The 72,089-nt window shown below is 38.1% G+C and overlaps 3 protein-coding genes across 4 annotated transcripts; 1 reads left to right on the plus strand and 2 right to left on the minus strand.

Moving 5' to 3' along the window:
• Window positions 1-7,900: 7,900 nt before the first annotated feature.
• Window positions 7,901-16,616, minus strand: LOC122144851. Its single transcript, XM_042756059.1, has 6 exons — window positions 16,404-16,616; window positions 12,755-13,102; window positions 11,289-11,411; window positions 10,462-10,764; window positions 9,484-9,792; window positions 7,901-8,293 (listed from the first exon to the last, which is right to left on the minus strand). The coding sequence occupies exons 1-6, from the start codon at window positions 16,489-16,491 to the stop codon at window positions 8,274-8,276; spliced, it is 1,191 nt and encodes a 396-aa protein (XP_042611993.1). The 5' UTR covers window positions 16,492-16,616; the 3' UTR covers window positions 7,901-8,273.
• Window positions 16,617-23,434: 6,818 nt separating this feature from the next.
• Window positions 23,435-49,940, minus strand: LOC109079957. 2 transcript variants are annotated; one of them, XM_042756061.1, is made up of 6 exons: window positions 49,835-49,940; window positions 47,568-47,915; window positions 47,019-47,141; window positions 46,190-46,492; window positions 45,237-45,545; window positions 23,435-23,546 (listed from the first exon to the last, which is right to left on the minus strand). In XM_042756061.1, the coding sequence occupies exons 1-5, from the start codon at window positions 49,920-49,922 to the stop codon at window positions 45,436-45,438; spliced, it is 972 nt and encodes a 323-aa protein (XP_042611995.1). In that variant the 5' UTR covers window positions 49,923-49,940; the 3' UTR covers window positions 23,435-23,546; window positions 45,237-45,435. The 2 variants fall into 2 exon arrangements, with proteins under 2 accessions (XP_042611995.1, XP_042611994.1); XM_042756060.1 differs by lacking the exon at window positions 23,435-23,546 and adding an exon at window positions 44,368-44,683.
• Window positions 49,941-63,142: 13,202 nt separating this feature from the next.
• LOC122144852 (natural killer cell receptor 2B4-like) lies at window positions 63,143-64,666 on the plus strand (the record flags this gene model as incomplete). The annotated part of the gene is made up of 4 exons (XM_042756062.1): window positions 63,143-63,271; window positions 63,547-63,846; window positions 64,187-64,480; window positions 64,557-64,666. Coding segments are annotated over exons 1-4 (744 nt in total), but the record flags the coding sequence as incomplete, so codon positions are not given.
• Between the last annotated feature and the right edge of the window lie 7,423 nt (window positions 64,667-72,089).

Here is a 72,089-nt window from a genome sequence, read left to right on the forward strand (position 1 = left end):
GGAAGCTGTACTCTGAAGTAACAGAGTGTGGTGTGAGAGAAACAGCCAACAGAGATTAATAGATCAGAGAAGTCAGTGGGCACAGTGCTGGCTGACACATGGTTGTTTAGGGAGAGAAAGTGAAAAACTGACAGTGTTTTCATTTACGCCCATGGCTGGATTTATCCAGTTATTTATTTTTGAATTTATTATTATGAACTATTACTATAATCGAAGGATTTTGACATGCTATGTTTCAGTTCTTAAAATTCTCTAATAAAACACAAACTTTTTAAAATAGTATAGGCTCCCTTAGTGCCATGGCTTATGGTAGTAGAACATGACCATGACATGTAAGTTTTGAGTTTAGATTGTCACTTTTGTAGTTAAAAAAGAATATACATTACTAAATAGAGAAAAGTATCATTGTTTTATGAATGAGTGTCAGCAATGACAAACCTCTTATAGCAAATGACAAACAACACTAAAAAAGTAAAGGAAAAATCCCATAGTAGTCATTTGTTAGTCCATTAAGACACTTGCTGGAAAAATCACTTCAAGCTTTGAAAAAAATAAATAATATAATAAATAAACAATCACAATGGGGTAAGTTAATCTTGGACTTTTGTGTCACAAACCCCCCACCAAAATGTGAAAGATATCCACAGCTCATGTGTTAAATGTAAAACTTATGAATTGTAACCAACAAAACCATTAAAAAGGAAGGAGTTAAGTTATAGAAGTGCACTAATGCTGAGCAAGAACAGAAGAAAAAAATCTATATAGTACTCAGCACGTCTATGTCCATATTAGTTCCTCACTATGAATTTTTTTTTATTCCGTTTTTAGCACTTCCCTGTTTATTTAAGTAACCAGTTTTATTGAGGTGTGAGAAAAAAAAACTGCACTTTTGACCAAACTGTTATCTAACAAATACAATGAGGCATGTGTGAAATGGAAACACATGTTGAGAGTCCTTGCCCCAAATGGAGCCATGTATGATCGGTCACATAATTTAAGGTCTTATCAGGCTGCCTCAAACAATTATACCATGACACAATTTGATTAGAATATATTTAACAATTTTACCAATCTAATCTTAAGCTAAAGATAATAGAATATAATATAAATCTTAATCTTTCACTATATTATTGACAAGTGTTATTTGTTCTGTTAATATTTTATTAACAAAACACATACTATTAAAACAGTTATCCCACATTTTCTATTTAACTTTTAGCATGGGCTTTGTGGTATTAAAAGAAGAATTAGTTAAATGAAGGTAAAACAACAAATAAATAATAATAATAACTATATAAAATAAACCAAATACATAGACCCTATAATTCAATATCCTAAAGGCCTGGACAGAATTTATTTAACTTTTTTGGTGGGCAAAATTCTGAATTTTAAAGCAGGAGGTCCACACAATCAGTGAGTATTTCAGGGAGATTTCCCAAAACAATATTTTCACAATGGGTAACATTTAACAGAGTAATATTTAACAGTGGCCCACACTGAAAAGAAAAATACATGCCCACATATGAACTAATATTGATTTTGACCTGCTAAGTCTGGCATTTTTTAAAGGTTAAGCATGACACTGACAATTTGTTAAAAAACACACACACACAAAAAAAAAAAAAAACAAACTTCTGGCAACCAAATTTCACCAGCTGCAGCGACCTGGAACACTTTCAAACAAATGTGTGCTTGTTCTGAGAGTTTAAATCACACATCCTTATGGGATATATAGTTCACCCCAAAAATGAACAATTATGTCATTAATACTCACCGCTTATGTTCATTTCCTTTCTTCATCTTCAGACCACAAATTAAGATTACAACAATGCAACTTGGACACACTTCAAGCTCAGCGAAGGTAGTAAGGACATCTGTAAAATTGTCCATGTGACATAATTGGTTCAACCCTAATTTGTACGGGGTCATCGGATGCAAAAACTCACTTTTACATGTTGTTTGAAAATACAACAACCACACCATCATGCTTAAAAAATAGGAGACTAAAAGACTTTTTAGTATTTCTATAAATAACATCCCCTTTTTCAAATCAAGCCATTATCAGCTTCTTGGCTGTGTGACGTTATACAGACCCAGGCCCCTCCCACAATGGTTGATTGACATGGCCGTTTTACCTTAGACCCGCCCTCAGTGAGATGTAACAGTCCGACCCCAGATCACTGCCAGATCAGATTAAGACCAGAATGACTAAGGTTTTTTTTTGTTTATGAATCTTTGCAAATTCGCTTTTCATAATAATGTGCAAGTTATCAGTTTGCAACCTAGAAGTAAATAGGGAGGCTCGTCCCCCTCCAGAAGAGAGGGGTTGGGTTGAGCAGAGCTAATTAGCATTTAAAAGGGAAATGCAACAAACGGGTTGCTTGAAAAGAGCTCATTTTAAGGTAAAAAGCATATTTTTTACACTACTATTGAGGAATTTTCAATTTCCAAAGTATGTTATATACTTTTCATTAAATCAACTCCAATCAATAGGGCATCTGATGACCCCTTTAAGAAGTTTAGGATAATGTTTTTTTTTTGCACAAAGAAACAAAAATAAACAACATTATTCACTTAATCTTCTCTTCCGTGTCAGTTGAAGTGCGGTCACACCATGAGTACCATGACAAATGATTGTTAACAAGCCACAGTGGGGTTCTACAATCACCTGCACCAAGACGCATGCTGTCACGAACAAGCGTCGAAGACTGACCTGGAAGAAAAGAAAGTGTTGAATAAAAATTATTTTTGTTTTCTTTGTGTACAAAAAAGTATTCCTTGTAGCTTCTAAAAATTACAGTAGAACCACTGATTTACATGGACTATTTCAATGATGTCCTTACTACCTTTCCGCGGACCTTGAACTTGTCAGCTGGCATTGTTGTCTATAGAGGGTCAGAAAACTCTTACAGGTTTAGAACAACATAGGGTAATTAATGACATAATTTTCATTTTTGTTGAACTATCGCTTTAACACTTATCAAAGTGATAAGTGAGAGCAAGCAGTGAATGCTGTGATGCTCTAGGCGTTTTTCTTTTTTTCTTTTTAGCATGTATATGCGTCATACTTCAGCTAGGCTTAAGTTAGCCACCTGTCAGGCCTGTAAATCTAAATGAAGAGTCTGTATATGGACATAATGTGTCTACCTATGAGTTTGTATCTGGGTGTTCGGGCATGGGTCAGATGACTTCTTGGCGGGGAGATCATCAGGTTGGGAAGGTGTAAAGTGCTAACAGATAGAGAGAGAGCTAGATGATAACATCTCCATAACTCTCACTGCATGCTGCTTAATCATGATACTAAACAGCTAGCTTGATGTGAAAACAAGATGTGCAGAGAACATGAAGTACAGAGACCCATCTAATCTCTCATGCAAACGACTCTAGGCAAAACCACAACTGCTTCTTGTTGATATTTAACACTCTGTAATGAGAATCTGCGTGTTTCCGATCTATTTATTGGATGAAACCCACAGGGAAATATTTTCAGCCTCGTTCACAATTTAATAATAGCCAACATTCAATCATGTCACTATTCTATCATTCTGTCCTCTCCTTTTAAATGCATACAGTATATCTGCTAAAAGCAAATACTAAGAGGAATGCTGTTATAGTTATGTTTTATTCTTTTAAATGCATCAGTCTCTGACCTTGTGATGGGAAATACATACACCTTCAGTTTTTTCAGAAAACAATGTGTAGGAATGAGTGAGACTGCTGCTGTAACAAAAGATATTCAGAAAACATGTAATCTCATTGTTTTAACTCCACAGCACTTCAGACTTCTTCCATTCAGTAAAATTAATCCAAACACATTTTAGTGGTGGTAAAATGACTAAAGTATGGGCTTGAGTGTCTTATTGCTGGCAGCATAAGTAGTATAATAGAATACACCCATGTTCATTCACTATCCTTCAACTGAAGCTGTGTTTGCTTTTGCCAAACAATGTAGCAAATTGCCCGTTAAAAAACAAAAAAAAAGCATTTGCTGCTGTTATGCTTTTAAAGCGTGGCAGCTAGCTGGTTTGAGCTGATCCTGAGCCCGGAGCTAGTTGCTTAGGACCAACTAGGACCAGCACATGACCAGTTTTAACCCATCTTAAACCTGCTTAAACCAGCTGCCATACTTCAATGTACTTTTCAGTACAATTAAGTTCTTAAAGTTATTCAGATTAATCAAATGTATACAGGAATGTGCAGAGAGTTTCTCAGGTACAGGGGCTCATATGTAAAGAAACATATCTAACCTATAATAAAAAAATACACATACAGTACATCCATTAGGGGTGGGCTAAAATGCAAACCACAGCAATGCTGACGGCAGCTAGAAGTAAACCATACCTAGAACAGATCTCACTGTTTTTCGCAGTGTAGTAATGTAGTTCTGACTCCAGAAGGCACATAAATCCACACATGTCCTCAACAGTCAATAATACATTTTCGAAGTTGTTACATGCATGTCATCTGCAAGCAGCCTATAAATAAACTTAACAATAATTTATCAAATTGATATTAATAAATGATACTAAGTGAACTGCTAACACATGAGGCCATTTTGTTGGCAGCAAAATGTTGACAGCACATAAGTGTACTCACCTGTGTGAAGATAAGACTCTGGCTCTGCCCTGAGTGCTAATGACAGTTCTCACTTCACATCAGAGCTATATGGTAGGGTGACCAAATGAGCCATTTTCCCAGGAACATGTCCTGGCCAGGATTTTTATATTGCCTAAAATATCCAGGGTTTGGCCTTGGTTTCCTATTTTATACTTAATGAAGGTAATGATCATTTGACCAAAAACAATGCAGACATTGTATGTAATCAACCAATCGTGGGCGCGTGAGAAGGTGGGATCTACAGAGAAACGGTCAAAAGCTATGCAAATATGTGGTAAATATTAGTGTTGGACTTGAAGCAGCACTGATCATACCGATCGAAAGCATGACATCAAATTACCGTGAGAGCAATTCAAAAAGTCTGCTCTCTAGAGCTCTCATGGTACTTTGTCATACCACAATTGGTCTGCACAGCGCAAAAAAAAGCCAAAACGTGGAGATTTTAGGCAAATATAGAAATCCTGGCCAGGACTTGTCCAGAGATAAACTCTGCAGGATGGTTTTCGCCTCCAGGAGTGAAAGCGAAAGTGAAAGTGAAAGTGACGTGACGTGACATACAGTCAAGTGTGGTGACCCATACTCAGAATTCATGCTCTGCATTTAACCCATCCAAACTGCACACACACACAGCAGTGAACACACACACCCAGATCAGTGAGCACGATTGGACACCCATGCCTTAAATTCATAGCTGCTACAAATATAAACATTCCGATAGACATCTTTTGCTGTCCACTTATGTCCGACTGGGGCTCTATTTAGCAACTAGAACCCACCAACCGCTTTTTAAAACCTTTAGTTTGCACATCCCTAATGCAATGTAACAGCTATACACTCTGCACAACTGTCCCCGTCCCGGCTGAGGTTGTCCCGGTCCCTCTGTACTGCAGGTATTGTCTGAAACAAACCACTGGGTGTAGCAAGGAGCACTATTTCAGCGAGTCTCCCAAAGTTCACAGCACCTCTCAGCAATAGAGCTGCCACTGTGGCTACACCATGCTGAACTACTATGTGCAGTCCCGAGGCAGTCCAAATGTATGGATCATCTCTTTTCTGCTGATTTGGTATAGTCATCCTTGTCCTTCTTCCACAGTGTCTATCATGGCTAGATGTTTGTAGCCAAGAATTAGCTGATGTGTTGCTACAAATATACTTCTGAAAGAGTGTCATTGTAATTCAACAAAAGCTGTTAATAACCCAGGCAATGGTATCAACATGTCCAAATGTCCTTGAGTTCAAGCAAGATATTTGAACTGTCTTGGGCATGTTGGTGCAACTGGATGCAAATATAAATGTAATACCTTCAAAGCCACAGTAGAACATGATATGTTTCACAGAAGAAGAACCTCAATAATGGCTTCCGTAAGGGTAAGGGTACAGTATATACAGTACAACATACTCAAGCAATACAGTAACACACAGGCAGAGTTTGAGTTTGCAGTCAGGAACTCATGGACTGTGACACTCAAAGTCCTTGCTCTGGTTTGTAGTGCGGTGGGGCCCAATTTACATTTGGCACCAACAGAGTTCCAGGGTGTCTTGAGCTTTTGGATGAAGTTGGAAACCTAAAACCTTCAAAGTCATAAGAGAACCCCATGCAGCACTTCATAGAACGATGCTATAGATTATTTTTCACCCCTCATGTTCCTGTTTATCCATGTCAGTTAACAACTTTACACTTCTCTTTTTCTAATATGGTGCTGAAAAAATCAGGAAATGTCCGGTGCGATGCAAGAGTTCTTGGACAATGTGATAATGTACAGTAAGTAAACATTGAAGTAAGAATTCTCCTGTACCTGTACTACTACACTCACAAAATCATATTGCATCATTATAAGGCCAATGGTGGAGCCTGGGTATTTTCATAGGGAGGCTTCTAGGTAGGATCCCACCACTTTCAGGGATGCGTTTATCCACTCCTAACTCCCCCTGCTACAAGCATTCATCTTCCAGGATGGTTGAGAATTGTGCGCTGAGAAATGGTTTGTAATCATGTTGTGCCAAACAAAGCTCAAGTGGGAAATTCACTTGGAACTGTTCCTCTGTTAATGGAATGAGTTTATCATGAGTTAATGGAATGTTGCTTGGAATGGGAATGTTGCAAAAAGGCACAACAATGGCTGGCATTTCCTCAGAGTGCTCCGGAACAACAACCTCGAGTGTAAACTGCCTGGTCCTTTTATCGCTCCCCTACCATAGAGAGTGTGTTAGTGTACTTGCATTTCAGTGTGAACTGGGGTTCAGTACCTGGCTCAAGGCCCTTTAACATGGATAATGAGGGAGGACAGAGCGCTCATTGAATCAGCTTAAACCATTAGCATCTCACATCACACATGACCAAAGAGATTTGTATTTTTCCTATTGAAAACTGTAACACTCTTCTGTAGTTACATTGTGTACTAAGACCGACAGAAAATGAAGAAAAGTTTTGATTTTCTAGGCTGATATTGGCTGGGAACTATACTATCATTCCATCATAAAAATCAAGGAAACTTTACTTTGCTGTATCTTGGGTGCAGCAGGCGCAATGATATTATGCACCATCATTTTCTGCCACCAGATAGGCTCCGCCCACAAAAAACACTCCATCCCTGTTTAGGATCTGTAAAACTATCCCAATAAAGTCAATTTTGTTGAATGGCAGTGCTTATCTCTAGATGACAGCCTCTTGTTATATGCAAAGAACATTTTGAAAATGACATCTAATCAATATAATCTGTTTAAAAACCTAACTATTTTTGTACCGTATCCATGTAATTCTCTATCAGTAAAGGATTTCCTGCAACCATGATGTGCGCACATCCTGGATATTTACAAACCTATAATTGGTCTATAAAATAATAAAAATAAAATGTAAACTATAGTCTAAAATAATAAAAAAAATGTAATATTGTAATTGAAACACAACTATTATTATTATTATTATTATTATTATTATTATTATTACTACTTTTATTGTAAACTATAGTCTAAAAAACACAACCAGTAAAAAAAACAATTGTGCTTTTTTTTTTTTTTTTTTTTTTTTTTTTTTTCAACTATATCTGGTCATATTCAGTCTACTCTGTAGATTTGATAGAACATACAGTATGCAGCAACACATTTAACACAATTTTCTTTTTATCAATTATTTATATCGTAACGTTCACATACAAATGTATATTTAGGTAAATTTCCATGTGTGTTCTTGTGAAAACAGCTGTTAGGAAGCAAAAGCTGTATCAGTGTTTTTCCGCTAGAGGACAGAAATGATCAGACATTAAGACTAGCAGCATATCAGTACCCTACGTGAATATTTATTTCATCAAGCAGATGCTTTAGTGAAAATTGATAAAACAACACATTCATACATCAGCATGAATACAAAGGCACTATAAAATGCGGGTTGCATATACAATCTGACATCCAGACCTGATTAATTTAATTATTTAAATTAAACTGGATAACACATTTAATTTATTATGTAAAAAAGTAAATAATATAATAATATATAATATTTATAATATATAATTGCTGTTGTAGCTGCTGATGATGTCAGAGTGATTGACTCTGGTGGGCGGTCTTATGTTATTAAAGTGAACTCCTCCCCTCCTCCTTATTCACTGCATCCACATTCTCTCCATTCATCAGTGGCTTCACTACAGTCGCTGATTTATTCACTCACTCTCTGTGGATTCTGAAAGAAAATGCAGAGACAATAAAGAATTATTAGGAGATAATAAAAACAAGATGTTGTGGTGGATCTAATGCCAACAACTTACTATCAAACTACCATTAGAAATAAAATGTGTGAAATAATTACAAATTCCATATTTTCAGTATAGCACATTTGCTGAAAAGGTCACAATAAGCATAGAAATGTATAATAAACATCTCCCTCTCTTCTCTGCCTCTAGTCTTTTCATATTCCTTTGCTCTCCAGTTGTTTATTGAATGAATGAATTATGCACTTATATAGCGCTTTTTATTTTGTATTTCTGTACACCCAAAGCGCTTTACATTCATGAGAGGGTCTCTCCTCAACCATCACCAGTTCATTGCCTCACTGCTGTTATTGTGTTATTCTATTATAATATGTTATTTACTCAATATAGTATTATCTTAAAATATTATGCATGACTATGAAAGAAAATAATATACTGATCAATATGCTGAGTTATTCCCAAATACTGGATGTCTTAAAGAGGGTTGGATGTATAAAGGCCCTCCCATTGGGCGGTGCTGTTAGTCTTCCATTGAATTGTACCTATGTACTAAAATAACTGTGTGTATTGCACCTGTGAACTAAAGTAACCCTGTGAACTTTGGGTGATCTGCAGAGGCTGACAGCATTGGTGAACATGATGAATGTCTCATGTGACCACAGCCAACCAGGAATAGGCAAAATAGATGTTTCATTAAAAAATGGTTGATTTGGCCAAATTTCACCATTAAAAAATGGACCAGGTGGACTTATAATAAACTGTGGCAAACCAGGCAGGCAGTGCCAATTAAAAACCGGAACTACCAACTTTGGTAAGAGAGTATAAAACGGACTTTGGTAAGAGAGTATAAAACGAGTGTGTCGTTATCTCGGCTTTGGTACTTTGATTAATAAAGTCTATATTTTGACATCTGGAACTCTGACTCCCGATCTTTATCAACCACATCGAAGAAATTCATCATTGGCTTTGACACACAACACTGCCGCTACTCTCTTCTTGATTTCTACGCTTTATATTCTTTCCCTTCTTTGTCACTGTGATTTTGCATTACTCACGTCCACACATACAAAGTTTTGAGCTGAATTAACTGCAGAAACAGAACAACAGAATGCAGGAGGAAGAACTGTGAGCGTTATTACATTCAAAGACTTGAGATACTCACCTTCAACATAAATGAAGAATTTACTGCACAAGGTACTTCCTGAGCTGAGGATCAGTAGTTTATAGAGTCCAGTGTGATCAGCTGTGATGTTTTTGATGGTCAGCGATCCATTCGCTTTAACCAGCTCCAGTCTGTCTCTGAATCTCCCATCAGGACCTTCATGTGTAGTCATCTTTCTGGTCTCTCCTTTGATTTCAGCTATGAGAGTATCTTTATCTCCAAACATCCACCGTATCTCATCACCGGTCTGTATTTCAGTTTTAGTCTCTAGAGTGACAGAACCATTCTCCTTCACTGTCAGTGTCTTCCCTACATGTCACAGCAGCACACAGAAAGAGGAGAAAGAAGAAAGAATAGAAATGAGGAGCACTGATAATTGAATAAAGTTTCAATAAAGGTGTGTGCGTGTGTTTCATATATGAGAGCAAGCATTGGTAAAAATGAACTACACATTAAATATGTGATATTAATTAATTTAATATGGTTATTGATAATGTATATCAGTATTTTTTTCAGTTAAGTTTAAAAATGGTTAGCTTACAAAGATAGATATCATAATTATTATTACTTTAAGAAGTACATTCCACTGTATAATAATGAACATATTTCTGTTATAATTTCTTTATTTTGGGGTTGTTGTGATGTGAAGACGTTTGAGTTTCGGGGTGTAGTGTATATGATACTACGAGAGTTTATGCTCATGATGTGAATTATTATAGCACTTCTGGAGATGAAGTTCTTGTTCATATAGCAGTGCTGGATACAATTAACATCAGACATCCTACAAAAATGTGTCAAGTTACAACAATTCTGTCACGTTCTATATTTAAGGAAAACATAGAAGAGAGAAGGAACACGATATACAAGAACTGAACCTGTATCTCTTGTGTTTTGACGTGCTGCAAACATGTGATACGTGACAATCTATTTCTATTTTTTTTATTTCATTATTACACAGAAAGTCTGGAGGATACTCACCTCTGATATAAACAATAAATCTCTTCTTGCATTTATTGTTGATCAGTAACTTGTAGGGTCCAGTATGTTCAATTCTGGGGTTTGTGATGGTCAGAGATCCAGTCTTCATGTCCAGCTTCAGTCTGTCTCTGAATATCCCATGAAGAACATCCTCATATGAAGTGATATCTACAGTCCCTTCTTTGATTTGAGCAATGAGATTGTCTTTATTTCCCTTCCACTCTATCAGATCACTTGTCTGTATTTTAGTAACACCAGTGTTTAGTTCGACATCGTCTCCCTCCTCCCCTGAAACTGTCTCCGCTTCATGACACAGCAGCACACAGAAACAGAAATGAAGAGATTATGAGTGAGTGATCAGATAAACATGACAGAAACACTGAGAAGACACTGTGTGATTCTTCACATGTGCTTCCAATAATCAGTTTGTCATCTCTTTTGTTTTATAGCAATTTACAATAATGTTAACATAGGAAAACACATAAATGTATGCAAGAAGAAAATCTGTCTAAAAACCATTACACATATCATACCTACTACTAAATAAAACAGTCCTTATTTTAAAATCTTCAAACAGCTCTGTTTCATACAATGATATTGTCATGACCATCTCAAAGATCAAAAAATGTGTAAGACACCAGAAATGCAGCATAAATATTTTCCACATGACTTGTGCGCTATAAGTCTTCTGAACTTATTCAACAGCTTTATGTGCAATTTAAGTGGTTATTTGCTTAAAATATTCCACTTAGCTACAGATTTTAAATCCATTCTTTCACACAGTAGAGCTATTTTTTTCTGTCACTTTTATCAGCTGTAATACTTACGCCTATCAGCGATCTTGCGTTGATCGTAAATCAAAACAACCCAGTCTGCAGTCATCAGGAGAACAACAACAACAATCCCTGCAACAACAATCCCAGCTACAGCAGCTGGAGACAGACCTGGTTCTGTAATGATAAAAAGAGACAGTCATTAGTGTGAATGTGTGTCTGATATATAACTAACACTAGAAACATCAGTACTGTATAACCTGTAAGTTATAATGTTTATGATTCTTATAATATAAGCAATGAAAACAGAGATGAAGCTTAAATTTTAAATTACCAATTGCTGGACAGCAGTCAGTTGCAGTTCTACACTGAATTACTACATTGAAATTATAATTACACAGATTTGAAAATTCCGTTGGCTAATTACAGGGCCAAACGTTACCCAACTGATGGAACTAAATAATAACACATCTTGTAACAGTTGCTGCAGCACAATATTATGGTGAAATTAGATCTCCTGTTTGTTGAGTTAAAACGAATTGCTGTATTAACAAACTTAAGAGTTATACCCACCAATTAACATTAGCCCTTCATTCATGAGAGAACATACATACAGTGAGAACATAGTTGCATACACCTTTATCTTTTGCTCGTTTCTCCTCTTCTTCTTTTCTTTTTTTTTTTTTTCTAAGTTGCGCACCTGATGGCTTTGACCTTTTCCTGTCCATCTCTGTGTTTATTTGGCACTCGACAATCAACAGATTTGTCACACTGTCACTCAGGACCAGAAGTCAAGACTAAACCCATTCAATTTGGTGACCACAGAATCGTTTTGTATTACCTATTTTTATTAGCCATTTCACACAATTCAGAAAAACAAAAATGTGCAGGAACTATAGGCCTGTATTTATAATATTATGAATGAAATGTGCGTTATTTGGAAGAAAGTCGAGGTGTGACTAACTTTAACCCACTAATTCCATTAGAGTATTGCTCTATACAGTAGATCCCCCATTCCCCCCTCTTGTCTGTTCCATTTGGGAAAGATCCAGAGGTGAACTGTCCCCCGCGTCATGCCCCGATCCCCTTTTCACACAGTTTCTGTGCAAGGCAGCTTCTCAGCAAGCAGGGGCACTAATTTCCCAATTCCCCACACAGTGAAAAACTTTTTTTAACTGCTCGTGCCGCCCCCCTTGTATCATGAAAAAATGCCACCCCAGGCAGCTGCCCGGTTCGCCTGTGCCAAAAAGCGCTACTGACAGCAGTTGTTATTATCATAGTTCTATGTTTACAGGTCTAAGTAATTTTATTTAATTTCACAACAAATTGTTTAAAATAATAAAAGGTCCGAAGAAGAAGATATGAGCTCTTGAGCTCTTGAAGTTACTGTATGACATATCACTGTTTTCTTATTTTAAAGGAAGGTTTGCTTCCTCGAAATGTCACATCATCTGGAATTATTCACAGACAACTGATAAACAGTCAATACTTCAGTTACTTACTTCAGTTGAGTTACTCACCACTGACAGTAACAATGTATTTCTGGTATAAGGTCTGTTTGTTGCTGCTGATTTTCACTGTATAGTGTCCAGAGTCTGTGGTTCTGGTGTTTGTGATGGTCAGCGATCCAGTCTGATGATTCAGTTGCAGTCTGTCTCTTAATCTCTCATCAGTGTCATCATATAATGATGAGCTCTTGGCCTCTATATCATGTTTAGCTATGAGTTTTCCTTCATCTCCAAACCTCCACACTATCAGCTCATCTCCGGTTAGTTGAGGAACATCAGTCTGAAGAATGACAGGATCTCCCTCCTTCACTGACATGAGCTTCATGTCAGTTACACCCGCATCAACAGCAGATGGTGACTCTGCAAAAATCATGTTAAGTTACATGATTAGTTCATCTTCTGGTTACAACATAAGGCAAATGCAGATTAATAAAAATAATCGCAACTGTGATATTGTCATATTAAATGTATATGTAAGACTGCTAAACACATTACAAGTAATATTTGCTGGCTGTACTTTGAATATCAGTTTAATTGTAGCAAGCCATTCAGACCATCACTGACTACAAGCCCCCGCCATAGGCCTATGATGATGACACATCCCTCCCAGATGCACTCAACCATTTTTATTCATGGTTTGAAATGCAGAATGACGCACCTGTATAAAAACTGCCCACACCTCCCAACGACCAGGCGCTCTATCTGTTTCCAACTGACGTAAGGAAGACCCTATTTAGGATTAACCCACGCAAGGCTGCGGGTCCTGGCAACATACCTGGCCGTGTACTGAGAGACTGTGCTGCACAGTTGACAGATGTCCTAACAGATATCTTCAACACTTCGCAGAGCCAGGCAGTCGTCCCTACATGTCTTAAATCCACAACAATCATACCAAAGAAATCACCTGTGTCCTGTCTAAACGACTACTGTCCCATAGCACTGACTCCAATCATGATGAAGTGCTTTGAGAGGTTAGTCATGCACAACATCAAAACCAGCCTCCCCCCACCACACTCAATCTGCCCTAGTTAGCATAGCGTCCAAACCGCTCTAAAGATGATGGAATTTCTTCCACCCTCCACCTGGCTCTTATCCACCTAGAGAATAAAGAATTCTATGTTAGAATGCTGTTCATTGACTTTAGCTCAGCATTCAACACAATAATCTCACAACAGCTCATTAATAATCTAAACCTGCTGGGCCTAAACAATTCCCTCTGTAATTGGATCCTGGGCCGGTGACCCCCAAGGCTGTGTGCTCAGCCCTCTGCTCTTCACACTGCTGACCCACGACTGCACTGCCAAGTTCAGCTCCAACCACATCATCATGTTCGCTGATGACACTATGTGGTAGGTCTCATCAGCAACAGCGATGAAACGCACTACAGAAAGGAAGTGGCACAGCTGGCTGAATGGTGTGCCACTAACAACCTGTCCCTCAATGTGGGGAAGACAAAGGAGGTTGTGATGGACTTCAGGAGACGTGCCGGGTGAGGCTCATAATGAGTTTCCACCGTCGGGCTAGAAGCTCCGCTGCGCTTCACTAAAGCCCGCCCTTTACACGTCTCTCGGGAACAACGTCACGCAACCCCATAATTTCACCAACAAAGAGAAGTTTTCAGAAAACTAATAAGAAATAAGTCACTGGAACTAGCGCGATCGCAAAACAAACATGAAAAGAGTGGCCGTTTGTTTGCATACTTTGTTAAATATTTAAATCCAAGTATCGATATTTTACAATAATAATTGATGCATTGATCATAATGAGTTAATTTATCAGGATTAAAAAATTAGTCACACAGAAATGAAGCGTTATGAACATATGAACGAGTCTGTTTCTGTTTATTTGTAGTCATAGTAGGCTAGCCAATATACATCACATTTAGAAAGAATTATAATTTCTATAATTTTATAAAAGCTCCTGTACAAAAACCATTATTATGTTTTTATGACATAGCCTCTGTTTATTTGTAGTCATAGTAGGCTACTTATGACAGATAAAATATTTTACTAAATAAATACACGATTGTAATTGAGAATAATAAGCTGACGTCTGATTTCTTCAAGCCATCACATTTACCATGTTTACTATGGTAATGTTAGCATGCATAAACCTTTTGCATCGCTTATAAATATTTCTGCCTTGTATGGTGATCATAATCCACATCAGATTAAGTTATTTCAAACACTCACTGCTGACAAAAAGTGAGATTTGAGCTCAACTTATTTTAAAAAGTCTTTAATGCTGGTGTTATAGCTGTTAGCATTATAAAATGATCCGCGCCGCTGACGCTCTCCAGACGTGGAGAAACTCTACCTTTGTTCATAACCACTCTTCTAGCCCCAGCTGGCCTGCTTTGGCCCAAGGTTTTCGTCGGTCCGAAAAACCCAGGCCGTTGGCCCCAAGGAAGCACTGACGAGGCACGATCAAGCCCCGGAAATGACAGTGGAAACACAACTGGCTTTGGCATGCATAGCACACCCGCTTTTGGCCCGACAGTGGAAACACAGCTACTGAGGATCTCACCTGGACCCCCAACACCATGTTACTCTCCAAGATGGCACACCAGTGGCTACATTTTCTCCGCCGGCTGAAAAGAGCAAGTCTCCACCACCCATCCTCACCAAATTCTATAGGGGCACCATTGAGAGCGTGCTGACCAGTTGCATCACTGTCTGATATGGGAACCGTTGTGCAACAGACCACAAGACCCTAAAGCGGACAGAGAACACAGCTGCAAAGATCATCGATGCCCCTCTCCCCTTTACCCTGGACATTTTCCTTACAAGATGCTCCAGCATAGCCAACAGTATCGTGAAGGACCCCGCCCATCCCTCCCACAGTCTCTTCCAGCTCCTACCATCAGAAAGACGGATGTACTTGAGCATCAGAGCCTGCCTCCGCTCAACAGCTTTTTTTCTGTCACCGATGGAGTTTTGGTTCCTTGCCGCTGTCGCCTCTGGCTTGCTTAGTTGGGGACACTTCATTTACAGCGATATCGTTGACTTGATTGCAAATTATTGCACAGATACTATTTAAACTGAACTGAGCTGCATGATGACATCACTGAATTCAATGATGAACTGCCTTTAACTGTCATTTTGCATTATTGACACACTGTTTTCCTAATTAATGTTGATTAGTTGCTTTGACACAATCTTTTTTGTTTAAAGCGCTATATAAATAAAGGTGACTTGACTTGACTTTTTCCCCAGGCTGTGAGAGCCCTGAACTCTAATCACCCTGCCCCACTCTGAAACCGCACACAAACCCCCACCTACTGAAACATGGACCATCACACCTGCTCCACCCCCAAACACCCTCCAAACTTACCACATCACAGGAAAAACTGTCTGAAACTTTTTTTGTGCAATTCGAAGAGTGCTACACACAGGTGAGTGGGCCTGTACAAACCACCTGCAGTAACACACTCTCCTCTATGTGCACTACACACTTTTCACACACACTGCTGTGTGTACATAATCCCACAAAAGACTCAGTAATATGTGTGTTTACATGCTCATGCACTACAAATCATCTTTCACTGTTCCCCAGCCAGCTGCTTGACTTACGATGTTTCTCTTTGCACATGTACAGTATTTATGTGAAGCATTCGTATAGTTAAAAACTGAAAGATATTCAAAAATAAATATATCCTCACCATAGACAGTAACTGTGAATTTCATATTTGAAGTCCCAGCTCTTTGGAGGACCTCTATTTTATAAAGCCCAGAGTGTTTAATTCTCATGTTGTTGATTGTGAGAAATCCAGTTTGATCCAGCTGCAGTCTGCCTCTGAATATCTCAGTGTAACTGGGATAGAAGGTCACTTTTCCATTGATTTGAGCAATGACTGGATCTCCAAACCTCCATAGTATCAGATTTAATTTCTGTATTTTAGATGGATGTGTTTTTGGAGTTGTAGATTATTAATTCATTGTTTTTTATGAGGATCAGGGGTTTTCATCAGCAGCAAACACACCTGCAGAACAAACAGAAACAGTTGCACAGAGATTAAACTCATGTTACACTGCTGGTAATGAAAATAAACAAATAAAGTAAATTAAACTCTGCTTTTTGAAACAGAATTTGACTTATTAAGGTGTAAATAAAGAAAGCAGAGAAACAACATCCTCTGTTGGTCCACTGGCGCGGATCGAGCGAGCGGAGCAGAGGGCAATTTAAGTTCATTGAGTTGAGCTTCACGTCTGCACAGTGGATCGAGGGATTGACAGCAGACCGAGAAAACACTGAGAGTGGCAAAAAATTTGGGCACAATGCATCATATTAGCATTTACTCTCATTCCCTACTCCTGCTGTAGAAGTTGATGGTATTGACTCCTGGAATCGACTCCGTTTACTTACACCCACTACAACATTGGACGTCGGATAGACGTGCAGATCATGTCTATATTAGGTCCGTCGGTCCATGACCATTTCTGATCATCTATTCGACGTCCAAATTAGGTCCACTATTTGGACGTCCAACCATGACCCAACTTGGACGTCATCTTGACGTTAAACATTTGAACTTTGAACTGGGTAATTTTTTTGGACGTCATTTGGACCGAATTTGGACGTCCAAAAATTACATGAAAAAGACGTCACTCCGACGGCACATTGCGCAGTGGGCGTGATTTAGAAGTTACTTGGAAGGGACGTTGCTCAGTGGGATTATTGAGCATTTGGATTTATGAGGACCAGTGTTTCATAAACATAAGAATTTTTACACTCTGTTCCACAACTGAAGCTCCATTTTATAAAATGACAGGAGATAGTGAGCAGATGGTGTCAAGATCCAAAAAGGACAAATACAAAGGATCCAAAGACAGTCCGCAGTCTTCTGACACCATTATATAGACTGATTTTATGACCAGGTACAGTTAAACTTTAGTGATATTAAATAGTTGCTGTATGGAAAAGAACTGTGCAAATAATTATTCAAAATTTTGCTTGTATACCAGGGAAAGAAAACTTTAATGAATGACAGACATACTTTTAAATTTATGTTACTAATAAGCACACAAAAATACTTTTTATTTAATTAAACAAAACTTATATAACACTTAGGCCTATAATTATTTTTCGTTGTATTATTTTGTTAGACCCAGTCCACTAGTGGACACATGCTTGTCTGGTCGAAATCTATATGAAATGTCAGAGTACCAATTAAGGGTGCGTTGGGATTTTTATTTTTATTTTTTAAGAGCATAAGGCTTTCACACTGGGCTCATTTTGCTGCTGTCAAAGTCCGGGCGTGTTTGTTCCCGGTGCCCCCCGTTGGTCTAGTTTCACACTCAGCTTGATTCTGTGGAACCCTGGCGCGTTTTCGTTCAAATTACGTAATCACAAATGCGCACAGCACATGATAGAAAACGGAACGCGGCTAAAAAAATAGTGCGCATGCGTACACTGCAGGCTCACTCCTGCCAGGGAAAATCATCAACACTATCTCTTATTTGTTTCATTAAAGTAAATAGGTCTACATTGGCTACGTTTACATGCACAATTTTTGGTTCAATCGGACTGAATTCATTACGTTTGATGAATCTGATTGTAGTGTTTACATGGTGTAGTGTTTAGTGGTTGGGTTGAAGTGATCGTTTTTGTGTGTGAGTTTGTTTAAATGGTTATAGTTTATTATTATTTTTTTGACATGCGCACACTGCTCAAATAGTGAAAGTGAAAGGGAAAAGTGAACGTGACAGATAATATCGAGTCTCTCACTGTCCCGGTGCTTTTCGAATAGTCGGATAGACGTGCAGATCATGTCTATATTAGGTCCGTCGGTCCATGACCATTTCTGAACATCTATTCGACGTCCAAACTAGGTCCACTATTTGGACGTCCAACCATGACCCAACTTGGACGTCATCTTGACGTTCAACATTTGAACTTTGAACTGGGTAATTTTTTTTGGACGTCATTTGGACCGAATTTGGACGTCCAAAAATTACATGAAAAAGACGTCACTCCGACGGCAGATTGCGCAGTCGGTTTGCACATAATAACCACTCTCCTACACGGTTTCTTTATTTGTTTTTAACAGCAGAATTAATATTTACCCGTTTATGGATAAATATACATATAAACTGCTGTGCTGCTCATATTTATCACGCAAAAAAAAAATTAAGGTGTTTATATGAATGTTTTTCAATCCAACTGAGCCGTCAATCTGATTACAAACGGATTATTTGGGTGCATGTTAACGTAGCCACTGCAGGCTAATCGTCTAAAATGCATGCGCAGGTTACTTTATTTCCTGAACAAGTGCGCACCGAGTCCGTGTTGCTTTCAATTTTGGTGTGTGTTAGATCTCAGACCACCTCCTTCAGGTAGTCTCGGGTTCAGTTCCCCGGTGCTGACTCGCGTACCGAACTCCCTTTAAGCAAATAAAATATATTTCCTAATATGTGAATGATCACGATATTAAACAACATAACGATATATTAGAAATTATACAGAATAATATATCGTGTAAACATATTACAATATAGGCATATTATGATTAATACATAAGGATCTGCCACTTTTCATACATTGAAAAATATGTGATTTACTTTTAGGCCTATCATATGTAATTTTGTATTCAGTAATACATTTTATAATATATAGACAAGATATGGTACTGCATGTGTAAAATATATTAAACATATATTTACTCATGCAGTTTATACACCTATATGGAAATAGGCTAGGCCTAGGCTATATTTTTTATCATTATCATTTATGATGTTTCATATTTTAAAATATGGCAAAGATATGGGCATATCTGCTCATACTAAACACTTAGTGAACAGACTATCACTGTGCTGAAAATTGCACAGCCATAACTTTTAAAAATAAAGGAAAATATAATTGGTGTTTGTCCAGTCATCACCCTAACGACAGGCTCTTCTCCCCTGCACAATGGTGACCCCACAAACTTACACATACCAGAAACCCTTTTACATGTCAATATATTACAACATTAAACACTAACAGATCTCCCCCTATATTAATATTGAGCAAAAAACACATGAAATAACACTTTTTTTTACTCTCCTTTAGCTGTTAGGCTATATTTTTTATCATTATCATTTATGATGTTTCATATTTTAAAATATGGCATCTATGTACAAAATATACTCAATAAAGGATCAAACAATTAATATGTATTTCTTAATTACTAAATATCTATATTTTTGTGAATGTATTTGGACAAGTTTGTATGTACTTGTAAAGTACTTGTCCTTGTGTTGTATACGCATCTTCTGTGAACATGAATTTCCTCTCTGAGGACAAATAAATAAATAAATAAAAATCTTATATATTTGTATGCATCAGTATACTGCCATTGCCAATGCATATATTGATGTATATTGAAAAATGTAAGCACTATAGTTTCCAATATATGTAAATATATTATGTAATATATCGCATTATATATGTTGCAGACAGTATATTCCCATATTTTTTTGTTTCGTAAGGGTCTGACGTCAGTCGAACCCGCTAGAGTGAAAGTGTCCGGTGGCCGACAGATGGTCTACGACAAAATTATCAGCCAGTGCCAGGCTGGTGGTGTGTTATTTCCCACCCTGCCTGGGGGAACTGAAGTCCATTATCTCATCTTTATTTTTAGTTTTGCTTCAGAATAACACATTCAAAAAGCATAAACTGCTTTACCTGGTTTCAGTTAATTTATAACATAGCCAACATTTACCTGCACCTTCATATAAGGATTAAAATGAGCGTTTAACTAACAAGTGGTGATCCAAATCCATGGATGAATGCGATCACTGTTAATAAGGTAGCCTAATGATTAATGAACATCATCCATTGAGCACTGTTTCCAGTGTCGAAGTGAAACCGAAAAAATTAAATAAACAGAAATAGCACACTTACCGCACATTAGTAGTAAAACCTCAAAAATTTTGAAAGTGCTCTTCATATTGCTATAGATTCCAGAAAAATCTTATTTCGATGGTTATTATTGTTAGTTTCTACACCTCACCCAATCGATGGACAGCAACGATTGTTAACAAAAGCTCTAAATACCCACAGAAGAAGTGTGTATTTATGACACTGAAGCTTCGAGGCACGCGCACAATCTCCAGTGAAGTCTGTATCTGGGCGTGTATTGGCTTCACAGAGTCAAGAGAAGAGTCGCTTTCTGTCCAAAGAGCGATTCGCTTAATTTGCGTGTCGGAATCTTCGAACCCTAAATCTGATCCAGTTATATTTTCAACACAATCATGCAGGCAATATGAATTAGCCTATTTCAAGAAAACAAAATACTATGCAACTCTGACACATTATCATATTCATACTAACATTTATTGCCAGACTATATGAGTGAATTAATTTATTATAAAAGGAAATCAACACAGACATATGAGTTAATCATATTTTCTATCGCTAGACCCCTAAACCCAATCTCACAGAAAACTGCAGGCAATTTTTGAATTTCAAAAAACACAGTTTAGTATGTTTTTTTAAGCAATTTTGTTTATGAGGACCTCGTAGCTTATTTATTTATTTATTTTATTTTTTTACTAGCCACCAGATGGCGCGCTGTTTTCACGAAGCTTTGACTCTTTTCCCGGAACGGTCAGGGGATTTTTGAATCACTAAATGAAAAGCTTTTCAGCAAGACAACCACAGGTAATACAACAATCATTTAGATTTTTCTGAGGATTCAGCTTTTATGTGAACAAAACCAGATGAGCGTTTAACCAAACTCGTGTTAAAACACAACACTGAAGCAGTCTTGAAGTTCATGGGGATAATTATCAAGAGATTATCACTGAAAGAAAAAGAAAAAAGAACAGAAAAAAAACAAGAGGCGTATAAATCTAAGTAGTTTATCTATAAAATGACAAAAGTGCGTCTATCTGAACAACGGGACCATGCTGGCATCATGGGTTAATAGTGAAAGAGTATTAATTTCTCAACAGTGGATCAAACAACTGTATCAGTAACACAGGTAGGGTTGCAACATTCAGAGAGGCAAAATAAGGGGCTGCTGCCTGGATGGGATACATTTTTTATTATTATTATACATTTGCTCAAATTGGGCCTACATTTATTCGTCCCATTTTTATCTAAATACTAAATAGTAATTTGTAAAAAATGTATATGACATTCTGTATATATTTATAATTAATATAAATGCTAAATTAATAAATAGGGTCTAACATTAATTAGAATCTATAAATTTATCTGTCTAATAATGTCTAAAAATATAATCATTATGTCTACCATGCTCTGATAATGTATGGAATATTATATGAACAGACTATCCCAATTTAAATAAAACAGTAGGCCTATACCTTGAAGCACAGATGTGTCTGTCACTTTAAATGTATGGTTCACCCAAAAAAATTATATAAATCATAATTTACCCAGGTTGTTCTAAACCTGCTTAAAGTTATTTCTTCTGTTGAACACAAAAGAAGATACTTTGAAGAATGTGGGTAACCAAACAGCTTCTGGTCCTCAGTAACTTCAAGAAAAAAAAAAAAAAAAAAATACAAATAAAATAAAATACTAACAGAGTCCTTGGGGACCAGAAACTCTTTGGTTACCCACATTTCTTCAAAGTATATTCATTTATGTTCAACCGAAGAAAGTGAATGGAATTAGTGAAAGCAATCAACTTTTTGATGATATCTAATTATCTGACCAGCCCCCTGTATAAGCATTCCTGTATAAGCAACAACAAAAAAATCCTAACATAAGTCAAGAGCCCAACTATATGTAGGATTCATTTTAAATTAAACATAATGACTGAATATATGTTTGTTAATGTAAGATTTCATGGAATAACAGTGCTTTATCTCTAGATGACAAGCTCTTTGTTATATGCAAAGAAGAACATTTGAAATGACATCTAATCAATATAAATCTGTGTAAACCTAACTATTTTGTAAAATCGCATCCATGTAATTCTCTATCAGTAAAGGGTTTCCTGCAACCAAGATGCCAAGATCATGGATATACATTTACAAACCTATAATTGGTCTATAAAATAAAAATAAAATAAAATGTAATTAAATAATAATAATAACAAAAATAATATTGTAATTGAAAACGCAACCATATTATTATTACATATATTATTATATTATTATTATTATTATTACAACTAACAGAACTAAAAAAACATTTTATTTATGGTGTGTTTTTTTCTCGTCATGCTATATCTGGTCATATTCAGTCTAATTGTAGATTACGATAGAACATACAGTATGCAGCAACATATTTCACCCAAATAGTTATTTTTATGCAAGGTATTTATATCAGAACTGTTCACATACAAGTATATTTAGGCACATTGTTTACTAATTAGTGCATTTAAATGACAGCTGTTAGGAAGCAAAATGTTGCATCAGTGTTTTTTCCGCTAGAGGACAGAAATGATCAGACATTAAGATAATTGAATATTTATTCATTAAGCAGATGCTTTAGTGAAAAATTAATAAAACAACACATTCAGTACAGTTAGCATGAATACAAAGGCACTATAAATTCGGGTTGAATATACAATCTGACATCATCCAGACCTGATTAATTTAATTATTTAAATTAAACTGATAACATATGTAATGTATTATGTAAAACTAAATAATATAATAATATATACATTTATAATATATAATTGCTGCTGTAGCGTTGATGATGTCAGGAGTGATTGACTCTGGTGTGGGCGGTCTTATGTTATTAAAGTGAACTCCTCCTCCTCCTATTCACTGCATCCACATTCTCTCCATTCATCAGTGGCTTCACTACAGTCGCTGATCATTCACTCACTTTTCTGTGAATTCTGGAAGAAAATGCAGAGACAATGAGAGAGAAAATAAAGCCATAAGATCTAGAGAGGTCAATCTTAATTTCAACAACTTACTATCAAAACTACCATTAGAAATAAAATGTGCAAAATAATTCTTGTAGTGCCATATTTTCAGTATAGTACACATTTGTTGCTGAAAAGGTCACAATAAGCATAGAAATATATAATAGACATCTCCCTCTCTTCTCTGCTCTAGCCTTTTCATTTTCCTTTGCTCTCTGGTTGTTTATTGAATGAATGAATGAATGAATGAATGAATGAATGAATGAATGAATGAATGAATGATGCACTTATATAGCGCTTTTATTGTGTATTGCTGTACACCCAAAGTGCTTTATATTCATGAGGGGGTCTCTCCTCAACCATCACCAGTTCATTGCCTCACAGCTGTCTCTACTCTCTTCTTGATTTCTTCGCTTTATATTCTTTCCCTTCTTGTCACTGTGGATTTGCATTACTCACGCTACCTAAGTTTGAGCTGAATTAACTGCAGAAACAGAACAACAACAGAATGCAGGAGGAAGAACTGGTGGATCGTTATTACATTCAAAGATTTGAGATACTCCACCTCTTGACCTATCATATGAAGACATGTTGCGCAAAACTCCAAAGCACAAGGTAAGCATACCTCCTGAAACTGAGGATCAGTAGTTATGATCAAGAGGGTCTCCCCTCGAGTCGTCTGATCATGCTGTGGTTTCTTTTGGATTGGTCAGGAACGTATCCATATACTTTGCAACCTGCGCCCCCTCAATCGGCCTACGACCAGCTCCACGTCTTGTTCTCTGAATCTTCCTATTCAGAGCACCATTCCACATGTAGTCATCTCTCTGGCCTCCGGGGTACTTGCTTGATTTCAGGCTGATAAGAGTATGTCTTTATCGCTCCAACCCCCGCCGCACACATCCACACGTACGGTACATCATCAACGGGGCGTTCTGTTAATATTCAGCCTTTTTCTTGAGTGGCCATCTCAGAGTGACAGAATCGAGTTCCGGTCTTCCTTCACTATGTCAGTGTTCCTTCCCTACATGATCACAGCATCACACAGAATCGAGGAAGGAAAGCAGGAAGAATAGAAATGAGGATCACTGATGAATTGCCATAAAGCTTCATCAAAGGTGTGTGCGTGGTTTTCATATATGAGAGCAAGCATTGGTAAAAGTGAAACTACCACATATACATTATAAGAATGTTATATTAATTAATGTAATATGGTTGTTGATAACTGTAATATGGCCTCAGTATGTTTTTCAGCTTAAGTTTGCAAAATGTGTATAGCTTAACAAAGATAGATAGCATAATTATTCATTACTTTAGGAAGTACATTTCCAGCGGACAATAAGGAATCATCTTTCTGTTTTAACTTTCTCTTATATTGTGGAGGGTGTTGTGAAATGGTGAGCGACGTTTTCAGGGTGTATATGATACTACGAGCAGCTTTTTATGTTCTGCATGTAGGTGAATGTATTATCAGTGGCACTGTCTGTGTGAGATGAAGTGTCGTTGTTCATAGGATAGCAGTGCTGTATACGAGTAACAGTCAGGACATCCTACAAAACATGATGTCCAATTTACAACAAGTGTCTGTCTGGTCAAGTGGTTCTATGGTACTTACTAATGCAGCTGCGTATAGACAGAGAGAAGGAACACAATATACAAGAACTGAACCTGATAGTAGCGTTCAGGTGTTCTGACATGCTGGAAACGTGGTATACATGACAATCTATTTGTATTTTTTTATTATTTATTATTACTTTTTAAAGAATAAGTTTAATCTAACAAGAGACAGCACACTGAAGACTTATAGGCCTATAGGGCCTGCGAGCTGCGACTAACCACAGAAACGACCAACAGAATGAATGAAGACTGTGATCCTTATTACAGACAGAAAGTCTGGAGATACTCACCACCTCGGATAATAAACCAATAGAATTTCTTCGTTGCATTTATTGTTGATCAGTTAACGGGTGTTACTAGGGTCGCAGTCTATGTTCAATTCTGGGGTTTGTGATGGTCAGAGATCCAGTCTGTCATGTCCAGCTTCAGTCCACTGTCTCTGAATACCCATGAAGAACATCCTCATGCATGGAAGTGATATCTTACAGTTCCCTCCTTTTGATTTGAGTTATGAGATCATCTTCAGTTCCACAGGTTGCCACTCTCTTCAGATCACTTGTCTGTATTTTAGTAACACCAGTGTTTAGTTTGACTTCTTCATCTCCCTCCACCCCGCTGACACTATCTCAATCGCGCTTCATGACACAGGAGCACCACAGAAACAGAAATGAGGAGATTATGACTGAGTGAACAGATAAACATGGACAGAAAACACTGAGAAGACACTGTGTGATTCTTCACATGTGCTTCCAATAATCAAGTTTGTCATCTCTTTTCTTTAATAGCAATTTACAATAATGTTAACATAGGAAAAACACATAAATGTATGCAAGGAGAAAAATCTGTCTAAAAAACCAGTACACATATCATACCCACTACTAAATAAACCGTCCTCCCGCATATTTAAAATCTTCATGCAGCTCTGTTTCCATACAATGAATATATTGTCATGACCATCTCAAAGATCAAAAAATGTGTAAGGACACCAGAAAGGCAGCATATAATCTTTCCATATGACTTGTGCGCTATAAGTCTTCTGAACCGTTACTTCAACAGCTTTATGTGCAATTTAAAAGGTTATTTGATTAAAATATTCCACTTTGCTACAGATTTTAAATCTCAGTCTTTTCACACAGTAAAGCTATTTTTTTTCTGTCGCTTTAGCAGCTGTAATACGTACGTACGTTGGTCCCTAGCAGCGATTCTTGCGTTGATGGTAAGTCACAAAAAACAATCACACCAGTAGCTAGCTGCTGCAATCACCAGGAGAACAACACCAACAATCCCTTGCAACAACAATCCCAGCTACAGCCAGCTGGAGACAGACCTGGTTCTGTAAATGATAAACAGAGACAGTCATTAGTGTGACTGTGTGTCTGATATATACTCATAACACTAGAAACATCAGCACTGTGCATAACCTGTTAGGTATAATGTTTATGATACTTATAGTATAAGCAATGAAAACAGAGCTTAAATTAGCAGTTGCTGGACAGCAGTCAGTGGCAGTTCTACACTGAATTACAACCCCCCACCCCCAAAGGAAAAAAAAAACGCCACAAAATTCTGCACAAACAGTTATATATTATTACATTTTTACATAACGTCTGAGATTTTGGTTTATGAAATACAATTTGAAAAATAGCACGATTTCAATTATAATTACACAGATTTGAAAATTCTGTTTGCAAATTACAGGGCCAAACGTTACCCAACTGATGGAACTAAATAATAACTCAACTTGTAACAGTTTTGTTGCAAAGCACGATATTATGGTGAAATTAGATCTCGTGTTTGTTGTTTAAAACCAAATTATTGTTGTATAAGCATAGCAAGCATCATAGCAAAAAGGCTAACAAACTTAAGAGTTATATCCACCAATTAACATTAGCCCTTCATTCATGAGAGAACATACATCAGAGAGAACATAGTTGCATACCCCTTTATCTTTGCTCATTTCTCCTCTTCTTCTTTTCTTTTTTCCCCTTTTATAAAGTTGGGCACCTGATTGCTCTTGACCTTTTCCTGTCCATCTCTGTGTTTATTTGGCACTCGACAATCAACGATTTGTCACACTGTCACTCAAGATCAGAAGTCAAGACTAAACAGGTGACCACAGAATCACATTTTATAGTACCTATGTTTATGAGCCATTTCCACACAATTCAGGAAAACAAAAATGTGCAGGAAACTATAGACCTGTATTTATAATCATATGAATGAAATGTGCGTTATTTGGAAGTTAGTCGAGGTGTGACTAACTTTAACCCACTAATTCCTTCAGAGTATTGCTCTATACAGTTAGATCCCCCATTCCCCCCTCTTGTCTGTTCCATTGGGGAGAGACCAAAAGGGGAACTGTCCCCTGCACCATGCCCCGCGCCCCCTTTAACACACCGCTTCTGTGCAAGGCACCTTCTCAGCAAGCAGGGTCACCCAATTTCCCAGTTCCCCACACAGTGAAATGATAGCTAATTATAAAACCAATTTGCGGCGGTGGCCCAAAATGCCGCCCCAGGCAGCTGCCCGGTTCGCCTGTGCCAAAAACTGCTACTGACAGCAGTTCTTATTATTACAGTTCTATGTTTACAGGTGTAAGTAATTTTATATAATTCACAACAAATTGTTTAAAATAATAAAAGGTCCGAAGAAGAAGTTATGAGCTCTTGGGAAGTTACTGTATGACATTCACTGTACACTGAAGTTCTTATTTAAAGGAAAGGTTTGCTTCCTCGAAATGTCCACAACATCTGGGAATTATTCACAGACAACTGATAAACCCCCCCCCCCCAAAATCATCAATACTTCAGTTACTAAGTTCATGTTGAGTTACTCAACCACTGACAGTAACAATGTATTTCTGGTCCTATGGTCTGTTTGTTGCTGCTGATTTTCACTTTATAGTGTCCAGAGTCTGTGGTTATGGTGTTTGTGATGGTCAGAGATCCAGTCTGATGCTTCAGTTTCAGATCTGTCTCTTAATCTCTCATCAGTGTCATCATATAATGTGGAGCTCTTGGCCTCTATACATGTTTTAACGCTATAAGTTTTCCTTCATCTCCAAACCTCACACACTATTCAGCTCATCTCCGGTTAGTTGAGGAACATCAATCCTGAAGAATGACAGGACCTCCCTCTTCACTGGACATGAGCTTCATGTCAGTTACCACCAGCATCAACAAGCAAATGGTGACTCTGCACAACAAGTCATATTAAATTACCGGATTAAGTTAAATCTCTGTTACAACCATAAGGACAAATGCAGATAATAAAAGTAATGCACAACTGTGATATTTTCATATTCAAAATTCCATAAGACCTGCTGAACACATTACAAGTCCTATTGCTGCTCCTTTGATCTCAGTTTAATTGTAGCCAGCATCCGACCATCACTGATACAAGCCCGCCACGGCCTATAATGATGACACATTCCCTCCCAGCTGCATCAAAACACTTTATTCATGGTTTGAAATGGAGAATGCACACCGCCACAAAAAACTACCATCACCTCCCAATGAACCAGGGCACTCTGTCTGTCTCCAGCGAGTAAGGAAGACCCTAGGGATTAACCCACGCAGGCTGCGGGTCTGGCAACATCCCTGTCCGTGTACTGAGACGACTGTGCTGCCACAGTGACGATATCCTACCAGATATCTTCAACAACCTCGCTTAGCCAGGCAGTCGTCCCCACAATGTATCAAATCCACAAACAATACATACAGTACTAAAGAAACACCTGTGTCCTGTCGAAATGATACCATCCCATTGCATGACTCCAGCCATGATGAAGTGCTTTGAGAACCTTGTTTAACCCCTGGTCACGTTAGCATGCCGAGCCTTTTGCAATTTTTTATAAATATATCTGCCTTGTATGGTGAATCATAAATACACCTCAGATCAAGATTTATTCAAAACAACCGTTGCTGACTGAAGTGAGTTTTGAGCTCAACTTATTTTAAAAAGTCTTTAATGCTGGTGTTACTGCTGTTAGTTTTGTTATTGAAATGTGTCACGCTGCGCTGACGATCTTTCCATGCGCGATAAACTGTACTTTTGTTCATAACCACTCCCCTAGTCCCCCAACTGGGCCACTTTGGCCACAGGTTTTTTTTTTCGTCCCGAGAAACCCAGGTCCTTGGACCCCAAGGAAGCAGCAAACGAGGCATGATGAAAGCCCAGAAGTGACATGGAAACGCGACTGCCCTTTGGCATGCATAGGCCACCACGACCGATTTTGTGCCCAACAATGGAAATACGTGCTTACAGAGGCATCTCACCTGGAATCCCAACACCCGGTCACTCGTCCAGAGAAGGCACCGCAGCGCCTACACTGTTCTCGCCCCGGTCTGAAAAGAGCAAGTCCTCCCCTCCACCCATCTCACCCAATTCTATAGGTCAACCATTGAGAGCGTGCCGATCAGCTGCATCAACACTGTCTGGTATGGGAACCGTTGTGCAACCGCTGAAGACCATCCAGCGGACGAGAACACAGCTGCAAAGATCATCTGTGCCCCTCTCCCTTCTACCCTGGACATTTTCCTTACAAGATGCTCCAGCAAAGCCAACAGTATCGTGAAGGACCTCACCCATCCCTCCCACAGTCTCTTCCAGCTCCTACCATCAGAAAGACGGATGTACTGGAGCATCAGAGGCCGCTCCGCCAGCCTGCTCAACTGTGAGAGCCCTGAACTCTAATCACAGCGCGCTCCTCTAAAACCCCACACAAACCCCCACCTACTGAAACATGGACCATCTCACCTGCTCCACCCCCAAACACCCTCCAAACTTACCACATCACAGGAAAAACTGTCTGAAACTTCTTTTGTGCAATTCGAAGAGTTCTACACACAGGTGAGTGGGCCTGTACAAACCACCTGCAGTAACACACTCTCCTCTATGTGCACTACACACTTTTCACACACACTGCTGTGTGAACATTATCCCACAAAAGACTCAGTAATATGTGTGTTTACATGCTCATGCACTACAGATCACCTTGCACTGTTCCCTAGCCAACTGCTTGACTTACCTATTTTCTCTTTGCACATGTACAGTATTTATATGAAGCATCCGTATAGTTTGTATAGTTCACATTTTTTTTAGTTTATGTATAGGTAAACATTTATATATAGTATATTTATAGTCAAAATCTGTCAGTAGGTTAGTTGTGTATAGGTTTATTTTACTCCATTGTTGTATGTCTGTATTTATGTAGTCCCGGGGTCCTGTGAGGCATGACATTTCATTCAACTGTATGTCCACACATGTAGCGGAATGACAATAAAACTCGACTAGACTTGATAAATAAACTTCTAATTATTTAAAAAAAAAAAAAAAAAAACTAAAAGTATGGTTTTTGTGTTTTTTTTTTTTTATTGGTGAATAGGTTAATATATGTTAATATTCATATGCATTGATCTCAAAAACATGATTTTTGAATCTGAATCGCTGATCTCGGAGAGTAGCCTAATCGATTTAAAACGCTAAGAATCGTATGAATCGCGATTTCTATAGCAAAATACATACACATTAAATTACTACAAGTACAAATTAATGGAGAACTTGAACAGTGTTTGTGTCTCACATCTCTCCCTTCACACGCTCCATATTACCCGCCGAGAATGTCACAGGATTGCAGCTCGCGCTCCGTTCGTCTCCTGACGAAGCTGATGTGTGATCTCTTCCCTTAGGACTCGTGGCCAGTAATTACTAAAGTAAGTAGTTTTTACTTGGTCTGTAGTTTTTTTCAATTGCTCTCTGCTTCCCCCCTTACTGCCGGCGTTTACGCTGGGCAGTCGGAAAAGCCTGGGTATTTATTGCATGCGACGGAAAGCAGAAATGTAAGTGTCCTAAATCATACGCCTGTTCCGTTGAATGAAATGTGTTTATCATGCTTTATGAACTGAATGTATGAATGAAACTGTTAAAATAACCACATCATTAACAACGACTTCTTGAAATAAGAGCGCAAGTGATAATCAGGATGCATAGAAAGTAGCGTTTGTTGCTTTAGAAAACAGACATACTGGCCGCGTTTTCTCTTCAGAAAATAATCATGGAGAGGAAAGATAAATGAGCTACCCTTAGCATTTTATATATTTTCTGTTGTGAAATGAAGATAGGAGATACTAGAAGTTTTCACACTGTAAAGAGAAGTGATCTGCGCTCTCATAGATGTGCCGGCTTTATCTGCAACTAAAACTGAATACAAATAAAGAATGAAACTGATAAAAAGCTTAGAAAAAAAAAAAACCACCAATAAATAAATAACATTGTATGATGATGCAGTGCTAACTGACACCATTTATTTCAGTACATAAACTACATAAAGTACTATTTATACTACTAATAGTATAAGCTCAATTAAAAGTAGTATATAGAAAACAATCATAAAATTTATCATTAGGAACCAACCCTCATCGATTACAAACCGACGGATGATTATGTCGAGAAGCAAGTGTATTTGGGATGTATCTTCTTACCAGTGCTACGGCCTAAAAAATAATAAAAAAAGTTAGAATTCCTTGGTTAAACAGAAAACAAAAAAAAATAAATATATATAATAATAAAATACTTTGATAAAGACTACATAGGGCGACATATACCATATAAGCACTGATTAATTACGTCGTGACATTTCTGTCACTTCGCAATTATGAGTCGGGCATCGTGACTGCGCGCACTGGTGTTTACCAAGCAATGGGTTAGCTTATACTCGAGCTAGTACTTTGTAAAGCTCTTTTTTTTTTAAATCTGGGCTTGACATACCAGTTTCGACCAGTAATCGGAGGGGGGCCATTGACGCGGGGATGATCTGTCCTTTTTTTGCTCTGGTCTTTGTTTGTTACTTTGTCGTTAATATGCTGCATTTTTTTACCACTTACATTAGAATTTTGTCTAACCCGGGTATATCCTTCCGTCAGCAATCGGCTGGCGGCTTGTCTGACGCACCTGGCTCCCTGAACTAGAACTCGCTCTCGTTACCCACCCTATTTATTCTGCTCAGATCTCACTTTTTACTCTTTGTCGTGTGTGTTGCTGTGAATGCCCTATGGCGTTTTGGGGGCTTCGGCGTTCCGTCCTGGTCCTCTTTCTGGTATCGAGCTTCGATGATTTGTCTTCCCAGTTGGTTTGTGACGTGTGCTTTGGGGCCCTACAGAGGGTTTTCGCGACTTTATCTTCTGATTCTCGAACCCTGGCCGGGTTTTTGACCCCTGTTGCTGGTCCGCCGTTCTCAGCCCTGTCTGCACCTCGACTTGAACCCCCCCCCCCCCCATCTGCTTCGACTACTCTCCCTGCCTCCACGTTTCGGATTCTTGCCTTCCTCCTCTCCTGGCGCTTACGGACAAAGCTGAGCGCATTACCCTGGCATGCGGTGCAGTTGGGAGAAGTTAAGACTGAGCGATTTTTTTTCCCAGAGCTGGTTTTTTGTTTGTTTCTGGACATTAGGGCTTTCGCCTTCCTTCTGTTAATAAATAGTGTACCATTTTCAGCCTTATCCCTCTTGGGTCCTTACCTGTCTCTGACACCACACACTGACCAAGGAATGGACCCAGCGGAAGGCTCAACTTGGCAGTCCTGCTTTGGAGCATCAGAGAGCGATGTTGGGCCGTCACGAGATGGAACTGTCTTCCACCCGTCCTCCCCCATCCCTGTAGATCGCCATTGTTGGCTCAAATCGCTGATTTGGTGGGGTCGACTCGATCCGTCTTCACTTGGGAGATTTTCGTCTTTACCACCTCCGGGCCTCTCCACCTCACATTTCTCCTCTGAGCCGAGAGTGAATACCCCCCCCCCCCCCCCCCCAGCTATGCTGGTGCGAGCCTACTAGTTGTAAACTCATTACATTGATTCCAGTGCGAGGGTGGTTGCTTTTCTCTACAAGCTAGAAACCTACACGTCAGAAGTCTCCAAGGTGTCCTAAGTCATCTCGCCGTTGCTAACGGTAGAGCACGTGATTGGGGTACTGCTGTATGAGAAATCACATCGGCCAGGTGGCTGTTGCCGAGTGTCAGTTCTTTTCAGGCGGAGATGAATTAAAACGTTTGATCAGTCTGTTTTTGGCAAGGAGGCTTCTCGACTTTAGCGCATCTTCAACCAGGGCAGACATTCGGTGGGCTGATTACTCCAGTGCAGGTCCGCACCCTGGCCCGCTACTTGAGGAGGAAACACCGAGGCCCTGATCGCTTTGTTTTTTAGAGGGGCTTAAATGACTCCATCAAAGATGAACTATATGCCCACAAGCAGACCCACGGACCAGGCACATCTGCCCCTCCATCCCAGCAGTGCCGAGGCGTGGTGAGCCATATTGCAGTTGGATTCGCTTGCTGCAACCTCACTGCCCACGGGAGAACCAAGACACCGTCCTTTTGGAGTGCCTTTGCCTGTATTGAGGCAGATCAAGGGACATCAAGCTCACTCCTGTCCTGCAAAGGCTATTCGTTCACATCAGAGAGTTATTTGAGTGGTACTGCCATTTCCCCCTCTCAAGGTCCACATCTCTCTGTGTCTCTGTTCATTAACCACTATCTGTTTAAGGCTTCAGCACTCGTTGATTTTTGAATCTTGTGGATCAGCCCGACAGAGGAGGAGCCCACCGTACCCGACAGAGGGAGTCCTATCTCTTTTCCGAGGGGCAACCGTGAGGCGCGCACTCAAGCGAGGGCATTCACTTGAGGAGCGATTGATGTCCCGCCGCACGCCCCACGGGGCCAGGATGCGGCACCCAAACTTATTGAGGAGGATTGGGCGGCCCCCACGCCTCTTCCACGGCAGCTTGGATCCAGATACCCATCCAACCCCTGAAGCACCTCTCCTCACTATAGTCGCCCATCTCCTGGACCCACTATAGTACCCGACGGCCCAGCTCACACCAAGCCCAACCCCCAGCCCCAAGCCACTCATGAGCATGTCTCAGTATCACTGCAATATTACGTGCTCGTTGCCACCGTTCTAGTGAGTGTTTGAGCTCGTCTGACCTCCGGCCCCGGGACCCACCACAAGGAGCGACCTCCTAAAGCCTTCCTAGTCGGTATAGTTTCCATCTGCCCCTTTTAGTTTTGGGTCATCCCTTGGCTTGGCTGGTTAGGCATGGGCCCGTCCCCGCCCCCACCCCCCGCCGACAATTTAATTCCGAACCCGACCGCTCCGCGAACACCGAACATCCGACGACATCGGAACAAACCCGCCGCCCGAACATTTACCCCCGACAGCCCCGAACATTTACCTGGGCAGACAATTTAGTTTTGTCATGGAGTAGTCATTTAGCCACCAAACCATTGCCTTCTGTCTGCTCCCTCCCCCGGTCTCTGTTTTTCTGTTTCCCCCTACAGGCAGGAGGAGGGGGGCTCGAGTTCCTCTTTCTCGATGACTTCCGTTACGGGTTCCATGCTTTGTTATGGCCTGCATTTCTGGCGGTTTTCTTCAGCATGTTCCTCCACTTTTCTGGTTTGTTTATTTCATTTCCCCACACCGACCTGTTTTGTTTTGATTGTGCCACCTCTCCTCTCCAGCCCTGATTGTTGCCTTCTTCTCCTCCTAGTGCCGTTGTCTCGTACTCGACGACGGTTGTACCAGCCTCACCTCTCCGAGGGACGATCCCAAAGCTTCCGATATATTTCCCACCGAGCGATGGAGAAGTATTTAGTGATTCTCTGGCAGCCAGGTTATTATTTCATCATCCCTCTTCTTCCTCGCTGGGAGCGGGGTCTTTTTTTCGTGTAAAAGAAGGATAGCTCTCTGCGCCCCTGCATTAGATTATCAAGCGTGTTTGAATGACATCACAGTTAAGAACGCGTTACACTCTGCCGTTGATAGTCAATGCGGCCTCTCGATCTTTGCAAGGGGCCGGTTTTTCACGAAAATGGGATCTTCGCATGGCTTACCATCTAAGTGCGGGATCAGGGACGGGGGACGAATGGAAGACCGCATATTTAACACGCCTGCGTGGGCACTTTCGAATATCGGGTTCTTCCCTTTAATCTTTATCCACCGCCCCAGCTGTCTTTCAAGCACTTGTCAAACGACGTGCTGAGGGGGACATGATCGACAGATTCGTTTTCATTTATTTGGATGACATCTTAATTTTTCTCTTCTTCTTTTCAGGATCATGTTGTCCAGCACATCTGACAAAGTGCTTCAGTTGCGGGCTGTTAGCGACAGCACAGCTGTTCGTTTAAGGCGGAGAGAGAAAGTGCGAGTTCCAGGTTCAAGTCAGTTTTTGTTCTTGGGACACATCATCTCTCTGGGGGGGAGGTCGCATGGACCCTGCGAAGGTGAGGCCGTCTCCGACATGGCCGGCACCTGATTCCCGTTAAGGCGTTTACAATGGTTCCTGGGTGTTCGCCAATTTTTATGTGAGGCGATTTCATCAGGAACTTCGGGCAGGTGGCGGCCCCCCTCTGACCGTGCTAAACCTCCATCCAAAGTCAATTTCTGTTGGTCAGCGGACTCTACGAACAGACGGCGTTCAATGAATTAAAATGTAGATTCACCTCAGCCCCCATCCTGGTGACTCCAGATCCTTAACCGGACAGTTCGTGGTGGAGGTTGGTGCGGTGTCGGTGCCGGGTGCTCTCCCAGGGTTATTCTCCTTAGATAATAAACTGCATCCATGTGCTTTGTTCACACCGTTTGTCTTCCGCAAAACGAAAAACTACGACCTTGGTGATCGCAAGGTGTTTGTCCAAAGTTGGGGGGAAATGGCTTTGGGGAGTGGGGAAGTCACGGTGGCTGGCTGGAGGAGCGCGTTCCCATTTTTGGTGTGGGACTGACCACACAAAACCTGGAGTACAATCTGGTCTGCACGCCGGCTTAATGCCAGACAGGCTCAGTGGGCGCTCTTCTTTGGGCGCTTCGACTTCACCCTCTCTTACCAACCCTGGTCCAAAAAACATTAAACCCGACGCGTTGGTCATGTCATGTCTTCTCTTCTCCATGGCGATCTCCCCCCGACACTATAAATACCTCCGGGCATGCGTGCTGGGGGGCGCTTACACTGGGGAATCGAGAAGCTCGTCCAGACGAGTGCAGTGCCAGGAGGGAGTCGTCGGGGTGCCCGCGGGTGGTGTCCCACGGAGGTCTGCTCTTTCTGTGCCCGACTCAGTTCGCTCCGCCTTGCTCCAGTGGGGTCACTCCTCCAAAATCATGTGCCACCCAGGAGTGATGGAGGTCGCGGGCTGCCATTCGCCAGCAGTTTTGGGGGCCTGCCATGGCGGAGGACATACGCCGGTTCGTGGGGGCGTGTTGTTCTGTCTGTGCTCAAAATAAATCTTCTCACTTCTCCTCCCTGCTGGTCTGTTAATGCCGCTTCCCATCCCGTTCCCGTCCCTGGTTCCATATTGCCCTGGATTTCGAGGTTGGACTCCCTCCATCCAGGTTGGCAATATGGTGATCTATCCACCGTAGAGGATCGCTTTTCCAAAGCGGTCCACTTCGTTCCCCTTCCTTAATTCCCCGAGGCTAAAGAAAACAGCCCGCCGGGTGGTCATTGATCACGTCTACAGGATTCACGGCCTTCCGGAGGACATGGTTCTGAAAGGGAGGGGCCCCAGTTCGTTTCGCATTTTGCGAGTCTGTCGTCAGGCTGTTCATCCACGAACCAACAGATGATTCCCTGGCCTGGCATCCCAATTAAACCCTCCTCCTGGAGTCATCAATCTGACGGGGGGGCCGGAACAGATATGCTCACAACTCGGATTACCGGGTCGTCTTACATGGTATTCCCCATTCATGTGTAGTCTAGGGTATCAGCTCCCTCTGTTTTCTTCCCAGGGGCACTGAGGCAGCTGTCCCCTCATTTCAGGCTTTTGTTCAGCGCTGTCGCACCACCTAGAGGTTGATGCCTCATTATGGTGTGCGGACAACGCGTAGGCTCTCCACCTAAGTTCGTTGCACCATACCATATTTCCAAGGTCATCAACCCGGTGATGGTCCGTTCTTCGGTTGCCCAATTCTCTTCGTCATGTGACCACCCTTTGTCTTTCATGTGTCCAAGATTAAACCTGTCTTGTGTTTCTCCCCATTCCCTACTGTGTCTTTCCCTGTCATTCCCCACCCCCCTCCTGTTATGGTTGACGGTTCTCTCATGGGGTATAGGGTTAGGAGGAATCTTAGGACTCCAGCGTCATGGGCGGGGACATCAGTACCTAGTGGACTGGGGAGGGGTAAAGGTCCGGAGGAGAGATGTTGGGTCCCAGCTTCGTGACGTCCCTGGACTGTTCGCGTCATCAACGGAGTTTCACCAACGTGATCCTTCTTCCTCTGGTGCGCCAGGAGGCGACGCCTGGGGGAGGGGCGGGATTGGGGTACTGGCAGGACTCGGATTATGATTGTCCTTTTTGTTCTTCTCGTTTTTTACTTTTTATTTTTTCGTTTTCTGCTTCATTTTACTACCCGTTTTATTCGTTTTGTTTCCATTTTTTTCGCTCTCTCGTTGATTTTTAATCAATTTTTTTTCATTTTTTTCTTCCGTTCACTCTAGCGCCAGCTGATCTGTGACTCAGCAATCTGGGCTGCGGCTGTTTCCCTCTTTCTCTCGTAATCATCCTATTTATTCTGCTTGATTTCACTACTCTTTGTCAGCGTGTTATGTGATTTTGGCTTCGGTTCCGGCTCCTGGTCCTCTTTTCTGGTCTGAGCGATCCATGATTTGTCTGACCACGTTTGGTTGTCAACGTGTGCTTTGCCCTCAGAGGTTTTAGTGGGACTGTTCTTCTGATTCTCGACCTGCCTGGTTTTTGACCCTTTTGCTGCCGCCCGCTGTTTCTCAGCCCTGTCTGCACCTCGCTTGACCCCCCGTCTGCTCGACTACTGTCACTGCCTCCGTTTCGGATTCGTTGCCTCCGGCCTGGCACTACCGGAAAGCTGAGCGCATTACCTGCCGCGGTTGCAGTTTTGGAAGTTAAGACTTGAGGCCATTTTTTCCAGAGCTGGCGTTTTTGTTTTTCTTGACACTTAGGCCTTTGCCTTCCTTCTGTTAATAAGCTACCATTTTCAGCCTTATCCGCTCTTGGTCTCTTACCTGTCTGGCAATGCCATAGCATCATTATAAACTAGCATCTAACAATGTACAAAAGGTTTTTTTTTTTTCTTTGTCTAACCTATGGTTCTCTAACCATAGAGGTTGCTGTGTAATGTGCCCCCTGACTAAAGCTTTACAAAGATTTAGGGGAAGCATTTAAATAATCCTGTGAATGCACTTAAAAGAGTGCAGCGAATCGAACTGTTATAATCGAATCGAAAATCAAAATTTAATTGTGAATTTGAATCAAATTTAATTGTGTTCTAGAATTTGCAAAAATCGTCTTGAATCAAAATCGAAAAACCTGTGGATCATGAATCGAATCGCTACCTACCACAAGATTCACAGCCCTAACTGAAAGATATCAAAAATAAATATATCCTCACCATTAAACAGTAACTGTTGAATTTCATATTTGAAGTCCCAGGTTTTTTGATGACCTCCATTTATACAAGTCCAGAGTGTTTAATTCTCATGTTTGTTGAGTTGTGAGAGAAATCCAGTTTGATCCAGCTGCAGGGTCTGCCTGTGAAACATCCCTCAGTGTGTCTGGGATAGGAGGTCACTTTTCCATTGATTTGAAGCAATGACTGGATCTCCAAACCTCCATAGTATCAGGATAAATCCCTGTATTTCAGTTGAGATCAGATTCAGATTGACAGAATTCCCTCCATCACTGACACTGGCTTCACTTCATCTTCATCAGCACCAAACATACCTGCAGAACAAACAAACCATTTAACAGAGATTAAAAACTCATGTTAACACTGCTGGTATGAAAATGAACAAAATTAAACTGAATTTAGTTGACTTATTAGGTGTAATAAAGAAAGCAGAGAAACAACATTCTCTGCTTTGATCCCACTGGCGCGGATCGACGCGAGCAAGAGCAGAGGGCAATTTAAGTTCATTGAGTTGGCTTCACGTCTGCACAGTGGCTCGAGGGATTGACAGCAGACGAGAGGAAAACACTGAGAGTGGCAAAAAAATTTGCACACGGGGCATCACTATTAGCGTTAACTTCTCATTCCCTACTCCTGCTGTAGAAGTTGATGTAATTGACTCCTGGAATCGACTCTCGTTTACTTACAGGGTCAGCAATAAGAATAATTACAAAGATTGTAAGTTTAATTACAAGAATAATATGCCTGTGTGTGGCCCAGTGTTTCAGATAAACATAAGAATTTTTACACTCTGTTTCCATCCAACTGAAGCTCCATTTTTATAAAATGACAGGAGATAGTGAGCAGATGGTGTCAAGAACCAAAAAGGAAAAATACAAAAGAATCCAAAGACAGTCCGCAGTCTTCTAACACCATTATATAGACTGATTTTATGATCAGGTACAGTTGAGTTCAACTTTAGTGATAGTAAATTGTTGCTGTATGGAAAAAACTGTGCAAAAAAATTCCTTCAAATTTAGTTGTATTACAGGAAAGGAAAACTCATAGTTAGTAAGTTTATCATTCAATAATGGTACTAATAAGCACACAAAAATACTTTTCAATTTAATTTAAACCAAACTTAAATAACACAAACAAAAAAACACTTAGGCCTACCATTCTGTTTCGTTATATTCTTTTGTTAGACCCAGGTCCACTAGTGGCCTCACATGTTGTCTGTTCGAAACCTATATTAAATGTCAGGAGTAACACTTCTAAGGGTCCATCGGTGTTTAAAAAAAAAAAAGGATTTTTTTTTATTATATATATTTTTTAGAGAGGCTCCCAAAGGCATATTGGTGTTGTCACACTGGGCTCCTTTTGCGGTGCCCCCCGTCATGCCCTCAAAGTCACGGGTCGATTTTGCGTGTGTTCCCGGTGCCCCTCGGTTCATGGGCGTCGCTAGGCCATCATTTTTAGGGGAGGCTATAGCCCCCCTAAAACGGGGAAACTGACCACTCAGCCCCCCTACTTACCTCTCTTCGAGATTACGGATTACATAAAACTGTACACGAATTTGTGAATCGCACCCGGTCACCCTTAAATTTTCATATGAAAACGCGCACGGCAGACTTCGATCGGCTCCTCCCCGTCTTTTAGCGCGTTCTTCAATCCAGACTCAGCGGCACAGAGCGAGGAAAGAAAACAGAGGGACAAGGTGGGTGTTTATCGATAAGATGGTGAAATATCATATGTGCAGTTCTTGGTCATAAATACATCTACCAAAATATCATGAGGGGAGCAATCAGTTCCACATGTAATTTCACTGCGTTCACCCCTCATCACACCCACAGGTTGTTGCCCCCAGAGAAAAATAAAGCAGCATATAAAAACACACATGCTTATAAAACGTTGTTGCCATTTTTATATTTCAACTATATATATATATATATATATATATATATATATACATGGGCACGTGCACACATAGACATCAAAGGGGGCTTGAGCACCTGCCCTTTTTCTTCCTCGAGAGAAAGTGTCCTTTTTCTGGGGAGTGATTTTTTTTTTTTTTTAATAAATGATATATGTATAATATGTGCTTGTGTGTGTGTGTTTCTGTCGTTGTTGCGCACAGCTTTGCCCTGTCTAACTAATAAAAAAAATCTAAATATCAGGTCTAGTTTAGGAATGTTCCGATGAATTTCTCCTCTCCCCTCCCTCTGCATCACGGCAGTGTAGCACACATTGATTGGCAAAAGCACATCACAGAGCAAAGAGCCACAAAAGGAAAACCCCTCCCTCCCTTTCCAGTTGTGTGGTTTGTCTTGGTGTGGAGGTGAGTGATGATGAACAAAAGACTAAGGTACTGTGCCTCGAATTTACAGCTAATGATCCAAAAAAGACAAATATCGAAGGCAATTATAGTTAATTTTGTCTCGCTAACATCCGTGGCTCATGAGAAAGCTACGATGTAAGTTAGGCAATAGGAAGTCTAGTAGGTTAGACCAGTGGTACATTCTTTTACTGCATGATTCAGTTTATTAAAATGCATTTAGAATAATCACAAAATTCAAGATATTGGGCCAGAAGTGTTGTGTGTATATATATATAGTTTATCAGTATCACGCGAAGACCAGACGTTTTTTTTATTTTTTTTTTTCTAAAAAGCAGCATGGTTTACAAATGTGCTATTGATTTTATAAAGCAGTTCAAAATAAACAAGAATTTAATATTAAGATACTTAAAATTTTAGACACAATATTGACTGTTTTGCTCTATTTTTGCAACAAATATAATCCCGATTTGCATCTCTGAGCAACATGACAGTGTTTCGTTCCTGAATGAAATCAGCTGTTTGAAAATGATTTGGTTCAATCGCAAGGACTCATTTTATTAAACAGTTAACTTGCTGCCACCTACTGACAGTTTTAATTTCACTTTTAAAGTATATTTTCATTTAAAAAATAAATAAATAAACCATTTCAAATATGAGTATTCAAAGTTTTATGTTTAAAATATCAAAAAAAAAAAAAAAATTTAGTATTAATGCATTTGTAACTGCCTGGTTAAAATGCATTCATGTCCCTGCATGAATCAGTGTAAATGCATCTACTGTAAATGCCCCAGCTTCTGTTGTTTTTCTCTGCATTATTATTCTAACTGACTAATTCAATTAAGAATTTGACTGAAAAGATGGTGCACACTTTAGAATGGCTTTGAAATGTAAAAATGCCAATAAAATGTAAAAAATCAATATTTAAACTTATTGGAAAAGATTACTTTCTATCAATGCTGTGAATATGAAGAATATCAAAAACTTTAGAAGTCAGTGTCCATGGTAGTCCATAAGATATCAGCAATAATGCACTGAGCAAAATATAATCTAATTTATCGATATTATCCCAGAAAATATTAAGGTATATTTTTTGCCAATATCGCACACCCCTAATATATTTAACGTTTTGATTAGAACAAAATTAAAATAAATATGAGAAGTGCCCTATTTTTGCACTTGAGCCCTCCCCCTCAAAATGTCTGTGCACCGTCCCTGTATATATATATATATATATATATATATATATAATATATATATATATATCCATTTTCATTTGACATTATACCCTCATTGGGGGCTGAGCCCCCCTAAAATGAAAAACCTGGAATCGCCCCTGCCTCCCCTAAAATGAAAAACCTGGAATCGCCCCTGCCTTTTACCCTCTCGTTTCCAATTTTACAGCTCTTACGAAAATCAACCATGGCTTTACTACAAATAAAACATTTTTTATTAATCTAGTGCTATGATGTTCAGCGGAGCAACGCATGAATACACTCCAGGCTCACTCCTGCTCGAATCCAAGGCTAATCGTCTAAAATGCATGCGCAGGTTACTTTATTTCCTGAACAAGTGCGCACCCGAGTCCGTGCTGCTTTCATATTCATGCGAACCATGCCATGAGTTCGAGTGGTATTGCATGTGTAAAATATATTAAACATAAATTTACTCATGCATATGTGTCTACTACATACATCCACATTTATATGGGAGCATCAATGTACAATATATATTCAATAATAAGGATCAAACAATTAATATTTATTTCGATTTAATTACTAAATATCTCTTTTTTTGTGAATGTATTTGGACAAGTTTGTATGTAGCTCCTTGTAAAGTACTTGTCCTTGTGTTGTATATGCACCTTCTGTGAACATTTAATTTTCCTCTCTGAGGACCAGATAAATAAATAAATATCTTTATATATTTGTATGCTTCATCAGTATAGCCAGACAATGCATATATTGCTGTATATTGAAAAATATAAGTACTAGTTTCCAATACATGTAAATGTAATATGTAATATATCACATTATATATGTTATTCAAATATATTCTTGTTTCGTACGGGTTGACCTCAGTCGAACCCGCTAGAGTGAAAGTGTCCGGTGTCCGACAGATAGTCTACGACAAGATTATCAGCCCCTGCCAGGCTGGTGGTGTGTTAATTTCCCACCCTGCCTGGGGGAACTGAAGTCATTATCTCATCTTTATTTTTTAGTTTTGCTTCAGAATAACACATTAAAATAGAATAAACTGCTTTTACCTGGTTTCAGTTAATTTATACATAACATAGCCTACATGTAGGCTACCTGCACCTTCATAAAAGGATTCAAATGAGCCGTCTAACGATCCAGATCCATGGATGAATTCGATCACTGTTATAATGATTACTGAACTAAGGAATGAAAAGAACATCATCCATGGAGCACTGTTTCCAGTGTCGAAGTGAAACCGACAAAAATAAATAAACAGAAATCGCGCACCTTACCGCACAATAGTAGTAAAACCTCAAACAATTTCAAAGTGCTCTTCATATTGCTATAGATTCCAGAAAAAAATCTGATTTCGATGGTTATTATTGTTAGTTTCTACACCTCACCCAATCGATTTTTACAGCAACGATTGTTAACCAAAAGCTCTAAATACCCACAGAAGAAGTGTTTTTAATGACACTGAAACTTCGAGGCCCCGCGCACAATCTCCAGGTGAAGTCTGTATATGGGCTTCACAGAGTCAAGAGAAGAGTCGCTTTTCTGTCCAAAGAGCGATTCGCTTAATTTGCGTGTCGGAATCTTCGAACCCTAAATCTGATCCAGTTATATTTTCAAACACACAATCATGCAGGGGCATGCAATATGAATTAGCTATTTTCGAGAAAACAAAATACTATGCAACTTTGACACATTATCCTATATTCATACTGGCATTTATTGCCAGGCTATATGGGTGAATTAATTTATTATAGAAAGAAAATCAACACATGATATACACGCACTTGTAATTTCTATCGCTAGCCCTAACCCACCCCACACCATAACCCTCACAGGAAACTGCAGGCAATTTTTGAAGTTTGAAAAAAACACAGTTTAGTATGTTTTTAAGCCATTTGGTTTAGGACTCAAAAAGCTGTTTTTTTTTTTTTTTTTTTTTTTTTTTTTTTTACTAGCACCAGATGGCGCGCTGTTTTCTATTTTTGAATCACCAAATAAAAAGCTTTTCAGCAAGACAACCACAGGTAATACAACAATTATTTAGATTTTTCTGAGGATTCAGCTTTTATGTGAACAAAACCAGATGAGCGTTTAACCAAACTCGTGTTAAAACACAAACACTGAAAGCAGTCTTCAGTTTCAGGGGATAATTATCAAGAGATAATCAGATGCTTTAGTGAAAAATAATAAAACAAACACATTCATACATCAGCAGCATGAATACAAAGGCACTATAAATTCGGGTTGAATATACAATCTGACATCCAGATCTGATTAATTTAATTATTTAAATTAAACTGGATAACACATTTAATTTATTATGTAAAAAAGTTAATAATATAATAATATAAAATATTTATAATATATAATTGCTGTTGTAGCTGCTGATGATGTCAGAGTGATTGACACTGGTGGGCAGGTCTTATGTTATTAAAGTGAACTCCTCCCCTCCTCCTTATTCACTGCATCCACATTCTCTCCATTCATCAGTGGCTTCACTACAGTCGCTGATTTATTTCACTCACTCTCTGTGGATTCTGGAGAAGAAATGCAGAGACAATGAGAGAAAATAAAAAGCGACAAAGATCTAGAGGTCAATCTAATGCCACCAACTTACTATCAAACTACCATTAGAAATAAAATGTGCAAAATAATTTCAGTGCCATATTTTCAGTATAGCACATTGCTGAAAAGGTCTCAATAAAGCATATAAATAATATAATAGACATATCCCTCTCTTCTCTGCTCTAGTCTTTTTCATATTCCTTTGCTCTCTGGTTGTTTATTGAATGAATGAATGAATGAATGAATGAATGATGCACTATAGCACGCGCTTTTATTGTGTATTGCTGTACACCCAAAGTGCTTTATATTCATGAGGGGGTCTCTCCTCAATCATCATCAGCTCACTGCTGTCTCTACTCTCTTCTTGATTTCTACGCTTTATATTCTTTCCCTTCTTTGTCACTGTGATTTGCGCTATTCACGTCCACACACAAGTTTGAGCTGAATTAACTGCAGAAACAGAACAACAGAATGCAGGAGGAAGAACTGTGAGCGTTATTACATTCAAAGACTTGAGATACTCACCTTCAACATAAATGAAGAATTTACTGCATAAGGTACTTCCTGAGCTGAGGATCAGTAGTTATAGAGTCCAGCGTGATCAGCTGTGATGTTTTTGATGGTCAGGGATCCATTCGCCTCGACCAGCTCCAGTCTGTCTCTGGAATCTCCCATCAGGACCATCATGTGTAGTCATCTCTTCTGGTCTCTCCTTTGATTTCAGCTATGAGGTATCTTTATTTCCAAACATCCACCGTATCTCATCACCGGTCTGTATTTCTGTTTTAGTCTCTAGAGTGACAGAACCATTCTCCTTCACTGTCAGTGTCTTCACTACATGTCACAGCAGCACACAGAAAGAGGAGAAAAAAGAAAGAATAGAAATGAGGAGCATTGATAAGTGAGTAAAGCTTCATTAAAGGTGTGTGCGTGTTTCATATATGAGAGCAAGCATTGGTAAGAATTAACTACACATTAAATATGTGATTTTAAATAATGTAATATGGTTATTGACAATGTATATCAGTATTTTTTTCAGTTATTTACTTTAAAAATGGTTAGCTCACCAAGATATCATTATTATTATAACTTTAAGAAGCACATTCCACTGTACAATAATGATCATATTTCTTTATTTTGGGGTTGTTGTGATGTGAAGACGTTTCAGGGTGTATATGATACTACGAGAGTTTATGCTCATGATGTGAATTATTATAGCACTTCTGGAGATGAAGTTCTTGTTCATATAGCAGTGCTGGATACAATTAACATCAGACATCCTACAAAAATGTGTCAAGTTACAAAACAATTCTGTCACGTTCTATATTTAAAGAAATCATAGAAGAGATAAGGAACACGATATACAAGAACTGAACCTGTATCTCTTGTGTTTTGACGTGCTGCAAACATGTGATACGTGACAATCTATTTCTATTTTTTTTATTTCATTATTACACAGAAAGTCTGGAGATACTCACCTCTGATATAAACAATAAATCTCTTCTTGCATTTATTGTTGATCAGTAACTTATAGGGTCCAGTATGTTCAATTCTGGGGTTTGTGATGGTCAGAGATCCAGTCTTCATGTCCAGCTTCAGTCTGTCTCTGAATACCCCATGAAAAACATCCTCATATGAAGTGATATCTACAGTCCCTTCTTTGATTTGAGCAATGAGATTGTCTTTATTTCCCTTCCACTCTATCAGATCACTTGTCTGTATTTTAGTAACACCAGTGTTTAGCTCGACATCGTCTCCCTCCTCCCCTGACACTGTCTCCGCTTCATGACACAGGAGCACACAGAAACAGAAATGAAGAGATTATGAGTGAGTGATCAGATAAACATGACAGAAACACTGAGAAGACGCTGTGTGATTCTTCACATTTGCTTCCAATAATCAGTTTGTCATCTCTTTTGGTTTAATAGCAATTTACAATAATGTTAACATTGGAAAACACATAAATGTATACAAGGAGAAAAATCTGTCTAAAAACTATTACAAATATCATACCTAGTACTAAATAAAACAGTCCTTATTTTAAAATCTTCAAACAGCTCTGTTTCATACAATGATATTGTCATGACCATCTCAAAGATCAAAAATGTGTGTAAGACACCAGAAATGCAGCATTAATCTTTTCCACATGACTTGTGCTCTATAAGTCTTCTGAACTTATGCAACAGCTTTATGTTCAATTTAAGTGGTTATTTGCTTAAAATATTCCACTTTTCTACAGCTTTTAAATCCATTCTTTCACACAGTAAAGCTATTTTTTTCTGTCACTTTATCAGCTGTAATACTTACGTACTTCAGCGATCTTGCGTTGATGGTAAATCACACCAGTAGCTGCTGCAGCCACCAGGAGAACAACAACAACAATCCCTGCAACAACAATCCCTGCTACAGGAGCTGGAGATAGACCTGGTTCTGTAATGTTAAAAAGAGACAGTCATTAGTGTGAATGTGTGTCTGATATATAACTAACACTAGAAACATCAGCACTGTATATTCTGTTAGGTATAATGTTTATGATACGTAAAGTATAAGCAATGAAAACAGAGATGAAGCTTAAATTTAAATGATCAATTGCTAAACAGCAGTTGTTATTATTATAGTTCTATGTTTACAGGTGTAAGTAATTTGATAAAATTCACAATAAATTGTTTGAAATAATAAAAGGTCAGAAGAAGAAGTTATGAGTTCTTAAAGTTACTTTATGACGTCACTGTACACTGAAGTTTCTTAATTTAAAGGAAGGTTTGATTCCTCTAAATGTCGCAGCATCTGGAATTTTTCACAGACAACTGATACACAATCAATACTTCAGTTACTTACTTCAGTTGAGTTACTCACCACTGACAGTAACAATGTATTTCTGGTATATGGTCTGTTTGTTGCTGCTGATTTTCACTTTGTAGTGTCCAGAGTCTGTGGTTCTGGTGTTTGTGATGGTCAGCGATCCAGTCTGATGATTCAGTTTAAATCTGTCCCTTAATCTCTCATCAGTGTCATCATATAAAGGTGGGCTTTTGGCCTCTATATCATGTTTAGCTATGAGTTTTCCCTTATCTCCAAACCTCCACACTATCAGCTCATCTCCGGTTAGTTGAGGAACATCAGTCTGAAGAATGACAGGACCTCCCTCCTTCACTGACATGAGCTTCATGTCAGTAACACCAGCATCAACAGCAGATGGTGACTCTGCAAAAATCACATTAAGTTACACGATTAGTTCATCTTCTGGTTACAACATAAGGATATATATGCAGATAAATAAAAGTAATTGCAACTGTGATATGTCATGATAAAAATTCTGTAAGGACTGCTGAACACATTACAAATAATATTTTCTGGTTTACTTTGAATATCAGTTTAATTGTAGCAAGCCATTCAGACCATCACTGACTACAAGCCCCTGGCTGTCATGAATTCTGTCCCTAGACTTACATCCGACTGCCACAAGAGGCGACTGCCACAAGAGGTTGCCTCTTCATTATATTGACTCTCACACCACACAGACTGTTACATGTCACTCTGGAATACAGTTCCCATCATTCATTGCACTGATTACACACACAGCTGAATTCAATCAGACACGCTTTATAAGTCCTGGACTTCCTCATTCAGATTACCTAGTATTGTTCTGCATTTATCACTCTCCTAGTGTTAGCTGCTTTACTGAGCCATTCCATGTTTCTGTTTAGTCTCTAGTATTGATCTGCGGTTTATCACTCATAAGCTGCTTTACGGAGCCTAAATTCTAGTTCTAGTTTAGTCTAATCATTTCATGTTATCTTGTTTCCTGTTTCCTTATTCCTGCCTGTGTATCTTGGATTAACCCTTGTCTCACCACTTGGATTCTATTTGTACCTCGTCTGGACTATTTATCATGTTTCTGGATTACCCTCTTGTCAAGCCCTCTGGATTCTGTTCACCGATCAATGAACTATGCCAGCCCTAGGAATACTCTTTGTCTTGTCTTATTTTTAAAATGTCGTCTTTAATGCTGGGTGTTATTGCTGTTAGCTTTTTGAAATGGTCTGAGGTGCTAACGTCTCTCCAGGCACGGAGAAACTCCGCCTTTGTTCATGATGGGTCGTTTTGGCCCAGGTTTTTGGATTTTGACAAAGGTGTAAAGATCATCAGTGCCCCTCTCCCCTCCATCCTGGACATTTTCCTTACAAGATGCTCCAGCAAAGCCAACAGTATCGTGAAGGACCCCACTCATCCCTCCCACAGTCTGTACCAAGTCCTAAAAACCACCAACACACTACCAACAGGTAAGGGAGCATCAGAGCCCGCTCCGCCAGACTGCTCAACAGCTTTTTCTCCCAGGCTGTGAGAGCCCTGAAATCAAATCACCCTGCCCTTCTCTGAAACCCCACACAACCTCGCCAACTCCTGAAACATGGACCATCTCACCTTCTCCACCCCCCAAACACCCTTCAATCTTACCACATCACAGAAAAAATATCTGAAACTTTTTTTTTTTTTTTGTGCAGTTCGAAGAGTGCTACACACAGGTGAGTGGGCCTGTACAAACCAACTGTAGTAACACACTCTCCTCTATGTGCACTACACACTTTTCACACACGCTGCTGTGTGTACATAATCCCAAAAAAGACTCAGTAATATGTGTATGCTTACATGCTCATGCACTACAAATCATCTTTCACTGTTCCCCAGCCAGCTGCTTGACTTATGGTGTTTCTCTTTGCACATGTACAGTATTCATGTGAAGCATGTGTTTTTTTTTTGTTTGTTTTTTTTAGTTTATGTATAGGTAAATATAGTATATTTATAGTCTAAATTTGTAAGTAGGTTAAGTAGGTTATGTGAAGCATTCGTATAGTTTGTATTTTTTAGTTTATGTATAGGTAAACATTTATATATTGTATATTTATAGTCAAAATCTGTCAGTAGGTTAGTTGTGTATAGGTTTATACTGTTTTACTACATTGTTGTATGTCTGTATTTATGGTCCTGTGAGGCACAACATTTTGTTCCACTGTATGTCCCCACATGTAGCGGAATGACAATAAAGCTTGACTTGACTTGAAAAATAAGTTTCTAATTATTTTCAAAAACTCAAAGATATTCAAAAATAAATATATCCTCACCATAAACAGTAACTGTGAATTTCATATTTGAAGTCCCAGCTCTTTGGAGGACCTCTATTTTATAAAGTCCAGAGTGTTTAATTCTCATGTTGTTTGATTGTGAGAAATCCAGTCTGGATCCAGCTGCAGTCTGCCTTCTTGAAATATCTCAGTGTAACTGGGATAGAAGGTCACTTTTCCATTGATTTGAGCAATGATTGGATCTCCAAACATCCATTTTATCTGAATAACTTCCTGTATTTGAGTGAGATCAGGGTTCAGAGTGACAGAATACGCCCTCCATCAAGACCACTGGCTTCACTTCATCTTCATCAGCAGCAAACACACCTGCAGAACACACAGAGAACAGGTGCACAGAGATTAAACTCATGTTTACACTGCGGTAATTTAAACTAAAACATAATAACTGAATTTATGTCTGCTTTTTGAAACAAATTTGATCTTATTAAGGTTGTACAATGTAATAAAGAAAGCAGAGAATAAAAACATCCTCTGTTGGTCACTGGGCGGAGGATCGAGCGAACCGGAGCAGAGGTCAAATTTCACGTTCATGAGTTGGAGCTTCACGTCTGCACAGTGATCGAGGGATTGACAGCAGGACGAGTGGAAACCCTGCGAGTGGCACAAAAAAAAAATTTGGCACAATGCATCATATATAGCATTAACTCTCATTCCCTACTCCTGCTGTAGAAGTGTGAATGGTATTGACTCCTGGAATCGACCTCTGTTTACTTACAGGGTCAGCAATAAGCGAATAATTACAAGATTGTAATCTTAATTCATGAATGTCTGCCCCTGGGTGGCACAGTGTGTCTAAACATAAGAAATTTTTTAAAACTTGTTCCCAAGACTGACGCTCCATTTTATTAAAATGACAGGTACGCTAGGAGAGATGGTGTCAAGATCCAAAAAGGCTACTCCCCCAACCTCCGAACCTAAAGAACACCAGTCCGCCAGTCGGTCTGACACCATTATATAGATGATTTATGATTTGTACAGTTAAACTTTAGTGATCTTAAATTGGTGTTTAATTCTAGTGCCATTATTTTCACAGCGGAGCAAAAAACACCACAAATGATGGGGTTTAAAAGTAATTGTCTTGTTGCTGTCAGCATATTCTGCCGCCTGTAAACAGACTATTTGAGGAGATGACTGATTGCCATTCATTTGTCGCTCTGATTGCACTCACAACGCATGAATACACTGCAGGCTCATGCCTGCTTGAATTTTATGATTTGACTGATTGCGATTGATTTGTCTGTATGATTGTGCTTGCTTGGCATGAATACTACATTGTAGGCTAATCGTCTAAAATGCATGCGCAGGTTACTTTATTTCCTGAACAAGTGTGCAGCCGAGTCCGTGCTGCTTTCATATATTCATAAGTGGACTGTGCCACAGTTCGAATGCAACCGAACTCAGTGTACCGAACTCCCCCTTTTAAGCAAAGATAATATATTCCTAATATGTGAATGATCAAGATATTAAACAACATAACGATATATTAGAAATTATACAGGAATAATTTGAATATTGTGTAAACATAAGTAATACATAAGGAACTGCCACTTTCATACATTGAAAAAATATGTGATTTGCTTTGGGCCTATCATAGTATGGCAATTTTGTATTTCAAGTAAGCCCGCATTTTATAATATATAGATAAGATCCATGGTTTTGCATGTGTAATATATATTAAACTGCTATAGCTACTTTCATGCAGTGCATACCCCGTATATGGAAATAGGCTATATATTTCTTAGCATTATCATTTATGATGTACATGTTACATATTTTAAAAATATAGTGAGTTTGGATCTGCTCATGTACTAGACACTTAGTGAACAGATCTATCACTGTGCTGAAAAAATTATACAGCCAGTACACCCCCAAAAATAAGGAAAATATATAATTGATGTTTGTCCAATTAGGTCATTATAAATCCACAGGCTCTTCTACCTCTGCACAATGGTGACCCCACAAACTTTACACATACCACAGAAACCCTTTTTACATTTCCAATATAGTACAACATTAAACACTAACAGATCTCCCACTTACTATATAACACTTAACCCGTTTAATCTCAAACTTTTCCCAGACATGAAAATATCCAAATGATGTGTCATTAATAACCCTTTGAAATAATCCATAATTATTTTTTTATTTATTTATTTATTTTTTTTAAGTGTGTGAAAATTTATTGTTTATGGTCTGTCACACTAGACCAGTGGGATAAAGGTGTGTAGTGCCATGTGGGTGTTTTTAAAGGTGAGTACTTAATAAATATATCTTAGCCCAGCTATTTTAAACTCTTTGATCACATTCTCGGGTTATTATTATGCATAAAAACAGCAAAAATTCAACCACCAACGCCTTTCAAAATTGTTATTTTTTTTGTAAAATATACCATACATTTTTTATATTAGTGCTACCAATATAACAACATCAATATTGTACAATTTTTGTAACATTTTAATTTTTAATTTAGTGCAATATTTTATCATTGCAACATTTTATTGTCATACTGTATATATATATATATATATATATATATATATATATATATATATATATATATATATATATATATATATATTTATTTTATTTTATTTATTTTTTTTAATGTACAGTATTTGTATAAATTAACTGAAACCAGGTAAAGCAGTTTATGCTTTCTGAATGTGTTATTCTGAAGCGAAACTAAAAATTAAGATGATATAATGAACTTCAGTTCCCCCAGGCAGGGTGGGAAATAACACACCACCAGCCTGGCAGGGGCTGATAATTTTGTCGTAGACCATCTGTCGGCCACCGGACACTTTCACTCTAGCGGGTTCGACTGACGTCAGACCCTTACGAAACAAAAATATATGGGAATATACTGTCTGCAACATATAATGCGATATATTACATAATACATTTACATATATTGGAAACTAGTGCTTATATTTTGCAGTATACATAAATATATGCATTGGCAATGGCTATATAGCCTATTGATGCATACGAATATATAATATTTCTTTTTTATTTATTTATTTATTTATTTATTTATTTATTTTTGTCCTCAGAGATTAATTTTCACAGAAGGTGCGTATACAACACTAGGACAAGTAGGCTACATACAAACTTGTCACAATCATAACATACATTTACCTGCACCTTCAAATAAGGATTAAAATGAGTGTCTAACTAACAAGTGGTGATCCAAATTCATGGATTAATGCGATCACTGTTAATATGGTAATGATTAATGAACTCAAGGAATGAAAGAAGATCATCCAAGGAGCACTGTTTCCAGTGTCAAAGTGAAACCGAAGAAGTTAAATAATAAACAGAAATCGCGCACTTACCGCACATTAGTAGTAAAACCTCAAAGAAGTTTAAAGTGCTCTTCATATTGCTATAGATTCCAGAAAAATCTGATTTCGATGGTTATTATTAGGCTAGGCCTACTCATTGTTAGTTTCTCAACCAATCGATGGAAAGCATCGATCGTTAACAAAAGCTCTAAATACCCACAGAAGTAGTTATTTTTTAATGACACTGAAGCTTCAAGGCACGCGCACAATCTCCAGTGAAGTCTGTATCTGGGCGTGTATTGGCTTCACAGAGTCAAGAGAAGAGTCGCTTTCTGTCCAAGAGCGATTAAGCAATTTGCGTGTCGGAATCTTCGAACCCTAAATCTGATCCAGTTATATTTTCAACACAATCATGCAGCCAATATGAATTAGCCTATTTCAAGAAAACAAAATACTATGCAACTCATTACTCAGGCTATATGGGTGAATTAATTTATTATAGAAAGAAAATCAACACAGACATACAAGCACTTGTATATCCTGTGGTTTAATAGGACTCTTATTGACGTATTGGTTTACACTAAGTTAATAATATTTTCTATCGCTAGCCCTAACCCACCTCTAAACGTAACTATCTCTGAAAGAATGCTGGAGGTTTTTTTTTTTTTTAGAAAAAAGTTTAGTATTTTTTTAAGCCATTTGGTTTATGAGGACACAAAAAGTGTCCTCGTAGCTTAATTTGTTTTGTTTTTTCTTACTAGCCACCAGATGTCGCGCTGTTTTCACGAAGCTTTGACTCTTTTCCCGGAACGGTCAGGGGATTTTTGAATCACCAAATGAAAAGCTTTTCAGCAAGACAACCACAGGTAATACAACAATCATTTAGATTTTTTCGGAGGATTCAGCTTTTATGTGAACAAAACCAGATGAGCGTTTAACCAAACTCGTGTTAAAACGTAACACTGAAGCAGTCTTGAAGTTCATGATATAATTATCATGAGATCACTGATGTAAAAAGAACAGAATAAAACAAGACAAGAGACTTATAAATCTAAATCGTTCATCTATAAAATGACAAAAGTGCGTCTATACTAATACCTGAACAATGAGACCATGCTGGCATCATGCAGGGTTAGTGAAAGAGTATTAATTTCTCAACAGTGGATCAGACCACTGTATCAATAACGTAGGCAACATCATCTGATTTCAATTTACTTTGGTTCCATTTTTCCACAATAAATGTGCCTTATAAACACTTTGTATAAGCAACCAAAAAATCCAATCCACTGTATAAGCAGCCCAACTATAGGCAGCATTTTTAATAAAACATCAGCACTGACTAGCTAAACCTCTGTTCATTCTCAATAAGAACTTGTGTAAATGTATGACATACTGTACAGTCAAATAATATATATATATTTTTTCCCTGTATGACATACTGTACAGTCAAATAATATAAACTTTCAGAGTTAATCTGGGTTATCTGATATTTGTTGATTTTCACCATTGTGCGTCGCTTCAGTGTTGCAAAACCCCTCTCTCAGCAAAATCTCTAAACCTCTCAAAATGTCTTCATTTTTCACCAAAAAGGTCACCAAATATGAAAAAGTAAATATGGGTAAATTTGGTAAGTATATTAATATATATCTATATATATATAATATACATATATAGATAATATATATATTTATACATAATAACATATATCAATGCAATTCAAGTTTATTTTTATTAGCGCTTTTTAAGATACAGATATTGCAAAGCAACTTTACAGAAAATATAGTTTCTACAATATTTAGTAGTAGCATATCCTCATGGTGACTGTCCGTTTATGTGTATACGGCAGAAATGTCAGGAAAACTCAATAAAATCGAAACAAAACAGACGATTAACCCTATTAACAGCCAATTATGCAATCAAAACTTAGAGGTAAAATGTGGTAGTCTGTATGTTGTCTTCTGGGTTAGCACATCTGAGGTCCTCTGAGGTTGGCATATCTTATCAGTGGTGACTGTCAGTTTATGTGTATATCGGCAGAAATGTTCAGAAAAAATCAATAAAAGGCGTAAAACAAACAGGCGATTAACACTATTAACAGCAATTATCCAATCAAACTTTAGAGCAAAATGTGGTAGTTCTGTATGTTGTCTCTGGGTTAGCATCATCTGAGGTCCTCTGAGGGGTTGGCATCATCTCTTCTCAGGTGTTCTGGATCCAGACTGGAGCTTGTGTAAATCCCTGTAGTTACCACGGGATGTAAATCCTGTGGCAAAACAGAAAGAAACAAATAGAGACATAATTAAGCGTAGCTGCTGTTTCCAAGCCAGTAAAATTAATTAGTTTAACCCAAGTTAAAGAATAATAATGTGCATTTGATCAGATATAACTGCAGTCCAAAATTATGAGATGCATTATTTGAATGCTTGGCCAAAGAGGTGTGTTTTTTAATCTAGATTTAAACAGAGGAAGTGTGTCTGAACCCCGAACATTATCAGGAAGGCTATTCCAGAGTTTGGGAGCCAAATGGCAAAAAAAGCTCTACACTCCTTTGGTGGACTTTGCTATCCTAGGTACTACCAAACGTCCAGCGTTTTTTGTGACCTTAGGGGCGTGATGGGTTGTAGCGTGGTAGAAGACTAGTTAGAGTGCACTTGGGAGCTAAACCATTAAGGGGCTTATAAGTAAGTAATAATATTTTGCTTAACTGTCTGAGGACTTTAATAGGTAGCCAGGTGCAGAGACTGTAGTATTGGGGTAATATGATCATATTTTTGACCTGCAAAGTAGGACTCTAGTCAGCTGCATTTTTGCATATTTTGTTTGGTTTGTGAGACAGGACAGCCACACTAGCAGTGCATTACAATAGTCCAGTCTAGAGGTCACTTGAATACATGAACTAGCTTTTTTTGCATCAGAAACAGGTAACATGTTTCGTAGCTTGGCAATGTTTCTAAGATGGAAAGATGCTGTTTTTTTATGTAACATGGGAAATATGATTTTCAAAAGACAAGTTATTGTCTAATATAAATACCCAGATTTTTTGACAGTAGAGGAAGTAACAGTACATCCAGTCTAGTTGCAAATTGTAATCTACGAGATTCTGTGTAATGTTTTTTATTCCAATAAGTAATATCTCTTATCTGTCTTATCTGAATTTAATAGGAGAAAATTATTGGTCATCCAATCTTTTACATTTTTAACACACTCTGTTAGCTTAGATAATTTTGAAGTTTCACCCTGGTCTTTGTTGAGATATATATTGAGTATCATCAGCATAACAGTGGAAACTAATCCCACGTATTTTCTAATGATATTACCAAGGGCAACATGTATATTGAAAATATAGCAGAGGGACCTAGGACAGATCCTTGTGGCACTCCATATTTTACTGGGGATAAATGAGATGACTCCCCCATTTAGATAAACAAAGTGGTAAATTGATCGGACAGGTAGGATCTAAACCATCTTAAAAGCCTGCCCTTGGATACCTGTATAGTTTTGCTGGTAATCTATTCTATGAGTATGTAAGTGATCTATGGTGTCCGCACGCAGCACTAAGATCAAGTAAAACTACAATGAGATACAGCCTTGATCTGAAGCAAGAAGCAAGTCATTTGTAATTTTAAAAAGTGCAGTTTCTGTGCTATGATGGGGCCTGAAACCTGACTGAAATTCTTCATTGAGATCATTTTTTTGCAGGTAGGAGCACAATTGAGCAGACACAACTAAACTTTTATTCATACAAACTTATTTCAGTCAACACACTTCTAATACTACAAAGTTAGTGCAAAATAGATACTGCATCCTAGCACCACGACACAATGATGCACTGTGTCTTTCAGTATCTGGTTGACATGGGACTGTGCATTGAATAGTGGTATAACTTTTGTGTCTGTGGTATTTCAAACAAGATGTTAATGCACTACGAGTAGCTGGGTGCCCTGATGTAATCAAGAGAACAGAACACCGAGAAGATCAAATGTCTGGACTCTCAGGTGGTTTTGCCTGGAACGGTGCGGGTTTTCACCAGACGTTCAATCACTTGGTTAAGTAGTACTCCTTTTTTTTTCTGCTTAGGTTTTCTCACTTTCTGTACCCCACCCCAACGACAAACAGTCTGGGGGCTAAACTTATCCTGAACTTCAAAAACCATACCATTGAGGACAAAACACACAGCAGCCAAATGAACGAAAGCCAAAACAGGAGAAGGAAATGTAACGTTATATTATAGTCCCTTTTTCGGGGGGCCTATAGCCTATAGGCTATTCCACATCTAAATTTCATCTGAAGCACGGCAGGGCAGACTTCACTCGGTCCCCCTTCCCCCCATCTTCCGTTTTCGATCCACAGACTGCAGCAGCGCAGAGCGAGAAACAGCACAAGGTGTGTCGTTAGCGAGTAGCATATTACACAGGATGCCACCCGGCAAGATGTATGTTAAAGATTGCGTTCATCTGGAAGCCATTCTGCTGTGTACAAACATCTGATGGACATCTTTAAAGATGGTCAGTTTGTACAATTTATTTTAAATCCATAATACCATCTAACGGACATCTTCTAAAAATATAATTGATATTTACTTGGAATCGTAACTATAGGACATATTGCAGTGAGCAAACCCTTTTAAAAAATGCATCTTGCAGATGTAAATGCAGGACGTCAAATAGACGTCTCTGTGAGGTATGTGTGTGCTATAAGGGTATAATATAAGCATCTGTGGCAGTTCTGTGTCATAAATACAGTTTACAAAATACCTGGGGGAGCAAGAGGTCTCATCACACCACAGGTTTCCCTACAGTGAAAATGAAGCACACTGAAGCATTAGAATTATAAAAGCTGTTGCCATTTTCATTTTCGATATATATCACAAAGGCAGGACTGGTTAGTAATAGGGAAGCTAGTGTGCTGTTTTGGAATTGTTTTGAGATCTTGAAATGTAGATGTTTATTTTATTTGCCCATTGATTTCGCCAGTCCTAAGTCTATGTGGAAGTCGTCGGTAGTTGTTTGTTTTCTGCTCCTGTCTGTTTCGGTTCTTCTTGTTTCTATTTATTTCCTTGTTGCTTTGTTAACAGGGCATTCATCATTACTGCTCAACATCACTTAAATTCTCACTATACCTCATTAACTAACACGACTTACCCCTGGTTTCACAGGACAATTCTTAAGCCTAGTCCTAGACTGAAAATGTAAATCTGTTGCTGTGGCTTTCATCTGGAAAGAAACTTGCACTGACTGTCATTGATCTTTAAAAGGTGTCAGTGCCTTTGTTTTGTCTTAAGATGCACACCAGTAATGCTTTTTTTCTATGGCATGTTTATAAAAATTACTTAAATGTCCTAATTAAACTATGACCTAATCCTGGCTTAGGCTAAGCCCTGCGCATGAAACCGGTGCCTTAGTGTTAAATTTTGACACTCTGAGTGGATTATATAAACACTGAACAGTGTTCATTTAACACCAGTGTTTACTGTGTATATTTGTGCAAATATATCAAGTGATCAATTGAAAGCAGATAGAAGATAGAGAGACGGAGCGAAGAACAGAGTGTAGAGACACTTTAACTGTAAATCGCTGCGGTTTAAATGTGCTTCTGCTAAAATAAATGCAGACAAGCTGTCCTACAGAAGCTAAAGCTCGCAGGAGCCAAAAAGTGTCAAAAAGCTGCAGTTACCTGCTGCTTTCTATGCATGCGCAGATGTGTGTGAGAAAGATGAAGTGTGAAAACCAAAGCAGAAACTGACCAGTGCATTGGAAAGTTTGCATTTTATACTGAGCAATGACATTTGAATTTGCTTCTTTGAAACTTTTTGAAGGTTATAGAACTTTGTTGTTGAAAAATATTGAGTGCTTGTTAGAATCACACACACACACACACACACACACACACACACACACACACACACACACACACACACACATTACCTATATATATATATATATATATATATATATATATATATATATATAAAAGAAAAAAAAAAAAAATGGAGAGGTCAGTTGAATTCCTAATAACCAACAGGCCTATAACTTTTCTTCTGCATTTTTACTGTTTGAGTGGGAGTTTTTGAGCCTTCAAATCATCTTTACATGAATACACCAAAAATACATAGAAAACATTAGCTTTCTTTATTGTCTGATTAATCATGCTGGATTATTAAGGGAAAAATTATTTATTAGAGCATTTGCATTACATAAAATGAATCAATAATCACTATCATGATGGATTATTAAGGGAAAAATTATTTTTGCTTCAACCCCTAATCAAAATACACCTGAACAAGCTAATCAAGGTCTGGAAGGGTTACTAGGAAGCTACAGGCAGGTGAGTTTTATAGGGTTGGAGCTGAACTCTGCAGGACTGCGGCTCTCCAGGACCGGAGATCGCTACCCCGGGCCTATACTCAAAGTAGTTCAAAAACACTTCCACCTTCCTGAATATCTATGTAAAAATCAGCATTTGATTGTGATTTCTACTGTGAAGACATTTGGCTTTGATGTAAGAACATAGCCCAGCAACCGTTCGTCCACCCACCAGAGCCGAGAGAGCCCGTCGGATCACAGCTCAGTAGAACCACAGCATCAGGACGCAGACTGAAACAGTTGTTAAAATGTGAAATGTGGTCCAGTTAGTTTGTGAAAAATTATATATATATACACACCACAACAAACACACACCACATCCACACACCCAATACACATATATATATATACTGTATATCACCGTTGCCATGAACAAACCTGGGGAATCGGTGACAGAGGTCCGCTGATTTCAAGATGTGTGGTTTGGTTGCTGATGGGATTTTTGATAACACAGCTTAGTGTTGTTATCCTGAGAGTCCACTCCAGAGGTAGAGAGAGATGATGCTGGATCAGGAAACACTGATGCCTGACATAAACTGTTCCTTTGTACCAGGAGAGAGTCCCAGTGACCCACCTTCCACCACTGAAAACACACACAAACAATGAAACAATTCTGCTGATGATGATGATAGATGAGATGAGATGACAGTCTCTGCTTGATGACCGGAACAGCGTGGCACGAAGCTATCAGAAGATATGGAGCAGAGATAAAGCTAATTCAGGTAAATCAGAGAGATTGGTGATATTTACTAACATGCATTAATATTTAAAATTGATATGCAGTACAAGTTAGCAAAGAAATCAACAAATGCCTTGTTTGATTATGTTTGAAAATGGTGATTATAAATATTATTTAAAATTAGGGGAGTGGAAAAACGGTTCAACTTTTTCACGGTTGGTTTGTATCACCAAATAGAATATTCTATCTAACTACAAGCAAACAGCACAATGTAAATAGAGTAGAGTAAAAGATACCCAATGAAATATAAACAGTAATTTTCAGACGTTTTAGGTAGTGTCTAGCGCATGTAGTTTTTTTATGGTACAGAAATTGAATATAATAAAAGTTTAGGTATCAAATGTAAAACAGCATTGCATATTTGACTGGTCGTTAGACATTAAAGAATGTAATCTTTAATTAAAGTTAACCAAAAGCTATTCAATCAAGAGCAAGTGAGTGGATCTTCTTGTTTGTTGCTGTTCGATTATATAGAGACTGTCACTTTAAGAGAATAGCACTAGATCAAGTGCACATGATTACAGTAGGCCTACGTTTTCAGGCCGGCCTATGTCTGCTAATAGGATACTTACCAAGACCGGGCCCATTTTTGAATATGCTTTTATGTGCATTTGTCCATTCAAACACAAATAATACTTCAAAGAGAGCTTAATATTTGCGGCGTGTTCTGAGGTGGATGAGTGCACACAAAATCTTTGCGCCGGCACAGCTTGCGTCCTCTGGCTCCTTAAATGTTCAAAACTGGCAATGCTTTAAATAAGTTTTAGTTAAAAACACACAGATATCAACGTGTGCTGTTCAGGGCTACCTGTAGTGCGCACTATCACCACCACCCGACCCAACATACGGCAATTCGCATGACAACAAGAGAGTGAATGGTTTGCTCCACGTTTTTTGTTTTTTTTTTTTGGTCATATCACGCTTGTTGTAAGCTGTCTGGGCATAAAAGCCAGAATGCACATCCAACGAACGAGAACAATACATCTAGTCGGAAAACTGTTTTTTATGGTCGTTATTTATATTGAACACCATTTTACAAATGCGTTGTTCAGATTTAAATTTGAACTCCGTGGGGTACGTAGCGCGGAGGTGCTGACACCATCTGTGGGGAGACGCCGCACGGTTCAATTTTTTTGTCCGCCTACCGTCCACCATGATTTAAATACAAGGAATGCCATAAAATGCACAACATTGAATTCAACATAAATTGTCTCTCTTTTATAATACTTGTCCAATAATTCTTGATAGTGTTTGTTGTCAACAAAGATGTATTAAAAACAGAGTAGGGTACGTTTCTACCAGAGACCGTGTATTGAATGTGTCGAGCGGCGGTCCTCTCTTCTGCTCTGGTGCACTTTATAAAAGTCCAGAGTCTGCTGTGTGTTTATGTTCATGATGGTCAGGAGTTATCCAGTTGATCTCCAACTTCAGTCTGTCTCTAAGACCTTCATCATAATTGACTCCTTTATGGTCTTTTACGTTGATTTTAGCTCTGCGAACGAGTTTCAAATGTCACCAGATGTCCACATTCCCTCTGTATTTCAGTAAAATCAGTGTTTAGAGTGACAGAATCTCCCTCCATCACTGACACTGACTTCACTTCATCAACACCAAACACACCTGGTGAACAAACAAATATTTACTTATTAGAGATTTTCATTCACATTTGGAATTTTACTGCGCACTCAAGGGAATGATGGAAAATTTGACAATATTAGATGCAAAATTAATGATGGAATCCAATAAAGAACATAATCATGTACAGGTAAGCAAATTAAAATATAAGGTGAAAAGAAAACAAACACTTACCAGCCAGACTCCATGAGCACAAACAAATGAAAATAAACATTTTCTTAAACAGTTCTCCAAACCAGTTTCCCAACACCGATAACTGCTATAATAATCGCACCCTGGCACTCTTGAAAAAGTCGAATGTATAAAGTGTAAAGTGGTTTAGTAAAACACTGCAGTCAATGAACAAACTCCTCCAGTAGCTCCTCCCACAAAGACAGACCTTTTTCAGCAATTATTAAAATGTAAAACTGGCTTACTTAAAATGTCCTGCCGACATTTAAAACATTTTACGTTTCCTTTCTCAAAATGATTTTTTTCTGTTGTTTAACTCCTTTTTTGGTCTGGATTGATGCACTCCAAGGTCTGACTTAAACAAGGGCTTATAGGCCAAAAAGTGCCTACAAAATTCAAGTTTAAGGGGTAAAAAAAAAAAAGCAAACAAACCCTACAATAACAAGTTCCTGATGTTTATACAGATAATATCATATTTAAGCAATATCAGGAGTGCTATTTTACCCTGATTATCAGCAAGACTGTAAATGTGATACTGATTTTGATTTTGTAACAGTTCCATACACAAGAAAAATAGTAGCCTAACTTACATTTAACATATTGTGTGTTTTTGATCGTTCAAAGAAAATATCACCAAATAAATCACAGTAGAACCACAGCAAATGTTAATCTACATCTCTGAAAAAAAGCAGCACGAGCTAACCATGTTCCCAAATTTATTATGGGAATCCTTTAAAAATCTGTTTTCATCAAACAAGAAGATTTAAGGTCTCCCATTTCTGACAAAATAAAATCTCTGTGATATAACTTTAATAATAAATAAATAAATATAGAAAATAACGATAAAAAATAAGACATCCATAAATATTACTATTGTAATTTTTCTGTTGTTCTGTAAAATCACAATTATCACTATATATAGTAGTATTGTTAATATTAACAACAAAACAGTAATAATAAATACTCTTTAACTTCTTCTCTTCTTTCTGTAGATCAAAGAGTGTCATTTTGACAAGTCATATTCAGTCTGTGAAGGGAGGAGGAGTTTTTTTCAACACTCGCTGCAGAGCTTCACTAAACCGCTTCATTACAGACCGACAGCTTCATTCACTTTCAAGAGTGTCAGGAGGGCTCGATTATTATCACAGTTTTGTTGTGAAGCTGTTTTGCGAACTGCTGAAGAAAATGTTTATTTTCATCTGCTTGTTCTCATGCAGGCTGGCTGGTAAGTATTTTTATGGCTTCAGTTCTGTTATTAGTATATATTTTAATTTTTGTCCTCAAACATAATTGATATTTCCATCATTAGAGTGTTGTCTCTAATATTTTGCCTATATATATTTCTAATCCTGTATCAGACTAATATACTCAAATGCTTAGCATTCATGCTGCTGTCCCCTACAGTGCGGGGTAAAGGATTGTTCTGCAATGACCTTTTTGAATAGCTTAAACATGACTAAATAGTCTTATATTGAGTAAATATCCCTGTTTGTTCATCAGGTGTGTTTGGTGAGTCAGTGTCAGTGATGGAGGGAGATTCTGTCACTCTAAACACTCATCTTACTGAAATACAGAGAGACGGTCTTATAATGTGGAAATTTGGACTCGTTCTCATAGCTAAAATCAACGCAAAAGACAATAAGAGAGATTTTTATGATGAGAGATTCAAAGATCGACTGCAGCTGGATCAGACTGGATCTCTGAACATCACGAACACCAGAACCACAGACTCTGGATTTTATAAAGTAACCAGCAGCAGAACAGAGAAGCCGCTCAACACATTCAATCTTACCGTCTATGGTGAGTTAAAAGTAGGCCTACTTTTCACACTTTCATAGTAAAATTTCTTCTAAATTTACAAAAGAAAAAAAAGAAGTGCATTAGTGAGACAGTTCCTTGTGTAGGATGTCATTGTTTTATTTTCATTGAAATTCATGAACATTTCCATAACATATAAAATTAAATTTTTAGCCTTTTTTTTTTTTTTTTGGAATCCTTCTGTTAAGAGAGGGGTTTAGATCAGAATCAAGATTGTCTGCATCAACATTGACCTATGTGTGTGATGAACTTTGACTGAACAATTAAATTCTAACAAATATAAACATATATTAATTACATTTATAATCTTTTTTTTTTTTAGCACGTCTGCCTGTTCCTATAATCAGCAGTACCTCTTCACAAAATCCACCACCATCATTATCATCTTCAGTATCCAAATGTCTGTTGCTGTGTTCAGTGGTGAATGTGAGTGATGTGACTCTCTCCTGGTACAGAGGAAACAGTTTATTGTCCAACATCAGTGTGTCTGATCTCAGCAGAAGTCTTTCTTTACATCTGGAGTGTCTGGATGATTCTTACAGCTGTGTGATCAACAATCCCATCAGCAACCAGACTCAGCATCTCAACACCACTGAACTCTGTCAGCCATGTTCAGGTATGTCTGTGATAATATATATATATATATGTACACATTCATTTGCACCAATGACTGTCTCCTCCGCATCCTCCAGATGTAAGTCAGATAGTGCTGATTTCTGCTCCTGGGTCTCTGTTGATCATAGCTGCAGTTGGGATCTTCTGCATCTGCAGGAAACGCAGAAAAACAGAGCAAGAAGGCAAGTATTGTATACCTACCTCTTTTATTATAGCTAACTCTCAGACATCATTTCATTTAGTGTTTTGTTTCTGTAATTTTAGCTGAAACAGTTGAGACTGGTGCAGAGATCACTTGACGGCTGATCCAACATTCTACAAATGAAAAGCACTGAAATCGGTAGGTGAATTTATTTCTGTGGATGGTATGTGTCTGTATTATTGGACTCGGATTAAGGAGTGTTTTTAATGATTTACAAACACAGCACCACAATTGACATTTGTCCAATGACTTTCATACCGTATATTGCTTATTTCCAAGATAGAGCATTTGGGATAAAGTTTTTTATGGGCTTGCTCTTATTTGTGGTTATTTTAATAGCAAGATCTGGCAACATGAGTCAAGACATAGGCACCTCGTTCCCTGTTATTTCTTGGACCCCAGATACAGAGAGAGACGCGACTCTGTTACGCATTTAAACATGCATTTAAATCATTAACAACTAGTTTTTTGGTTCCGTACACACTGCGTAGAAATTTTAATCTCATTTTAAGTTAATTTGGTAAGGTAATTCGGTTTTAGAATGCGATTGTCATTCCCATAAATTACTGAACTGTGTGTGTACAGGTTACGCATTAGAACAGGGGTGGTCACAGTCCTGCAGAGTTTTGCAAAAACTCAAAAAACTAGAAAGCTACTGCCTGTATTAAATTAAATTAAATGAAAATAGTTAGAGACCTAAAAAAAAAAAAAAAACTAGTTTGATAATGATTAATATATAGACATGGGTTACATTTTAAAGTCTTCATGGAAAAAATACATCAGTGAAAATGCATTTGTGTTTTCTTTCAGAGGCGTAAAGAGCAGGATAATGAGGTGTACGCTGGATTCTCAAGACACTGACCAACTCTTGATCAAAACTCTTGTTTTTGGCTAACTTTTTACACCCCAATCACATGTTTTTTTTTGTTGGGTTTTTTTTTTTTGTGAATTTAAATAAATCCTGAAAAAGTTCCTAAAAGTGATGGATTTCTCACGGAAGGGTATTCCAAGTTTACACAGATTTCATTGAGGTAGGTAATGTATACAGATTGCATTCTTATTGATTTTGGAGTCCTTAATTGGAAAAAAGCATTGCGTTTGAATTGAGAACTGAGAAGAAAATAAGACCAATACACGGTCGCAGCAAAAAAAAAAAAAATTGAACCTCAGTTCTTTCAGCAGTCATATTCCATTCTGCTATTAGTTTTAAATCTTTGATCTCTGATTCCACAACTATTTTAACCCATTATTTGTTTCCAATGTTAAAACCTCATGATCTACAGATGTTTGACCTGATCAAGTATCTCCACAGTCTTTTTTTCAGATGTTAAAATCTGATTCATGTGTGTCGTTTGTTTCAGTTGGACTCAGTTTAATGGTTTACACACCTCTATTTAAGACCCTGCTGTGACCAAACATGGAAAAACAATGTGTTATTTTATAGGGGCAAATGTCTTAAACCTTATTTAAAAGTGATATGCTGTGACCAAACATGGAAAAACAATGTTAAATATGTCTTATATTTCAATAATCGTTCAAATATATTTTCGTAAAATATTTTATGAGTTATGTGATCACCACCTGATCCTGTTTTTGATTCTAATTAAGATTTTGCTCTGATCATTATGACTAGAATCTCCTGTGAAAACCCTCTATATTGTTTCAGTGAATCTGTTGTGTTCTGATCAGGAAATGTCTACAGACTTAGCGCTCACTTTCCTCACTGAACTCTGACCAAATGTCTTTAATGTCAATCATAGTGATAGTGATCAAAAATCATTTTGTTTGTTCAACTACTGAGATGGGTTCGTGAAATGCGTCTCCTGCCAAATCAAATGTATTGCAAATAAAATACATTCATTATACTTTATTTTCTTTTTTTTTCATATTATGGTGTTTTCATACAATATCTGTGTCATAGGAATGATGCTTGTACAGCAATAATGACTCTAATATGAAACATTTAAATCAAATCATTTACAAATGAGAATAATACAGATAGCAGTGAATAATAATACAAGGCACAACACAATGTAGTATCACACAACATTTCTTTAAATACAGAGTCAGGTAAAAGTGCAAACAAACTTTTTCTATGCACTGAAATTAGTTTATCAGCATAAATACAAATACATAGGTGCTTTAGATAAAATGTTCTTAATCCAGGTCCTGGGGACCCATCACTTTGCACATTTTGTGTGCCTGCCTTATTTAACACAATTGGATTCGGATCATCAGCTCATTAGGAAAGATGCTCAATGAACTCGAACTATGCTGCCGTTCACGTGGTCTGCCTTGAGAGGAGAAGTGCAACAGGTTGTGTCCCGGATGAGAGAGGTTTTTGATGATGTTTACCTGCCCCGTTTTCTTCTTCACCTCTCCGAAGGTTTCTTCACTCCGAAGTTCAATCTGAGTTGTATAAGTCCTGAAGGCTGGGCAGGTGCACACCAATGATCTTTTCTGCTGTCGCTCGTTGAAATATCCGCGTCAAGTGACTAAAACATGTAGAAAAACATGTCATCATACCGTAAGTTCCTGCAAAATTTACATTTAATGTAATGCTATTAACTTAATATTTGTCCTCCTGTATGACGTTTGTCAAGATCATTCATGAGCCTTGTGTAGGATTTGTTTGATGAGTGAAAGTGTAAATCAGTGGTGTTCTTTATTACGAATATCCAGACATTATGAATCCAGGCATATTTCTCTACCTTTAATCTTTTTGATGATCCTTTTTATGACTTTTTAAAAAAATATATTTTTCAGCTGTTTCTGATGTCGATACAGATCAAAAGTCAGCATATATGATGGAGGGAAGATTTCAGTTCAACTGCTACACACTGGTGTTTGAAAAAGTCCCAAAAAGAATGAGATTAAATTGGTATTTTAATGGAATTCGCATCGCTTACAATCACAAGGATCTCAGGTCATATCTGCACGGATGCTGCAGTGTGATAAGAGATTCAGAGACCAGGCTGAAGTGGTCGGATCAGACTGGATACGCTGACCCATCACGAAATCACAAAACACAGGACTCTGGAGAATATATACACTAGAGATCATCAAGAGCAGCATGAATCAGTGAAAAAGATCTTTCAGTGTGTGCTGTCATTGGTGAGTTATTAATGAGTAGGTCTTTATGTCTTTTACTCACAATAATTAATGGTGTTTATTAAAAAACAATAAATTTCAGAGTTACTTTTTTCTTTAGCCAGCATCATTGAACAGTATAAATAATGTAAAAATAAGGTTTTAAAACTAAGATTGCCTTTTACTTTTTAATTTTTGTTCTGTGGAGAAGACACTTTCTCACTTATTTCTTTAAAATTGGTACTGTCATTTCACAATAACATTGTTGGATTCCAGCAAGAATTTTAGTTATTTAAGGTCTGTCAGTTGAATAAAGATGGATAAACATGTTTTAGAACTTTTTATATGTTTATAGGTTCTGCAGTTCATTTTGTTTCTGTTAATTTCTTAAGATCCACGAAAAGAATATGCAGAATTATATATATATAGATATATATATATATATATAGTATATATATATATATATATATATATATATTATAGCTAGCAGGGTGAGTATCATTAATCATTCACTGGCCTTTAAGCTAATTTTAAAATACAGTTTTTGAAACCTTAAAATCAAACCCAAAATAATAGCTATGGCACTGTGCTCCTGTTTGAGTTGACTCAATATTAAAATACAACCATCTCACCTCATCTCACAGCAGACCCACTTTTATTCCATGTGTTTGTGTCAGACTGTCAGATTCGCTCACTAATGATTATCTCTCTTTAGCCGATACCGATTCAGGTCTATCTTCAGGTCTGAAAGCAGGGATATATGCTGGTTTTGTTCTTCTTCTTCTTGTGGCTGCAGCAGCTGTTGTTCGTTTTGATTTACTCTCGCGCTGAGGAGATCCAGAAATTGCACGTATACACCAACAGACACCAATAGTGAGCAGGAAAACATCATCTTTATTGTGCCAACTGTAGTAATAATTCGTATACTTTTATGGTGACTTTTTTCCAAAGCAGCCAAGAAGAAAAACAAGGATGGGAGGGTTCTGTAGAAAAGTACAGATTCGGATCTGAGTGTTTGTGGTGTGATTGTGGCTTCATTCTGCTCAGGATTAATTCTAACGCAAACACAGAACACTATTATTCATGGCTCTCGAAATGCGTGATCAATAGTTACTTTATTTTCCTGATAATGCTATCTTCAGTAGCAAACTTGAATTCAGTCTGCTCACGCCTTGTATCTAAGGCATTCACTTCATTGTTTCTCATATCACAATGCGACTCAGTTTATATATTAATAATTATTATTATTATTATTATTCAACTTGCTCTTCTGGTGAAAAACATAGTGCCAATGTGAAATGACAATCCGGTCATGCTCTCTCTTTACATTCTGTAACATGTTGTTTTCATAAAGATTAGAAAGATGGAGATCCCAAGATCAGCATGTAATCTACAGCAGCATTATTCCCACTACGTTAAACCAGCAAAGACCACTGCTTCAGCTTTTATAAGCCTTTTAAAAAAATTCTAACAATCACCTCGTAAAAATAGAAAATGTGTCGCAGGTCACACTGATGAATTAATTCTTGTGTCCAAAGCAACAAGTAAAGTACACCACAAGCAGTTCAGTTATTATAATAAATGCCTTTGGTTGTAGATTAGTTAGATTTTAAACCACATATATTTAAATCACAAATAATCTACTTGTAGAAACCAGTTTAAAACAGTTAAAACAAGTTGTGCTAAATATTTTACCCTTTTAGGTATTTGGTTTCTGGGCTTATCTTATTTTATTAATGTTCCCATTCATCTAAATGGGATCGATTTTGTGACTTTTTTTCTACAACCTAATCGCTGTACTTCATACTTGTGGACAATAAAAGTGCTAAAATGTATTGTACTACTACGCATTTTATAATGAAATCTGAACAGCACAAACATGAGATTAACTGTCATTTTAAAAGTATTTGTTTCCACCAGGTGGCAGAAACTGTCCACTTAATAATAATAATAATAATAATAATAATAATGTGTTTAAAATTGTGCACGTTACATACTGTAAGTACTATATATTTTTGGATGTCAGACTCTTTGTCTCACCTTTTCACCCCTGATAAGTTGCACAGTACAGACATATATATGTTTAATTGACTATTAAATCAGACATCTTCATTCATTATGTGTTACAGATAACTATGACTACGAATAAGATACAATAGACAATAGGACTGATAGGAAGTGGAGTACACAAACACTCCACAAGATAATGGACATTATACCTTAACGTACAGTTCCTCACCAAGCAGTTCTTCCCTCAAAAGTTCCCATCATCGTTCCATGTAGTAAAAAAGAAAAAATTAATATTAATAATAATAATTTATAAATAATTGGTTAAAATTTTATGCCAGAATTTAAACTGTTCTTAAAGTGTTTATAGATAAAAAAAAAGCATGCATTGCATTGGCCTCATACTGAACTTCTGTGTTGTTAGTACAAATTTAGACTATCTGTGGTTTTTAAATACAATTTTTTGTTGTTCTTATTCAACTGTCCTTCTGAGGCCAATTCTGAATCCATAATTAATTCTTTATGGACCCCTTTTGAATATAGACCAGGGGTGTCAAACTCAGTTCCTGGAGGGCCGCAGCCCTGCTCCAACACACATACAATGTAGGTTTCAAATAAGCCTGGAGGACTTGATTTGCTGGATAAGATGGGTTTAATTAGGGTTGAATCTAAACTCTGCATGTCTGCGGCCCACCAGGAACTGAGTTTGACACCTGTGATACAGGCTTATTCATAAACGTTTATCAGTTCCATAATTACTATTCAGTTTTCAGTTCATTTTTAAAAAGGGTTTTTAGTAGTGTGAAATATTTTTATATGTGTGTTTTATAAAAAAATGTGAACTTAAAATAGTTACTATTAGATGAAAAGGAACATCTTTTAAAAGGTGACCTTCGATAGCAGCACTGAACATGGGTTTCTGTTTAAACAACAAACACAGTTCTGACGAAGATGCTGACCACTGAGTGCAAATAAAACAGTGTGTGAAATGAGAAGATGCAGAGTCACAAAAATAAACAGTTCTTCTGTTTTCTATTCCCACCACTGCTCTTAGTTTGTCTTCTTACCTCTCACTAAGATTATTTAGCTACATTGTTGAATTCAAACCTGTTGCTATAGAGATAGATGCAATTCCCTCTGTTCGCTTTGAGTTTACACAACTACATTATTATCTGGTCAGATTCTGGCTAACAAACTTTGTATTATCAATAATATCAGTCGTTGCAAAAAAGGAACAACAACCCTAAGCGACTTTTGTGACGGCCGCCTCACACCAATACCCAAGAGGACCACTTTTACTTGTTGTTGCATATGACAAATGCTGTTGAGTTCCTGTTTTAGCCTCTCAGCACCATTTTGGTAATAACAGAGTAGCCAGTTACACAACAGAGATTTCAGAACTTGAATAAGATCACAAAATCCAATGTCACTAGGTGAAAAGATAAAACTTTAACCACATACACGTTAATTTTTACTTTAGAATTTTTAAACCGAAACAAGATGTTAACAACTAAACAGAAATACAGTAGGAGATGACTCAAACAGAAAGATCAAATACACGATACCAGTATATATATATATATATTCAGCTAGTGGGTTTACTTAGCTTGTAGAAATAGGCCTCCTAAGAAAACAAATAATTCAAGTGTATAACTAAAACACTGCATATATTAAATCAAATACGAATTTAATTCTTATAAAAGATCCAAAATTGATTCAGTCAAGAGCATCCAGCTGAGTGAGTGATTTCGTCTTGCCTTTTTGTTGTTTGTTTAACATTAATGACACAGACATAGGCAAGTAAATTACGCTTTCTGTACACTTAAGACGCGCTTCAGCTGTGTGTACAGCATTGAGCATGCTTGTTTATTGCGCTTATAATACTATTTAACATCTAGCACATCCCCTCTCTTATTTTTTCATTCATTGCATGGATCATAATCACTCATTAGGTCAGGTGTTATAACCTTTTAGTGCTGCTACATTGGATGTATTTTTTGTATCTTACATATCTTAAAATATGTAAGATTTGTTTTTATTAAAATATGTGGTATAATTTTGTTTACTTGTGTACTTACATTAGGCCTATCCCACTTGTTTCCAAGATGTTTGAAATCTAGAGAAATAAAAAAATTTAGAGAATATAAATAGTAACTAGCTACAAGACGAAAAATCAGGGCGAAATCGCACTTACTGTGACTTTAAGAAAGCTTCATCAAAAACAATTTTCTATACAATTAAAAAAAAAAATTATATATAAGTTTAGGAAGTGCACAGGTTCATTTCTCATTTTCAGGTGGATGTGTATTCT

This window comes from Cyprinus carpio, unplaced genomic scaffold, assembly GCF_018340385.1.
Source record: "Cyprinus carpio isolate SPL01 unplaced genomic scaffold, ASM1834038v1 S000006785, whole genome shotgun sequence".
Lineage (NCBI taxonomy): Eukaryota > Metazoa > Chordata > Actinopteri > Cypriniformes > Cyprinidae > Cyprinus > Cyprinus carpio.

Bases quoted from the DNA above. Each gene is read 5' to 3' on its own strand.
- LOC122144851 (XM_042756059.1), bottom strand. From the start codon at position 16,491: ATGAGAATTAAACACTCTGGGCTTTATAAAATAGAGGTCCTCCAAAGA. The intron at 11,412-12,754 runs GTGAGTAACTCA...TTATCATTACAG, and splicing joins ATACATTGTTACTGTCAGTG to AACCAGGTCTGTCTCCAGCT. The intron at 10,765-11,288 runs GTAAGTATTACA...TGTGTCATGAAG, and splicing joins ACGCAAGATCGCTGATAGGC to CGGAGACAGTTTCAGGGGAG.
- LOC109079957 (XM_042756061.1), bottom strand. From the start codon at position 49,922: ATGAGAATTAAACACTCTGGACTTTATAAAATAGAGGTCCTCCAAAGA. The intron at 47,142-47,567 runs GTGAGTAACTCA...TTAACATTACAG, and splicing joins ATACATTGTTACTGTCAGTG to AACCAGGTCTATCTCCAGCT. The intron at 45,546-46,189 runs GTGAGTATCTCC...TGTGACATGTAG, and splicing joins ATTTATTGTTTATATCAGAG to TGAAGACACTGACAGTGAAG.